General features: G+C 33.2%; 4 protein-coding genes across 4 annotated transcripts in view; 3 read left to right on the forward strand and 1 right to left on the reverse strand.

The window, feature by feature from the left end:
* Window positions 1-7,833: 7,833 nt before the first annotated feature.
* On the reverse strand, window positions 7,834-9,665 carry LOC121253236 (aspartic proteinase nepenthesin-1-like). Its single transcript, XM_041153223.1, has one exon. The coding sequence runs from the start codon at window positions 9,309-9,311 to the stop codon at window positions 7,959-7,961; it is 1,353 nt and encodes a 450-aa protein (XP_041009157.1). The 5' UTR covers window positions 9,312-9,665; the 3' UTR covers window positions 7,834-7,958.
* A 33,208-nt stretch (window positions 9,666-42,873) lies between these two features.
* On the forward strand, window positions 42,874-45,822 carry LOC121251432 (flavonol synthase/flavanone 3-hydroxylase-like). The gene is made up of 3 exons (XM_041150691.1): window positions 42,874-43,445; window positions 43,552-43,879; window positions 45,401-45,822. Exons 1-3 carry the CDS (start codon window positions 42,970-42,972, stop codon window positions 45,611-45,613), a joined length of 1,017 nt encoding a protein of 338 aa, XP_041006625.1. The 5' UTR covers window positions 42,874-42,969; the 3' UTR covers window positions 45,614-45,822.
* Window positions 45,823-56,206: 10,384 nt separating this feature from the next.
* Window positions 56,207-61,126, forward strand: LOC121251433 (phosphatidylinositol 4-phosphate 5-kinase 2-like). Its single transcript, XM_041150692.1, has 8 exons — window positions 56,207-57,715; window positions 57,843-58,007; window positions 58,177-58,342; window positions 58,544-58,654; window positions 58,748-58,941; window positions 59,070-59,200; window positions 59,291-59,384; window positions 60,361-61,126. Exons 1-8 carry the CDS (start codon window positions 56,658-56,660, stop codon window positions 60,668-60,670), a joined length of 2,229 nt encoding a protein of 742 aa, XP_041006626.1. The 5' UTR covers window positions 56,207-56,657; the 3' UTR covers window positions 60,671-61,126.
* An 8,296-nt stretch (window positions 61,127-69,422) lies between these two features.
* LOC121251434 (MACPF domain-containing protein At4g24290-like) overlaps window positions 69,423-72,089 on the forward strand; it is a 10,091-nt gene continuing 7,424 nt past the window's right edge. The window contains 4 exon segments of the mRNA XM_041150693.1: window positions 69,423-69,611; window positions 69,614-69,709; window positions 70,301-70,539; window positions 71,127-71,319. Coding sequence (XP_041006627.1) covers window positions 69,438-69,611; window positions 69,614-69,709; window positions 70,301-70,539; window positions 71,127-71,319 — 702 coding nt within the window. The 5' untranslated portion in view covers window positions 69,423-69,437.

The following is a 72,089-nucleotide window of genomic DNA, read 5'->3' on the forward strand; positions in this document are numbered from 1 at the left end:
TGGGATCTCGTCGTCGAGCACATATTTTTCCTACCATACGAAAGTGATGGCTATACAGTTACCACCGAAGTTCAGGGTCCCCTAGATGGACATGTACGATTGGTCCAAAGACCCCTCGAGCACTTGGAAACCTTCAAGGCTCATATGACCCAGCAACGGTTCCGTAGCGACAGCTACAAGGAGATTGCTTGTAGAGTTCATTTGAAAATGCTAGAAGTATCAAATGTTTACCTTGATACCTCATTGCCAACCAGAAGAGCCGACATCAATTATGTTGCCCTGACCGTTTGCACAATGTGGAATTAACCTGGTTGGACCCTTACCTCCTGAGTAAGCGAGGTGTAAGATTTGTGGTTGTCGTCATGGACTACTTCACCAAATGGGTAGAGGCTGAAGCCCTGGAAACAATAACGGCAAACAATATCACTCGATTCATCTGGAAGACAGTTGTATGTAGGTTTGGAATCGCTCGCTTCCTCATCTCGGACAACAGGTAACAATTTGAATCAAACCACTACCGCGACTAGTCCAGAGAATTGGTAATCAAGTTCAAGTACTCATTCTCGGGAAACCCCTAGGCTAAAGGACAGATCGAAGCAACTAATAAGATGCTGCTCGGGATACTCAAGAGGAAGCTCACCAACAAGAAATGGGCTTGGGCACAGGAGCTTCTTGGGGTCATATAGGCCTACCAAATCACAGTCAGAACGCCAACAGTGGAGACCCCTTTCGCCCTTACTTACGGGGGCGAAGCAATGGATCTCGTGGAAGTTGGATTGCCAACCTACAAGGTTCAGCACTTCAACCATGGCTTGAATAACAAAAAGCTGGAAGAGTAACTCGACCTGTTGGAGGAAAAGAGGCAAGAGGCTGACATAAGAAGGGTGATCAATGAAAGAAAGGTTGAGCTTTACTTCAACAAGAGAGTTCAGCCAAGATCCTTCAAGGTGGGCGACCTGGTATTGAGACAAACAGGGACAACTACCTAGGAAGAGGGAAAATTGGGGCCACGATGGTAAGGTCCGTATGTCGTCACAGCCAACAACTAGCCGAGATCCTACTAACTCTAGGAATCATAAAGAAAGGAACTCCCACACCCATGGAATGCGGAACATTTATGGAGATATTTCAATTAAATGCATTTGAGAGATGTATGTACAAATCTCTAAAAATTATGAATAAAATTGCCTTCTCTTCATAACTATGTGTTTAACTTTGTAGAAAACAGTTCGCGAAACCAAACCGACACAAACCAACAGGCGGGAAAGGTCAAGGACCACCTGACCTAACTTCTTTCTAAGTGAGGATAAAGAGGCGGGACAAGTCATCAAGCTGCCCGACCTCCCTTGCGACGAACTCACAGGCAAGCAAGGTTAGGGACCGTCCGACCCTACCCATACCTCTTCTAGAGTCAACAGGCGGGATCGGTAACTCAACTACCCAACCTTCCTCGTGATGATCCAACATACGGGAAAGGTCATGGATCGCCTGACCATACTCATACCTAGTCAAGAGTCAACGAACAGGACTAGTCACTCGACTGCCCGACCTCCTTCCTGACAAGCCAACCAGCGGGAAAGGTCAAGGACCACCCGACCGAACTCATTCCTCGTAAGGGATAAAAAGGCGGGACAAGTCACTTGACTATTTGACCTCCTTCATGACCAACCAACCTACAGGAAAGGTCAAGGACTGTCCGACCGTACTTGACAGCTCGACCTCCCTCGTGACTGGCCCACATGTAGGAAAGGTCAGGAATTGTCCAACCTCACCTACGAACCTACGAGTAATTCAGGTTTGCAAAACTCACACTCGTAACTTGGGTTGTCTGCGTTAACCGATTCGACTCTTTTAGCACGATCAAACACCTCTCGCAAACGGAAATCAAGTCACAGCTCACCGAGGGTCAGGGAAAGTCATTTGACTACCCGACCTCCCTCATTATGAGCCAACAGGCGAGACAATGTTGATATGCTTAATCAGGAGGAGGAGTTGATGAATGTTGATGCCGATCGACCAGCATGAGTCCCAATAGCCTTCACTCTAGTGTGGCTTCAGCGAATGTCACACAAATTGTTCGCTCGAGTGTGGCTCGAGCAGCCTTCACATAGATTGTTTGCTCGAGTGTGGCTCGAGCAACCTTCACACAAATTGTTCGCTCGAGCTTTCGCTCGAGTGTGGCTTGAGCGGACGTTCAGCTTTTGTGTTTTATTTATTTTTAAAACCACAAACACAACTAGACACATATATTTTTTCTTTTCAATGTGTTTCTAATGTGTAGATAATTTTCATAACATGTTAAATGATGGTTATTTGTTAATTGTTTCAAATTATTTTCATAGCAAATTATGGATGCTACACCATCTCACCATGATTCTCCACAAGAGGATGATGCACAACCGTTAGTGTCATTGACAGGTACTACGGGCCGTAGACCCCCATTTAGAGCAGCTACCTCCTATGCAAGTAGTTGAGTCCCAATAGATCTAGAAGATGTTGATATGCTTAATCAGGAGGAGGAGTTGATGAATGTTGATGCCGATCGACCAGCATGACCTAGTAAAAAAAGGTCAAGGACATGAGAACATTTCACCAAAATTCCCGGTGATGTGAGTTAGTGGTGGAAGTGAGTTCAATACAATCATGTAAAACTCTTTAGAGTTAGAGTTGGAGGTGAGTTCATAATGTAAATATATTCTATTTATGTCATGTATTACTTGGTTGATGGTTTAGAAGTCTATAGTTAAATGACTAAAGAAAAGATAGTGCATCTGATCAGTAAATCTTCATGCAGGAAATCAATAATCTAAAAGTCATCAATTCAAATGTATAGACTGTCAGGACTGATGCGGGACTAGGCAATTTTAAATCATCAAATCCAGATTATTATTTAAATTTATCGTTTGCACTTTGCACACATTAATCACCTATTTTTGTGTTGTGCATGTCTATGTGATTTAATCATTGTATTTAAATTTTAACTTTTTAATTTATTTTTACAATAATTTAGATTTTTTTTTTTACATTATTTTGTCTCTTTTTTTTTTTTTTTTAAAAAAAAAACAACTTAAACAGGAGTTAATTTCAGATTGGGCCTTCGATATTTGGTTGTGGACCTAGGCCCAATCTGAGTAAGGCAAAGCCCACTCCAACTCCAACCAGAACTCCGAGCTCCAAACTCCAATTAGAGTCAAGCTACGACCCCAGTCCGATCGAAGTCGAACTCAAACTCTGGCCTTCCAGAGGAACGTGCGGTGGAGCCGGTTTCCTTGCTGCATGCGCCAACGAGGACTGAGCAAAGGGGCCGAGATTCAAAAGATCCTAAGGTGGGGAGTCCAACGGTGCTGCGAGCGTAGTGGTAGGAGGCCAGAAAACATGACAGGACATAAAAAAGCCGCACAAGTTTGGCAGCACATGCCGATCACACGACAGTCATTTAGCGGCTCCTCTACCAGGGATTTGAAGATCTGCAACTGGTGAACACAATGGTGGGGATGTGTGTGGCTGTCTGATGGCTAAAAGGCCACAGATTAAACATTTTTGAACTATTGGGAAAAAAAAAACACACAACAAAAAACTGGTGACAAACCAAAAAACAAACCGGAAAAAGCTACTAAGTAGTGGCTGAGGAGAAGGAGGAGGAATTTGAGTTAAATGGTCTATCTTATATTAGTTACACCACATCTGATAAACAAGTGTTCCCATCAAACAATCGAGTCAGAACATATTTTCATACATATATATGCCAAAGGGGGAACGCTTGAAGAGCAAGTCATCTTTTAACTAGATATCTTCCCACAGCCATAGAAAACAGAAATCATCCTAAATCAAGATGCCTTCTGCCATCCTTTCTATCCCAATCAATAAAACTAGGCACATTATATATCCATCGAGAGTGAAAAATGAATATATGGCATAACATAACATAACGCAATATTTAGTCATGATTCACATCACTAGAAACCTTTTAAGCAGCAAGACTATCGATAGAAGATGACACTAATAATTAGAGTTTTTTTCTCTTCTTTTTGTATACAATGGGGGAGGGGGTTCGAACCCATGTTCTCGATTTGGAGAAGTGGCCGTGTGTCATCAAGTTATCAAGCTCTTGGCCTAATAATTAGAGTTAATCAAGAACATAATTTTTTTTTTGTTTTTTTGCTTAGTCCTAAAATGCTGCAATACCCAGGTAAATTTGGAAGCAGAAGATTTAGAAACGTTGAACAATGAATTGATATATCAGTTTCTTCTACTTAGATTGGGGTGCCCAAAATCAATTATGTTGGGCTTCAAATGGTGATCTTTGTGGCCCAATTTTCTTCCAATCTTTCTTGGGTCCCTAGCTAATTAAACGAATCTACCTACCTTAATTATTGAAAAGCCCACCTAATTTCGGGTACAAGATGGAATTTGAAAAAAATAAAACATGCTAATATGCATGAACACCATGTTCAGTCAGATTCAGTCTATGCAAGATCAAGTGTATTTTTAATTTAATTCACAAATATCATACTAATTTAAAAGAGTTGATTAGACATTTTTCTCCAAGTAGAAATACTCCTCCTAGAAAGGTTCTATTTAATTACTGCATTAACCAACCTAATACTTTAATAACGGGAATTTTATTACAGAACTTCTTCTATATTCTTGAAACAAGAAAATGAAAACATAACATTCTAAAAACTTCCCCAGATTACAAAAAAAAAAATAATAATAATAATAAATAAAAATATTCCCATTTTATCCTATATCTCATCCTTTGCAAAATTATTATTTTTAATTAGGACTCAACTGGTTTGGGGGAGGAAAAAAATTAGTGTATGCAAAAAATGCACGTGCTTTCAAAATAATATATAACCTTTGAAGAAAACATATTTATTTGCCTCGAATTATCACCTTTTTCATTTAAATCTCGAAACTATTAAAATTATAAATTTATTCTCCAAATTATATATAACTTCATATATATTAATTCACGATTTTAATCTTAGTTTTATCCTCAAGATCACGTAACATGCAGCATATTCCAGTGTTATGAATTGCAGCAATAAAAGTCTAAATCTGAAATCCATGATAATTTGAGTGTAATTAATCAAAAGAAAATTGACAATACTTGGATTGCAACATTAATATATATAATACTTTCACTTGAAACTTTTTCAAGGTTTTTGGTAGGTGAACCTTTACTTCCACTCTAATTTATTGTCATTTTAACGTACCTTCGGAGTTCCGTCAAGGATATAATTAAGTGATCTATTTTTTAATCAATTTATTTTTTTGGAATAAACAGTAATATCACATGTTATATATAATATCATAACAAAAATTATGAATTTAGATTTTATTTTTGAGTTGAGATGAGTTAAGACGAGTTTATGAATAGTAATAAAATTTTTTAATTAAAATTTATAAATAGTATGAAAATGACTTAGATGGGTTGAAATGGTTTTTCAATTCAAAGAGAGCTCTTGACTCTACGCTTCATCTCATTCAAGAATACTTCTCTTAGCTACTAGCTAGTACGTACTACGGTTACATGATGAGGTCGTCTCCATTGCAACCTTTCACCCTCGGCCTCCACTCCATTCCTTCCCCTCTGGCTGGCTCTCTTTCATTCACCCTGATTTCTACCCCAAACCCAAACCCAAGCGGCCACCACGGCTGCTGCAAACAGATCCAACCCGGCCATGGCGCCCCCGTCCCACCTAGAAATCAAACACAATATTAGCACCACTTAGCTCCCCACCCCCTTCTTTCACCTCCTTGCACAAGGAACCTCATATTATATATATCCCTCCACCCACATATAGACACATTCATTTTTCCTTATAAAAATTATAATAGAAGGATTGAGGTAACTTCTTATAAAGATTAAGATGAGTTTATTTTTAAGCTATGTGAGGCTTCTCAATAACACAACAGCAATAATGTCAAATTCCAAGAACCACCAGACATCACTGCCCAATACAAAACATCAATACATGAAACTCCCCATAAATATAGATCATATATGCGTGTTTGTGTGTGTAGTGCATACATGCAGCCAAACAAATTCCCACAACCCTGCAACGACAATGTTTCTTCCCCCACCAGGACCAATCAATTATATTTATATCCTCCACCACATTTCTCCAATTGCCTCTCACCTAACCACTACTCATTGCTAGCTCCTCTTTACCCAAATATCAATGATTATATACCGAAATGAAAATGACATTCAAACACTAATTACAAACCAAATTACCTCGATCAGCTCTCAGCTGCCATGATAACTTCCAGAAGAACTTTAGCTAGCTACCATGATGTAGATCAATGCAGCAAATAAAATGGCCTCCCGCCTCTTAGTTTGGCAAGCTGTTATCCCAAAACGATCTAATTAAGCATCATCAGCAGTACCGTCAAATCCTCCATTCTCGATCTTCTTCTGGAAGTGCTCGATCGGGTCCACTCATCACATTTATAGACTTGGCTGAAAGCAGCACCTCCGATGTTGTTCTGCTTTACTGATACAGAAGATCACCAGAACCGATTCTTCAAAACAGGACCATGGACCTTCAGAAATGCCCACTTAATTAATTAGTCCTCAAGAAGTAGCGCTCAGTCTATAAAACTTTTTCTTAATTGGCATGTCCAGATCAAAGTCTCGACTAGTCTCAAGGTGCACGGACTAACCTTCAGCAAGTTCAAATTATAAGTCACATTAGAAGAAATCAACCGGCATTAATTATTTGGCTTGTTTTTCTTCTCAAACTTTATCTTTGTGAAGGATTATTGCAACGATAATAATGATTATTTGTGATGAAAATAGACTAATTTTGACAGAAAATAATTATTTTCATTAAAAAGAACTGATCATGACAAATAAGCAGTTTTCTTATAGTCTTAGCAAATAGATGAATGCTTTAGGTCTCTTGATATATTTTGTATTTATATATAAAAGAAAATGATGTAGAAGATTTGATTAGTAATACTCTCTTTTGGTGGAGGAAAAATAAAAATTATATATAAGTACAAGTACTAAGGGCCGCATGCACCTAGTTCAACTAGTTGCCTACCACTCTTAATTAGTATTTACTTATATATATAGGTCTCTTGATCTCCAATGTACGTACAGTTAATTTATATATACACACTGTGTGTATATATATAATCATTAACATACAAACTGCATGATGTGCGCATCTGGTTATAGTAGCGCTATATATGTATATCCATTGACTTAATATTAGTACCGGTGGAAGTAACTACTTTGAATTTGTTTCGTATAGAATTACAATATCGAAGTCGAAAAGTCATCTTTAAGTTTCTATGAAAAATGTTAATACATTGCTTGAGTTTTTGACCGCTCATATATTTATTTATTTATTTTTGTGGTTTTTAGTTTATTTGTATATTTTTTATTTTTTAAAAATATTTAAAAATATTAAAAAATGTAAAAAATAAAAGAAGATAAAAATTAAAAAAACAACTTTGTGCTAGCATATATATATATATATATATATATATATATATATATATATATATAGAATATTGGGAAGCCTCAAGTTCGTTATAAATTAGGTCTTGTTTTTAAGAGAGCATTGCTGATCGATCAGAAATTCATGATGCTTGAAAAAGGGAAAGGAACATAAAAACAAAATTAAACTACAGTTTTGGCGCAAGATTCTCGTGCTCATTATCTCTCGTACGCTTCTTGATCACGTTAATGAAAAGACAATATGCACGCACATTCCTAGATCGTTATATTTTTTCCCGGCCTGGTCGTTAATTTTGTTAATTAATATACTAAATTTAAGGAAGTTACATTACTTTTTGCCAGAACTCAGGACGCTATTAATCAATTTAATGGAAGTTACATTCATAAGCTCAAGCTACAAAGAAAGTATAGACGTTATTACAACATAATTTCGATGTATGAGACCACACAAACAAACACAGATATAGATCAATGCAGATGGTCAAAGCTGATCACACTGAGTAGGAACAAACGATAAGGTTTCCTTCTCAAGATCATGGGTCACCAGAAAGTTCTGCTGCTGAATATTCCCAAAGATCGACATGCCCGAGGTCCCCGAGCTTCCCATGGCCAGGCAAAGTACTCCACTACTTGAGTCAGCAACGATATAGTTTTCTGCAGGCAAATCCAAATCAGCACCTTTGAAATGGAAAACCAACTTGGGAATTTCTACTTCGCTTGTATCCGATGGTAAGGCGAAGCAAAGATCAAGCCCGGTTGCACCCGAATCGTCCACGTCAAGTTTTGTTTGAGAAATGAATGCTTTTTTAATTTTGGAAAATACATTGCCAGAAAGGTAGGAAATGGTTGTCCCACAATCTATGATTAGGCCGCCACTGCCATCTTCTTCGATTTTTGTATCGATGGGCACTCGAGTTTCCCCGACAGAGATGCCTTCAAGCGAGAGATAATAAAAAGATGGCTGAGATGGGTTTCTAATTAAAGGGGTGGTTTTGATTGCTTCTGATGATTGTGTGCTATTCACACTTGCTTGAGATCCCAACAAAAGTGTACTGGTTTTGGAGTTATCAATGGAAGTCAGGCAGTATGAGAACTTGGGTTGCTTAAGCTGGGAAACCAATGACAAGGGTCCTCGTCCGAGCCCCACCAGGCCTGCACCTTGGCTGAACCCATCTCCCTCGTTGTCACTCCCACAACCGAACCCAATTTTAGGAATCGAAACTTTGTTATCATCGGAGTCCCCGAACGTGAAGGTTTCTGTTGCCATAACACCTTCTGTCGTGGAATAATCACCGTACTGGTAGAAATACTGGCAAGCATCGGCTTGGCATGTTGAAGAGGACAGTGCCTCGCATAGCTTGCTCTTGCATGATATCTTAGAGAAAGAAGATGATTTTTTCGGATCGAAAATTGGCGTGGGCTGGTCGTAACACTGTTTACAAGGCTTGCATTGAGTCCATATCAAATCACTGCCCGTGTCGATGATGGCTGAGAATGCCTCCGGCGGTGAGCCGATTGCCATGTTCATCAGAAACTCCCCTGAGCCTGCATGTACCGGGGCTTCAACTTCTGAATTATCTGATGTGGCTGCCAAGGCCATTGCACTGAGCTTTTGCAACCTGTGTTGCCCGCGCTTGATTCCCCGCTGGACACGTTGAAACTTTGTGAGGTTTTTTGCAGAATCAACATGATCAAGTGTGATTCGGAATCCAGTTTGCACTGTCTGATGCTCAAGAGCTCTTCTACTTGAGACGGAAAACGCAGGATGAACAAATAAGACAACTAGGGTTAGTGTTACAGATATGAACGAAGATAAAGAATATAAAGAAGCCATGGGTGGGTGTAAACCAATCCGTTTTGCAGAAAGCGATCGAGAGTGGAAAAGAGAGGGAGAGAAAGTGGTGTTATAATATAAGGATTTTTCAGAGGAAATGGCATTCCAGGGAAAAACAGAAGATGTCGTAGCCAGCTAGCTAGCGACTTTCCGTTCGGAAATGGTGGAAAAGATGAGAGGATTAAGCTGGAGTTATGAGAGATCTGAAGATGTACGAGGCAGTGAAAACACAGTGACGTCCCAACTTCATCCGCAGAGGTTGAGATATCACCTTACGTAGTGTGCGTGGCAGCTAATTCAGAGTCAATTGCGTGGTTGTTGAGGGAATTGAGGTTTCAGAAACGGCAAAAATATTGTGACGAGAGGCAAGGCGAGTGGGAATTCGCTTTATTGTCTTGAAAATACATTTCTTTCATTTTAACTAACACTAATTATATAAAAAAAAAAAAAAATAACATTATTTTTCGCTGCCTGAGTCTCAAGGAGTTGGGAGATCATTTCTTGTATAAAATAAAGATCATCTGGGCCATATATATACAAGAACAAGCTAGGAAGTAGCTAGATTCATTCAGAACAATCGAACTTACGGTGATAAATGATCATATATATGTTTTTATAGTAGAAATTAATATTATTTGAATCGATGATGATACATTACGCAGAATGTATAAATTACTTCTGACACACACCAGCTTCGTATATGATTAATCATGCAGAAAAAGCCTACATGATGCATATGATTGAAACATTGGATAGATGTAAAGTTTTCGTCAAGATCCATCATTATAGTACACCATTAATTCATGAGTACTACTTTATTTTTTTATCTGATCATTCTTTCGTGTAATCAATATTTTTGTTCAAAGAAGTTGACCTAAAATTGAATGAGATTAGGTTAGTGGGCTAGCTAACTGTTATATATATATATATATATATATATTATTTTGAAGGAGAAAATCAAAAGGCCAAAAAGAAAGGATCGTCTTGCATGCCCTGGCTAGCTTGTTTCAGTTTGCTTTCCAAGCATTGGTGAATGGTGTGAAGAAAGGTATAGTAGTTGGGTGGTCTTATTATTGTTAGGTGCGAATTTAGATATGGCTCTTCTTTCTTTTATATATCTATATAATTTCTTAATTTCTTTTTTTTTTTTTAATGGTTATCGTGGTCCTTACCTACCTTCAAAGAAAATAGAAACTCTTTTCCTTTTAATTCTATAGATTCTCGCGTACATATACTTTGGAGAAAAATGAAATGATTTGTATAATTCTAGATCATAAGGCGATAAGAAAAAACTGATCGAACCAAACGAGTCAGACCAGTTCAATACTAATTCGATCGGTTTCGATTTAGGGAACCGAAACAACCAATTAAAAACTGGTTCGATCCCCATTTTCATGATTTGAAGATTGAATTGGATCAAACCGAACTGAAATATATGTTATAATTTTTATATTATATATATATTATATGCTATATATATTATACATATTATAAATTAATATAACATGAAATTTTAAACTTATTATTTATGTTCATTTGATATAAACTTACTCTTAAACATGAATATTAATATTAAGTTATTAACATGTTATTATTTATCCTTACATATTAAGTTACATACTTTCATTTATAATATTGTATTTAAATGCATGTTTTAATTAAACTAATTAGTGTATTTTGGCTAATTTTTTTAGCATTTATTTGATTAATTGGCTATAGGCATAGTGTTTGAGTCGAAAATAATGCTTTGGGCTCTCCAGTATTTGGGCTAAAACGTTATTCATTTGGGATCAAAAAAATCCAATCAACCCAACATAGAAAGCTCAAAATCAATCACACTTGTAAATTCGAACCGAAACTTAAAAAATAAAAAATTTTAAATCGAACCAAACTGATTATACCCTTAATTTTAGGGTGTATAAACTTTGTATACTCCCTTTTAAAAAATGACAAAATTGAGATTCATATAAAAAAAAAATCTATTTTTTAATGATAAATCTCACTTTATTCAATGAAAATACACGAGATTTACACGGTCTAAATTTGAATCTAGCATTACGCATCCTAACAATGTAAATTTGAAAGCAATGGTTTACTTATAGATTTCCATATTCTAAAATGTTTTTATATATCCACAGTGTAAAATTTGGATTGAAATTCCTCTAATAGAGTCCCCCAAATTCTTATGCCTCGTTTGGTTTGGTAGATATCTTATCTCATATAATCATTATAATTTTTTTAAATTTTTATATAAATTATAATAAAAAATTTAATTTTTTCAATTTTTAAAATAAAAATAATATTAAAAAATTATATCATTATAATATTTTGTTCAACTTTTAAATTTTTTCTCATTTCGTCTGTATAATGAAATGAGGTCACATAATAGTATTAAATATTATAAAACTTGTCAATTATGCTTATTTCTGATCTTCAAATTTGTAAGACCCTCTGTCCGATGCATTGGTCCAAATTGTCGCATCAAGAAATTTCCATATGAAACCCTTTTGCTCGAGCTCACATTGCCATGATCTCAATGTCACTCAAAGCACCGGCTAGATAGCTTTCTTCTCTCTCTCTATCCCGAAGCAAAGACCCCCATGGCCCAAACACCCTAATGCTCGTTTTTCCCCGGAGAGCAGGTGAGACTTTGGTTTCCTCTCCCTTCTCCTCTTTCCCTATCAACCTATTATGTCCATAAAGCTATTTCTACTTTTCTCGTCATTTTTGTTGCCACTTTTCTCGTCATGCTTCCGAGAGATACACGTTGTACGAGAAGACTCTTAGACTACCGATCTTTCGGATAGAAGCAGCAGTATTCTAAAAGGATAATGCTACCCCCCTCCCCGCGGGGTGGGAGCATCCGATGGGGTGTAATATTGTTTTACACGTGATTTTTTTTAATTATTTTTTATATAGATTTTTTTAAATATTTAAAAAAATAAAATAAATTAAGAACATCATTAAAAAAACATTTCCTTATTCAGAAAGTAAAAAAAAAAAAATTATTCAAAAATACTTCCTTATTCAAGAAGTAAAATAAAAAATTATAAAATTTTTTTTTTATAATTTTAAATTATTTTATTAAGAAAATATTTTTTAATAATATTATAATATTTTTTATTTTTTTAAAATATTTAAAATTTTTAAAAAAATTTATATAAAAAAAAAACTTAAAAATACACCTATTAGACCCCAGCAGAGCCCAGCAGAAGATCTAGCATTTTCTATTCTAAAAAGATCCGCACGTGTCGTGTCTCTCGCGCGTGCTCCGCTTATAGCTGCGAGTTGGGTCAACAGCCTCACACATCCACTTCTGACTTTGTTTGGATCTTCAACTACTCTCAATTCATCTCAACTCATCACTATAATTTTTTTAAATTTCAACACAAAATATAATAAACAATTCAACTTTTTCAAATTCTAAAATAATAACAATATTAAAAAATAATATTCTAACAATATTTTATCATCTCAACTCAACTTACTTCAACATCCAAACACACTCTAAGCCTATCTTGCCACACGAGCCGGACCAAAAACCTCGCCACTATCAAATCCTCAAAATCTGATCGTCGTGGACTCGTGGTTGTATGCATGAAGGCAAGCACGTGTGTCTGGCACAGATTCCAATGTCTCCCTAGTTATTCTCTTTAGGAATAATGCTAGTGCGCTCTGATATGTATTTTTTTTTGTGTATTTTTTTTATTTTTTTATATAGATTTTTTTAACAATTTTAAATATTTTAAAAAAATATAAAAAGTTTACAACATCATTAAAAAATAATTCATTAATCACGAAATAAAATAAAAAATATATAAAAACATATTAGTCTTCTTGTTGGGATTTTTTTTATTTTTTATTGTATTTCGTGATTAATGAATTATTTTTTTAATAATTTCTTTTACTTTATGATTAAATAAGTATTTTTTAATAATGTTAGAAATTTATTTTATTTTTTTTAAATATTTAAAATGTTAAAAAGATCTATATAAAAAATATTTTAAAAAAGCACATAAAAAAACACATACGAAAACCAGCGAGCGTCAAGCTGTGGCTCTAGCATTGCCCAATCAGTGTGCCACATCGGGAGCAATTCTGCATGCATTTGAACCATTCTTATCAGAAAAAACATTTACTTGTATAGAATTGTACCATATTTGATCTGGTCTGTCCTGACTGGCATTACGTATATGTTATGTTATATATCATGTGCTAGCTCTAGCTCCTACAAACGTACAGACTGCTTGGGCCTAAGACAATATTGGTGATCACACAGTACTTTGAATTAGTGGTGTTAAATTGTGTTAACGGGTTGTGTTAGTGTCGTGTCAAGACATATATATTATACTATATAAGTCAACCCTAACCCGATCCGTTAAGCTCATCGTGTCAAGATATCAAACTCTAATACGACCCATTAACATAACGGGTCGTGTCATGTCAATCCGTTTTGACCCGTTTATGTAAATGGATTGAACAGACCCAAAATTAACCCATTGATCTAATTAAGTTTAACATAATTTTATATAAATGTTAAAATCACAATATCTATAAAAAAATATAAAACTAGCTACAATTCAAACAATAAAAATATCGAAATTAAAATCTCAAAAATTTTATTTTTTAAGTCTAAGGGTATAATTGTAACTTTAATTTTCTTAACCGATCATAATAGGTTATAACAGGTTGACTCGTTATCAACCTGTTAAGTTATTGTATCTTAACGGGTCAATTCGTTTTGATCCGAACCCGTTAAGGCTAAATCCTAACCCGCTTTTATCGTGTCGTGTTCGTATTAAGTTAACGGATCGTGTCACATATTACTACTCTTATTTTGCATCTCGATCATAACAAAGTACTACTGGGAGCTTGTACGTGCTTAAATTTGATACATCCTTGGTGGTATATTTCTTTCTTATTATATGAATTTAATTCTTATTCCATAATGTCCTTTATATCTGTTTGACGTCTCTCTTTCTTTTTGATCTTTTCCTTCGACTGTATTTCTTATTATATAAAAGAGATAATTTTCATAATTATATTGAATATTATAATAAATAATTTCAACTGTTCTCGTTTAAATTTAAATATGAGTTGAGATTATCTCCTTACTATTTATAAATTTTAACTTATAAATTTCACTACTATTTATAAATCATCAAAATTTATCTGCGAATCGAAACGCGTATCAGCTGATCTTGTACGTGGTTTTGACAGTCTCCTTACAGCCGTAGTCAAAGACAAAACATGAGGACGAAGGTTCTAGTACGATTTTTTTTAGAGTACTTTCAATAACGAGGTTTCGATATATTTTGGAGGCCGATTCTCCGTCTAACGGGCCGGATGTTTGGAAATAATTATCTTCTCATTTAATCTTATTTTATTTTATAATTTTTTTTTATACATTACTCTAATATAAATATTTTTAAACTAATTTTTATAATTTTTTCAAACTAATCATTACGATATTTTTAAACTTTTAAATAAAAAATAATTTAACTTTTACAAATCTCAAAATAAAAATAATGTTAAAAAATAGGCAATACTAGAGTGCACACTAAATATACACTACAAATATAAATACTAGTGCAGATGAGTTTTTTTTTTCCCTTTTTCCTTAAGTATTTTTTAAACATCCTTAACTATTAAGAAAAAATAAAATATAAATATAAATTCACTAATAATCACTTTCTTAACTATTAAAAAAAATTAAATATATATATATGAGTGTGCATATTTGGAAGTTATAATAACATTTTCTTTTAAAACATATATTCTAATAATATTTTAATTTTATTATATTTTTTATTCAACTTTTTCTTTTTTTATTTTCTTAAAACCAAAAAAATACTATTTATTAATCATCTTACTAATATATATTCACAAAATCCTCGTCGCATCACATTCCGCCTTAAGCATCTCCTAATAATTAGATTATCTGCAATTAATACAATGTTAAAGGATCAATGGTAACGATTCACGGATTTATTTTTCAACAATTATGAATTTTTTAAAATAACTCGATTATCTTAATATCGAAAGAGTTATTTTTTGTTTTTGTCGTTGCCATGCAAATCGACATGCATGGGTACTCAAGCTATACATGCTATATATCGTCGATTACTATATATGGTATGTGAGTGTTATGATATTGAAGGTTAAATATTTAACCAAATTAATATCAAGATTAATCTTGATCGAGTGTTTAAGTGAAAGGAACAAAATTAATTGCCAAGGCCCAAGGAATTCAACTACCCTCTAACATAACATAACTACTGGCCGCCCGCCTCCTGCATAGAGGAACCTTATAGACGACAAACGCCAATTAAATCGTTTTCACGAGAAGTACTATTTGCGAACACCATGAATCCTTTTATTGGATATATACATATATATATATATATAGAGAGAGAGAGAGAGAGAGAGAGAGAGAGACCAATTAATTAGCATTTTTTTCGAGAAGATTTTTTATACGCACGTACTTGAGTTCGTGGATGGCAATTAATGGATATTAAAGGAGATATGTGTCCGGCTATAAGCCATATATGGGATCTACTACTGTTTGATATATAAATATCTGAGTAGTGAGGAATAGTCAATGTAGTACTCATGTTTCATTTCCTCAGCATAAATAAATGGGTGGGTGTAAGGCTCCCTAGTCCATTTTAATTAATTATTATTATTATTATTATTATTATTATTTTATATTATTTTTGAAGACTTTTAAATATTTAAAAAAATTCATAATATTATAAAACAACACTTTTATAATGATTAAGTTAAAAAAAAAAACTTAAAAAAAATGGAGCGGGAGCCCCTCCCTAGCTTTTTCCTAAATAAATATCTATTGCGTCTCTTGGAATTATATTGAATTTTCTTGTGTGATCTCAATGCATGCGCGCATTTTTTTTTACAAGCTAGGGTCTCTTTACCTACCTTTCTATTTTGGAAAATTATATACACCATATTATCATCTCATTTTCATCTCACTAAGTATGATATGACACATTTATCGCTATTAAATGATCATTTATTATCTTTTTTTATTATCTAATTGTGATAAATATGCTACATACCACTTAACGTGATTAAAATAGGATGAGAGTGGTGTATAACATTATTCGTCTATTTTATTTTCTTCTTTGTTGGAATAGTCTTTGTATACAAGGAATCATTTGGATAGTGAGATGAGATGGAATGAGATGAGATAGTTTTAGATGAGTTGAATCAAATTTTGTTATAATATTATTTTTTAATATTTTTATTATTATGAAATTTGAAAAAGTTGAATTATTTATTATATTTTATTTGAAAATTTAAAAAAATATATAATAATGAAATGAGATAAAATCGTTTCTCTATCCAAATAAGCCTTTAGATTAGCAGAAGAATTATATTATTTGGAGAGGACATTCCAACTGGTTAGTCCCACATGGGCCTAGGCCCTTACTTAAGCCCATAGCCTACCTTATTATCGAAAAGCCCAGCTCAATATCAAGAGAATCCAGCCTACAGCCAAAACCGACTGCATAACTATCCAACAGTGGCATGGGATAAGAACGGCTATCTTTCAAATTTACTAAGAGATGAACCCTTATATACAAATTTGAATTTGAATAATGGATATGACCATTATCATATAACCAATAAGAACGATTCAAAAGCTCGATATAAGGGAAGAACCCAAATACGTAAAAGGGATCGAACTCAATGGTATTATTAATTTATTTTCAGTCACTGGCTTAGGCATCAGAGTCATTCTCTCGAACCCCCAAGCCGTCTTGCTCTTTAGTTGCAGGTAATCGTGAGGTGGCGACGGTGAATCACGTCCATAACATTATTCATTTTTATTTTTTTTATTTTCAATTATATTTATTAATGTTCTATATTATAATATACATCTCCCACTTAAATAAATAATCACTTGAGACATATTATATTAAGGAAAAGCTTTCAGGGTTTAAAACCCAATTTCACACTTAGCCAATAAATGGACAACATGTAGGCACTCCAAGAAAACTCAATTTGAACCCGCGTACAATGAATGCATGCTCTCCCTCCCTCCCTCCGAATGTCTCTCCCTCCCCCATTATTGCACTCAATGATTTGTTCATAAAGGAAAAAAAAAACCCATCTTTGCACCACTCGAGTTTCGCACTCGAGCTTCACTTACATCGGAACGCCCACAATGACATTCGGTTTGTGTTTCAACTTATACTGAGCTCCACTCATGCCGGAACGCACTCGAGTGGTGAGTGAATGTCGGTTTCAACACTGTAAATTTCGATTTTTCACTTTTACTTTTATTCCTTTTATCTGGTATTGTGAATATCGGTTTCAACATTGTAAATTTCGATTTCAGCTTTTACTTTTATTCCTTTTATTTGGTATTGTGAACGTCGGTTTCAACTTGTTTTTACATTCTGTTGGGATTTTAGACTCCCAGTTACCAGTATAGGTAAATTTAAGACTATTCATTTCCAAATTGTGGTAAAATTTTTTTTTTTTTTTCCAAAATGTTAATGTTGGGGAAAGAAAGATAATTTGTTCTAACGAGCTAGAGTCTTAACTTATTTATCATATCATTCTTGCATTGAGTACGCTCCATCTTGCATTAAGTGCATTGACTTATAATTCATTCTAATTAAGCTTCGATCAGTAGTGATTTGCATTGAGTGCAGGACATCTGCAGACATAATATTTTTTTTTAACAAAAAATTAAGTAGTATAGAAATTTTATTAGTAAAAGGATAGACCTAAGTATAGTCAAGGTGTACCGAAGAATCACCTAATTTATTTTTTTCGTATATTCCTTATAATATTCTTCGAGGGCCAAAACTTATCACTAAAAATGTGTTTCAATCATAAATAAACTTATCTTTAAACTCTGCATCCCCAGTAGCTTTACATGGGACCATTTTTGAAATGTGGCTTCTTGTGATTAGTTTGGTAATGTTTGGATATATGTTATAGTTGGTGAAAGTTCTTTTTTTTTTTTTATTATCAGCTTGCATGAATGATGAGTACACCAAGAGATCATGCTAAGATTTTAGACAATTCTAATTCTAGCGCCTATGAAGTTGAGATGATTGAACATGATGGTGAGGTTGAAGTCGATATGAACATGCCCAATGAAGGCCATACAATGTCATCTTCATATGTGGAGCCATATGTGGGGCTAGAGTTTGACGATGTAGAGGATGCACTTAGTTGTTGTAAAGCCTTCTCCAGGCGAACTGGTTTTAGCATTTGAACAAATCATACTCAGTTGTCAGGTATATACAAATCATTAATTGTTGTAGAGTATGTATATATGAGAGAAGGATTACATCGGTATAATCTTTAACTTAAAGAGATAGCAAGGCCCGAGGCTCTGGAAACAAGATGCAGTTGAAAGGCGATAATGACTATAAAGATGAATTGAGACAAATGGGTTATGTCCATGGAGAGGGCATCCCGACCGGTTAGCCCCTAAGGTGGACCTGGACCCTTACTTGTGACCAAAACCTATAACATTATCGAGAGGCCCAACCCAGCACCAAGAGAACCCATCCCATGGCCAATACCTACTGGATATCCAGTCGGTGGCAAAAGATAAAAGAAGTTATTATTCAAATATGTTAAAAGGTGAATTCTCATCTCTAAATTTAAATTCAAATAAACGATAATTATTATCCGATAAGAGAACAAAAATAACTCATGGAGCTCTATATAAAGAAAAAAACCGAGGTAAGTAAAGGGATCGAATTATTGTTATTATTATTATTATTTTCAAATCACTGACTTAGGCATCAGAGGCGTTCCCTTGAACCCTCATGCTCACTACTCTTTGGTTGCAAGCGATTATAAGGTGGTGGCGGTGAAATACGTCCATAATAGTCCAAGTTTGTGCTCCAATATAATCATGAGTTGTTGACACCTAGGAGTACAAGTTTACCTTGTGGGTATAGACAGGTGATACCGGCACAAAAAAATTTAATAGACACGCTAAATGAGTTGGGATATCCACACGGAAAATTATGTCCGTGTTGAGTAAGGAGCACTATGGTGATTATAATATTAGTTGCATTTCTAAGGATATTCAAAATTATTTGGGCAATCGAAGGAAGCAAGTTCTTGAAAAAGGAGATGCACAAAAGTTATATGAGTACTTTTTGTAAAGCGAACGTAATAATCCAAGGTTTGTATATTCGATCCAAGTTGATACAGATGGGTCGATGGGAAATTGCTTTTAGATAGATGTTAGATCAAGAGCTGCATATCAATATTTTGGATGTGCGTTATTGATAAATGAGACAGCCGAGTCTTACACATGGTTATTGAAAACTTGGCTGGAAGCGATGCTTGGTCGTACTCCCTCTACAATATTGAGTGATGATAATAAGTTAATGGCTAAGACCGTCGTGAAGGTATTGCCCAATACAACTAAAAAATTATGCTTATGACATATCCTACAAAAAATCCCTGAACATCTAGCTCGTGTTTATAACAGATTTCCACAATATAAATATAATTTTAACCATTTTATTCATGACACAGTAACTATTGAGGAGTTTGAGTTGGAGTGAACTGAAATGTTAGTGAAGTACAAGTTGGAAGAAAATAGTTAGTTGCAAATTATTTATGTCAAGAGAGAAAAGTGGGTACCCGAAGATGTGAAGACAAAAACATTAAGGCCAATTATGAAAACTTTTTACAGTATTGAAGAGGAAGTGGCCAAGCTCTATACAAGAAAATCTTTTTTGATATTTCAAGAAGAGTTATTTTGTATCTAGTGGTTCAAGGCACACAAAATATATGAGGAAGATGGAAGGAAAATTTATTTGCTGACCATTCCCGGAAAAGAAAAGCCGGTATATGAAGTAACACATGGAACGATAAAAATGTGTGTACTGCACATGTCTTACATTTGAATTTATTGGCTTTCTATGCCGGCACATCCTACAAGTTTTGACAAGAAAAAATATTTTGAATTTTGTACTGTAATCATATGTGTTAGAGAGATAGACGATTAATGCAAAGAGTCGCATGACACATGGGATATGTGCCGATAAGGGGCCATTGGAGACAATCACAACTACATTTGATAAGAAACATCGTTTGATAAGAAAGTTTTATATAGTTGCTGAGATGAGATCACTTTCTATTAAGAAATATGAGCATGTTTCACGGGGAGTAGAGACTATTCATCAAGAGCTTATCTTGATGAGTAATGATGATGATGACACAATAAATAACACAGAGAGACATGCAGTCCAGAGCCAAACAGTGTCAGACTTTTCATTACAAGATCCCTCAATCATCGTTTTTAAAGGAAGGCCCAAAACATTATGACAAAAGAATCCAAAAGAATCCAAAAGAAAATGTGCCAACAAATAAGCGACGATGCAGCATTTGTAAAGAAGAATGCATGTTAGAACAAAATGTCCATCACATAAGTACTTGCAATGATTTAATTATGTTTCTAATTATGTCGTTTGCTTCTTGTGTGAACATTTTTACTTGATGAAATCTTTTTTTTATTATTGTGGTATGGGCGAATCAAGTTCAACTACATTATCTCCAGACCCGGCTACTATGTCAACAACATTTGATATGTATGACTACTAATTTTATCTTATTTATTTTATATTTAAATGTTTGATTTGGTCACTTATTTTCATCCATTTGTAGGAATATGCAATTCTCAACTGCGTCATGAGATGAAGAGTACGGAATATCGTGAAATTTTCACTTTTTAGAAGAGAATTAATGATGAATCTTTTGTAGCCATTGTGAAATTTTTGTAGTACAAAGTTGGTTGTATGTAGCCATAGAATTTTTTATAGGCATATGTTTGTTGTATGTTGGCTGTATGTAGCGATGAAAGTTTTTGTAGCCATATGTTGGTTGTTTGCCATCTTGTAATGCAGAATTTGAATGAAAAAATGACACATTCCTATGTTCTCTTAATCTTTTCATACATCCTGGTGATTCCAACATGAACATATGCTTCTATTCATCTGTTACATAATATCGTATTATTAATCATTTCATACATCCTGTTCCCTAAGTTCTCACCAATACTTCCATAAAATGCCAAAAGAATCAGGAAAATAGTCTATTAATTTCAAAAACCCACATTCACTAATCCCATAAAATATAGTCTTTTACAAAAGCTGATCCAAAAAATAAATACAATTTGTCCCAATAAGCCAAGTACATCTTAATGTAGCATTAAACGATTTACAGAGCATGCAAGCTCATAAAACTTTAGAGTAAGAAATAATGCAACAAATAGAATCCAAGATGCAATCAAGACATATTTGTACTTCTTTTTCATCGATTGGGATTTAATGTGTTCAATTATTGCACGTTCAGCTGCTATTATTTCATTTCATCGTTATGTTAATTCCAACGTTCATTTACAACAATCCAATTGTTCCATTACAAGATCAACCAATTCAAAAAAGCCACACTGTTTTTTATCCTTATAATTTCGAGAATTGAAAAACCACCGACCAAAACATTTTGGGTTGCCCGACATCCGCATTTTGGAGAGAATGTCGCAATAACATATCGGTCTTTGTCTTTATATCATATCATCTCCTGCCCCCATAAACTGTAAGCTACTACTCTTCATATTGTTGCAGAAAAAGAGAATAAAAATATATAAACACTTTTGATTAATCATGTTAGGTAAAGAAATAAACAAAAAACTGATCATATGGGATTTACCTCAAAAAGTTCTTGATGCCCATAGAGTTCCTGATGTGGCTACCTAAAAGTCTACCTCAAACAATTCCTCTAAAAGTCTACCTCAAATAGTTCCTGATTTGCACTTTTGACTAATCATGTTCTAATGCAAATCACAAACAATGAACTTGGTTTAGTGTGCGTTAGTGAAAGACAAATTAAAAGGCTTAAATCTGTGGTTCTCACCCAAATAATGTTAAATTCAGGGATTATCACATTTGCAAAACTTCAAACTTTCAAGGACTAAAGCCATTGGATGAACTGCCTTTTTTCTAAGTATGGGATGTGTTAACAAACAATGGAGTTATAAAAATAGTTTCTTCTACAAAAAAACCATGAATGACAGCCAAATTGTTGGTAAATCATGTTGTTACAACCTGGAGATGTAAATATCCGAGTTCCAAGATTGAAGACTGTACAGTCATATGCTTGTTCCTAAAAACCAAGCCCATCTCTAAAGTGACTCCAGGAAGTGTGAACCGCTCCTCATAGCTTCATACTTCAAGCCTTTAGGTCCACTGGATTTGAGGTAGACCTTGAATCTATGAATAGCAAGGTTAGTGTAATAAACTCGACCAAAAAGCTTAATGCTCTTGTATGAGTGAGTAGAACACACTCAAATGATTAGATTCGTAGCTTTTACAGCTTTATGAGTTGGTTGGGAACAAACAAAGCATTTGAAGAGGCCTTGCCTCGTTTAGATTCAAAGATGAATTGAGATGAGTTGTGAATAATAGTAAGATAGGTTGTGAATAGTAGTGAGACTTGTGAGTTAAAGTTGATGAATCGTAGTAAATAGTAGTGAGATAAGTTGAGATAGATTGTGAATCCAAACCGGGCTCGCTTGCACAGTTGCTTTCATGTCAAATTGTATCTTGTAGTTGAACCCCATTAAATGATTTTGTAAATTATCCATTTCATTATATATGGGAGAGTTATATCCACCACGATTACAGGTTCTGCCATCTTATCATAACGTAGCAATTTACTTATCTAGTTTGATAAAATTATCCCTTTCATTGTGTTTACTTTTCCAATGGCAACAAACAACACATGTGGAATCACAAACACTAACAAGTGGAATACCAGATCCCTGATGTAATTGCTGAAGATTAAGCAAAAATATTAAAAATCTTCTCATATTCAAAATGCAGTAATGTAATGATGAAGATTAAGCAAAAATATGATGTATATACAATTAGTTTAGTCCTAATTAGAGAGGTGAATAAGAAAAAAACCCTAATCTCATTTCTAATGCAGAGCAGCCGAAATTCGATCAAATAACTGTATTGGGGATGTAGAGTTTACCTCTCTGGGGAGGAATACTAGAAACCCAGTTGAGATAGAAATTGAAATTCACATAGAGGAGAAGGAATAAACAGAAACAGAAATTCTCAGAGTTTACCTTCTGTCGGTTGAAGACGAGTGTAGGTGGTGGGCGTCGTGTCGAGTGGGGCTTCCGTCGTGAGTCGCGGTGGGCGTTGCGTCAGGTGGGCTTCCGTCGTGAGTCGTGGTGGGCGTTCCGGCGGAGAGTTTTTTCCCTTTCTGAACAAATCATCGAGTGCAATAATGAAGGAGTGAGAGACATTCGGATGGAAGGAGAGCGTGCATTCGGTGTACGCAGGTTCAAATTGAGTTTTCTTGAAGTGCCTGCATGTCGTCCATCTATTGTTGGTGTAAAATTGGATTTTAAATCCATCTGGATGCAAGCTTTTTCCTTTATATTAATGAAGATAACAAAATTTTGAATGAAGAATGTACAAGTACAGTACTTCTCAAACTTATTAATTAAATAAAACGTTGAATATCTTTTTATTATCTCTCACTTGAAGAGATCTTAATCCTCTATGTATATAAATAGAATTTTATTATGTATAAATAAGTTTGCATACTAATCTGTATATTAATGTTGTTGCTTTCATATTCTAAATTTAAATTAGTATTATTTTTAATAAAATCTATTTTCTGACCAATCATATTGAACGAATATACGTATTAATATGTAGAATCACTTATAATTAAATTTATTCATCTAAATATATATTCATTTTTATATATTGAGATCATGAAATGCTTCCCATCATCTCTTTATAATTTTTTAGATGCTTATTTCTACTTTTGTTTCTTTGTATTTACGTACATACGAGGTGGGATTTACTGAAAATGAAATTACAACATTATTTAACCGAAAGTTAATATTTGTCTGCGTGCCTAGTTACGTTGTTCTGCTCATGATCTATGGGTTAGGCTTGTCATTTTCACGTCTCATCCTTTTTTTTGATGGGCAAGTCTCATCCTTCACTTCCTTGCAAAAGCACGACAAGAGCCGTATATATATTTGTCGGTCACCGACACCATATTAATTTTTTTTCCTAAGCACCTAATTAATTACATACATATATGTGTATATATCTCTTTATACTTAAAAGTATCTATCGCTTATGAATAGTGAGATAAACAGTAATAAACAATAACTTATTTTACGTTTTTTTCCTCCCCTCACGTCCCTCTCTACCTCGCAGCAAAATCCCAATTCCCCTTACGTCCCTCTCTGCATTCTCACAGCAAATTCATCGCAAAATCACCACACAAATCACAAAATTACAAAACAAATTTTTATACAAATCACAAAATCATCACACAAATCACAAATCAACAGATCCCGTGAAGAGAAAAGGCAGGAGCTGGGGCTTCGGCTGGAAGAAAGGAGGAAGATGAGGGGTCGTTGGCGAAGAACGAGGCTGCTGCTGGTGGTGCGGTGACGAATGGGTAGCTAACGGCAGCGTTACGGGGAGAAACCCGTGCGTCCAAACCCATTTCGGGTTGCTTGCGTGCGGCTGAGGGCAAGCTGATGGAGGACCTGCCAAGGGGCTTCGACGTTGGGGTTTGTTCGCTGTGCGTGAGGGGAAGTCAGTGAGGTAGTCGGCTACGCCGCAGTGTAGCGCACGACGGCGTTGGGTTGCTTGAGGGAGGAGATCGGGTGAGAGAGAGAGGGAAGACGCGCAGGAAAAGGAGGAGCTGCCAAGGGACTTCGACGATGGGGTTTGGTAGCCGGCGTGAGGGGAAGCCGGTGACGTGGTCGGTGACACTGCACGGTGGCACACGACTACTTGAGAGAGGAGATCGCGTGAGAGAGAGAGAGGATGCAGTTGTGCGGAAGGAGAGAGAGGGAGAAAGAGAAAGTGAGGAGAAAATGAAAGTTTTTGGGATTTAAGTCCAACCCTTCATATAAGTCTCCAAATTTGATCCAATGATAAAAATTTAAATACTGATTTAAATTAATTTAAAATAAATAATTAACATATAAATATCATATCATAAATAAATTATCAAATTTAATTTATAAAATATTAATCTTTCATCATAAGATAAATGATAAAATTTTGGTAAATAATTTAAAAAAAAGTAAAACTATATAAATAATTAAAGTTTTAATATAATTTAAATATGATAATATTTTTAATTAACTAAATTAGGCAAACATCCCTTAGACGTTACCTACTGCTAGTACATATATATATATATATATATATATTTATATTATACACTAGTAAGACGTTACGTTCCTGAGGCACGTATGCCCAGTACAAAGCACTATTATATTTTATTAAAATAAAAATAAAGTACATATATATCTACATAAGTATTCTTTGTCAGCTCTATGGATAAGGATGACATAAGGCTTTACGAAGAGAATGAATGTCTGATAAATGAGATTAAGATTTGGTTTAGATCGAATGAGTTGATTTGAATTGAATCGAGAGTTGAACGAGCGTATGAAAAATTATCCCAATCTCATTCTAAGAGTTTCAAATTTAGAGAATGAGCGTCTAAAAATTAAAGTTAAGAGTCTTAAATTTTTGTAAGCTTTATCAAAATATCGTTTTTATTCTTTTCTTCTAATAGTAACTAATCTGCCACTTAAATGAAGTTAATTTAGGAGTGTAAATTTAAACCGATAAACTGAAAATTTGGACTGGACCTATTGATCCGGTTTTTGAACCGGTCTAATCTGGAACCGGTTCCTATATTTTAAAAACCGGTCGGAATCGGTATGATTTCGATTCTGTAGTATCCGGGACCGGACCGGTTGAAAAAATATATATATAAATTAATTTTATATATTATACAAAATATTATATATATATTAAATTTTTATATATAATATATATAATTATATATCATCTATGAAATAATTTCATATTATAATTTATAAATTATAACATGAAATGTTAATATTAAATATGAATATTTATAATTTGTTTGATTATATTTTAATAATATAATTATATATACGATAATGTTATGATAATTTATAAAATAAAAATTTAATTTTAAAGATGAAAATTTAATTGATCATATGCTTTAAACATAAAAAATATATATTAATTTATTAATAACATTTTATCATAAGAGGTAACACTTTATTATATATTTTTACATTTTAAAAAAACCAAAAAACCGGACTAGACCAGACAGAAAACCGATAAAACTGGAGATACCGGTTTAGGAGGGTAACCGGGGCGTAATCGGTTTTGAAAAATATAAAACCGGTACATACTGGTTCGGTCCTAAATTTTGTTCAAAACCAGACTGAACCGGACCGGTTACAGTCCTAGAAGTTATTGAACCGAAGTATCGAGTTGAAATATGTTGCAAAGAAGCAGGATGATCTACTAATGTTAAATAGTAAAGAACTAAGAAATGTTACAAACGGAATAATAAAATTTAACATTAACATAACAAAATATCTAACTAATTATAACTAAATTTGAGAATGATCAAAATAATTTTGAATTGAGATAATAAAAAAAAAAAGTGCTTATATGATTAGGAAGCTGCTAGATAAATCTTCAAATGATTGACACTCTATTTTTAAGATTTTGTGAAATTGGAGCATTTTGATTCTTGATAGAGTAATTGAGCGGAATTATTTTTATAAAAATTTATTTTTAACTTTATTTTTAAGTTTAAGCATAGAGCACGCATGTCCTGAAAGTGTTTTACGTTTTTATCTTATTAACAACCCATCTCTATAATTTACAAATTTTCAGAAGAAGATATATTATTTTTTAATAAAATTATTTGATCTGATTCACCTATTTTTTAAAATTACCATAAACATAAAGTTGCCTAAAATCAGCATTATCCTCTCCCGCCCAATGTATAAAAATACATGTTAATCTTTTATATATATATATATATATATTATTGTTATATATAGAGAGAGATGGAAACAAATTAATATACATGCTAATCCGAAAAAAAGTACATTTATTTACAAATACGAAAATTACAGAACTAAAGGAAAGAATTCATGAAAAAATGAAAGGAAAAAACAAAAAACAACATATATATTCATTGCAACTGACACAACGAAAAAAAAAACCTTTACAAGAAGATGAAAGAAAAAAATCACCGAAAAAATCAATACTGGATTATATATCCATTCAATCTAGTAATATACATACTAATAATATATGAACTAAAGATTTGAAAATAAAATAATATATATAACTACCCTAATAATATATATGTTAAACAAATTTAATATAAATTTACAAAATATATTTCGATAAAAATTTGAAAAATGAGGTCAACTTTAAAAAATCATATCATATTTCTAGCAATATCTACAATAAGTGTCAAGTATTAAAAATCACTTTTATGCATTATTCGTGCAACACATTAACTTTGAAAGAAGAAATCACTCAGTACTCATGTGATCACAATAATTACTTTCTCCATTATGTAAGGAAAAAAATATTATCAAAAAGATAATGGAACATTTCCCTTTGGGGTGCCTTAATTTTTTGGCCAAGGTGGTAATGGGTTAGAGCGGTGCTATTAGTTGTAAAATTAGTTTTTTTTTTTTCATTTTTCTATTCATGTATTTAAATATTTTTAAAAAATAAAAAAATATATCAATACATTTAAAATCACTTTCTTCATCATTCGATAAAAAAAAAATATCGAGCGGTATGATTTGAACGACATAGTAGAGTTTTCCAATGGGTTATGTTGATCAATAATATATTAAATATAGGGATCCAAGCCTTTATCTGTTGGTCCCGCATGCAGGTGTTTTGAGAGAGGCGCAAAAAAAAAGTACTGTACTTTTTTATTCCCCCATGTGTGTCAAAAGTAGGGGTGTAAATTTAAACAAAAAAATCGAACCGGACCGGTTGGTCCAATTTTGAACCGGTCCGGTCCGGAACCGGTTCTTATATTATGAAAACCGGCCGGAACCGATCCGGTTTATTCCATAGTTTCCGGACCGGTTGGAAAATATATATAAATATATAAATTAATTTTATATATTATACAAAATATTTATAAGTTTTATATATAATATATAATTATATATTAAAATTAAAATTTTAATATATAATTATATATCATATATGAAATAATTTCATATTATAATTTATAAATTATAACATAAAATGTTAATCTTAAATATGAACATTTGTAATTTGTTTGATCATATGTTATTAATATAATTATATATAAGATAATGTTATTATAATTTATAAAAAAAAGTTTAATCTTAAAGATGAAAATTTAATTGATCATATGCTTTAAATATAATCTATATATTAAATTATTAATAACATTTTATCATAACAAGTAATATTTTATTATATGTTTTTTACATTTTAAAAAAACCAGAAAACCAGACCGGACCGGAAACCGATAAAACCGGATGTATTGGTTTAGGAGGGTAACCGAGGCGTAATCGATTTTAAAAAATGAAAAACCGGTACATACCGGTTCGGTCCTAGATTTTGTTCAAAACCAGACCGAACCGGACCGGTTGCACCCCTAGTCAAAGGAGAAATGGAGCCTTAGTTCCGCTACCTATTTTATGCTATTTAATATTCTAAAACATTTAACTTTTATTAAAGAATTGAATGGTGGGTTATATAAAAAGCAATATTAATTAATTAATTAATTTGGATGATAAAGATTTGTACATGTGCTGTTATTCATCAAAATCGTCCGAACTCGGAACATCTTACATAAGCAGATCGAAAGACCCATTTCGAAGACGTAAACCCAACCCCACCTCCGCAGCGTCAAAGAGAGACAGAAGGTGAAAACGCTCTGCATAAGGGTTCAATACATTTCCATGGCGGCCAGTAAGGTCCTCTTTATGTTTTTGTGGTGATGTTAGGTTCTTTCATGGAGATCTTGGGCGGAGGAGACGCAGTTTCCCGTCTCTGTCGTTGCCTTTGAAGAAAAAGGTAAATTTATGAAATTTTTTTCCAAGTTTGTTTCCTGTGTTTGTGTTTTTTTTTTTCCTTTAAATGATCCTGGTTTTTTTTTTTTTTGTAGGATTTTTTTTCTTTTGTCCAAATGTAATTTTTTTTTTTTTTTTTATTTTTGGGTTTCTCGGTTGCATGCCAAATTTGTTCTTTCTTGTGGGTTTTTTTTTTCATCCCCTTTGTTTTCTGTCGATGGGATCTGAATGTGAAGTGTAGTTTCAGATTTATTTCGCCATCCCGTGTGAATTGAGGCGCTCTGTTTGGGTGGGGGTTTTCTTTATCATGGATATTTTTGGATTTCTTGATTGGATGTCAAATTTGTTTTTCTAGTGTGGCACGGGGGCAATTGAACTTTCATGTGCTGCTAGTTTCCAGATTTTCATTGGCGTATTCATTTCTATGTATGGGGGAGGCGGCGCGTGTCCAGAGTCGGGGGACTGAGGAGCAATCGGAGTGGAGAATCCAGTGGGCCTGCGAGTGCTAGTAGACGGCGCTGTCGGTTCCTCATACTTACGCTTGTTCGTGACAGTGTCACTGTCGGATGAGTACTGCACTTCGTTTGCCATTGTAAGTGCGAGAGAGATGAGAGAAACCCTAAGCCAATGAGAGAGAACAGTAGACTATAGAACGCGTGCAACGCAGGGTAAAAGTTAACTGAAACAAGAAAATTCAAGGGGAGATCAAGCAAAAATATTGTAGTAGTTAGATAGACACTTAGATAATAGATATATATATATATATATGAGTATTAATATATCCAAAATGTTAAGGACAACCGTCCCAGCGTTCCTGTCGCGGAACTGATTGACATCTTATATGCGGAAACATCCTCTACGCGGAAAGAGGGAAAATAAAAAAGAATAAAAAAAAAAAAAGAGCTGGGCAACTCGCGTAGAAGAAAAATAAAGAATTGGGCGAAGTGAGTGCTGGAATAAAATTGCTAAAAACTCTCTAAAACCAAATTGCTAAAAATTCCGAATAAAATTCTCAAACTCATATCGAACTCTTAACTCTGCTGGCCCTTTTTACAGAACCGAAAGCATGAGGCTTCGTCCGCGTGCAAGTAAAAATGTCTCTAAGGGAAGCCAACTTTTCTTTTCCTTGTTTTCCGGTTTCATTCCTTTCCTTTCCTTTAGCGCCGCAAGTCCAGCACTGTAATTCCATTCTTCCTTTCTTTTATTTTTTCTCTAAGCTTTGTTTTGATTTTGTATCTTCCGCAACTGACTTGCATGAGTTTTTATTCCTTTTTCGTGTTGCATGTCAACCTTTCAAGTCTTGCATCCAACTGAAAGTCCCTTCGGCGTGCATCCAAACTTTGTCTTCGTTTTGTATCTTCTGCAGTGAATGCTCTCTCTCTCTCTCTTCTTTTTTTCGGTTCCCTCCAGCATGCATTTTGGCTTCTGTCTCTTTTATTTTCCTTTCCTTCCGCATGAGTGTGTTTCTTGCTAGGTTCTTATTTTTCTTCTGCGTGAGTTGCCCAGCTCTTTATTCCTTTCTTGTCTTCCAGTCGAAAGTGCTTTGTCTTCGTGTATTCGAGCTCTCAATTCGCCCAGCTCTTTGTTTTTCTTCTACGTGAGTTGCCCAACTATTTGTTTTTTGTTTTGATTTCTCATTTTCCGCATAATGTCTCTTTTTTTTTCTTTCTTAAATATTATCTATTGATATCAGCCGGTTTCGCAGTGGGGACGCAGGGGTGGTTGTCCCTAGCATTTCTGTAAACAAAATTTTGAGGAGGGACCTGCGCCACAAGAAGAGTTGTTTCCTTGATTAAAACCACGGCCTCTACAACCACCATAGAAATTATTATGACAACCTCGTCCAAATGAGGAGGGGGTCGTTAGTAGGTAGCTATAGAGTTGGTGAGGGGTGAGTGGATCTGGACAGGTGGTTAAGGAGGAGACCAATGACTCATAATCTGCCCCCAGCCCTGCTAAAAGGAAGATAGTGAATTCTGAATCAGAAAGGAAATGACCTGAAACACCAAGTTGAGAGGAGAGATTTTTTGCTTTATTGTAATATTCAGAAATTGATTCAGATCCTTTCTTAAGTGTAGCTAATTGGAATTGAGTGTGCATGATATATGCAGAGGATTGTGCTGAGAACAAATTTTGGAGTGTCAACCATACTTGCTTTGAGGTAGTACAGTCAAGAATTTGGGTTAGGACAGATTCAGAGAGGGAGGAATTAATGGCTAAGATGATCAGTTGGTCTTGAAGTAGCCATTGATCATAGGCAGGGTTGGGTTTGCCGTCGAGGTGAGATTCACGAATTGGGTGAGAACTATCAACATACCCATACAACTTGTGACCTTTCAGGAAAGGTATTAGAAATACGTTAGTTTTCCTTTATATGTACAATTACTTTTCTGCCCTTGTATTTTAGTACATATAAATGCTTCTTTTTAATTGTAAATGATTAACATAAAATACATATAATACGAATGCATTTTGTCCAAATCTCTCTCTCTATTCTCGAACCCTAGCTTTGCCTATTCATCAGCTTGATCACAAATCCATGGCAGAACTCCAGTTTTGTCATGGTATCAGAGCATAAACCGCTGCTCTACAAGATTTGTCATGGATTTTGATTCATCTGATTCAGATTCTTCTCCTCCTACATTTTCTCCTTCTCTCGATAATTCCTCAAATCCTTATTTCTTACACCATGGAGAAAATCCTGGTGTTATGCTTGTTACCGACCCTTTAAATGGTGATAATTACCATTCTTGGTCATGGTCCATGTCCAAAGCCATCAGTGCGAAGAACAAGACCGGATTTATCACAGAAATTCACAAAAAGCCGAAGTCTTAAGCAGATCCACTCTATTTGCCATGGATTCGGTGTAATGACATGGTAGTTTCGTGAATCCACAATTTAGTGGCAAAGAACATTGGATCCAGCATTCTCTACATTGATAATGCCTCCAATATGTGGAAAGACTTATAGGACCGCTTCTCACAAGGTAATTGCCCACAAATTTTTCAATTACGCAAGGTGATTAGTTCCTTAAAGCAAAATCAGAAATCTGTGAGTGATTATTACACTGAATTGAAATCATTTTAGGATGAGCTAGCAAATTATAGACGATTGCTATAATGTTCTGTTGAAACCGTAAGGTTTTTTGAAGAAATTCAACAAGAGGAGTATGTAATGCAATTTTTGATGGGGCTAAGTGACTCTTTTAATAGTATTCGAAGTCAGATACTATTAATTGATCCTTTTCCTTTTATGAATGAAGTCATATCCTTGGTCTTACAAGAAGAGAAACAGAGAGAGATTACTTTGGAGACTTCTGTCCCTAGCCTTGTATCGGTTGCTGCTTTGACAGTAAAGCCTACGAAAATTGGTGCTTATGCTTCTAAGCAAACCAATTTTCGAAAGGATAAACCTGTGTGTAGTCATTGTGGATACACAGGTCACACTTTTTAAAGTGTTATAAAATTCATGGTTTTCCTCCTGGTTTTAAATCCAAAAAAGGAAATAATGCTTCAGCCAATCAATCTTCTTCACCTATGGGTAAATCAAATGATGATGCTTTGAAGTTTTCTTTGCCTCAAGATCAATACCAGCAGCTACTTGCCATGTTCAAACCACAATCTATTTCATCATCAGTGAATCAAGCTAGCTCTAGCATTTTACCAGCTCTGGCATTGTACCAACTCCACAACCACCTTCCACTAATCATTTTGCAAGTAATCTTGTGCCCTGGATAATTGACACTGGAGCAACAGACCATATGGTTAGCAACAGACCATATGGTTAGCTCCATTGATCACTTTTCTTCCATAACTTCTAACCTTTCTTCTGTTGTCAAATTACCAAATGGCCATTCAATTCCCGTTACACATACTAGTACCATTCAACTACTAGATAACCTAACTTTGCGCAATGTTCTTTGTGTTCTAGATTTTTCTATTAATTTGATATATGCCAGTAAATTAACCTGTGATCACTCATGCTGCCTTATTTTTGTTTCCAATCTCTGCTTCATTCAGGACCTGCCTACATGGAAAATGATTGGGATGGCTGAGGAGAAGGCTGGCCTTTATTACTTAAAGCAAAGTTCTTTGGTTGGTTGTTCCATTTCTTCTCCTTCAATAAATCAGAATTTTAGTCTATGGCATTATAGGTTATGCCATATTTCTTTTTCCAAATTGAAATTTCTTAGCAATAGTGTTTCAGATTTACATATATCAAAATCCAATCATTCTTATACTTGTACAATTTGTCCTTTAACTAAACAAAAAGGTCTACCTTTTCCTTCTAGTGAATCAAATTTAGTTGATCCATTTGAATTGATTCACTGTGATTTGTGGGGACCATTCTCTGTTTCTGCTTTAGATGGTTCAAAATATTTTCTTACAATTGTAGATGATTACTTTAAAACTACTTGGGTATATCTTCTACAACATAAATCTCAAACCAAGCCTTACTTGCAATCTTTCTTTCAATTAGTTCAAACTCAATTTCATTATCAAATAAAGAAAATCAGAACTGATAATGAGACTGAATTTCACATGCCAGAATTTCTTTCCTCCCAAGGTGTTATATACCAAAAAATTTGTGTTAAAAGACCACAACAAAATGGGGTCGTTGAAAGGAAACGTCAACATTTGCTAAATGTTGCTCGTTCCTTTAGATTCCAAGCTTCTTTACCATTAAGCTTTTGGGGTGATGGCATTCTTTCTGATGTCCATTTAATAAATCTAACACCAACTCCATTACTCTCACATAAATCTCCTTATGAGGTTTTGTATTCTATACCTCCTTCTTATAAACATCTCAAAGTTTTTGGTTGTCTTTGTTTTGCTTCCACCTTACATTGTGATAGATCTAAATTTGATCCAAGAGCAAGAAAATGCATCTTCATTGGATATCCTTTTGCTGTAAAACGATACAAATTATATGATCTTGAAACACACAAAACATTCATATCTCGTGATGTTGTGTTTCATGAACATATATTCCCTTTCTCTTCCACTTCTTTTCCTGTTGAACCTTGTAGCTCTTTCGTTTTTCCTAAACCAGTTTCTGATTTTCCAGATTCTATATTTTCTCCTTTACATTCTTCACAAATACCTTCTCCCTATTTAGTAGAATTCTCTCCAATTTCTACATTTCTAGATTCATCATCTTCCATAGATAACTCTCTCTCAAATTCCAACAATTCCAATGTTCCAATTCGGCAATCTACAAGAATTAGAAAACCACCAAGATACTTGCAAGACTATCATTGTTAGCTGGCCTCTCAGCATTCATCACAATCTATTTCTTTGCAGGACAAGTCTTCAGGTATCAAATTTCATCTTTCTAATGTCCTTTCTTATGATAAACTCTCTAGCTCTCATAAACACTTTGCTTTCGCCATTTCTTCTATTCTGAACCTCAAACTTTCTCACAAGCAAACCAAATTCCTGAGTGGCAAGAAGTTATGAATGCTGAAATCAAAGCCCTTGAGGCAAATAGAACTTGGACTCTCACTGCTTTACCTATGAGAAAGAAGCCGATAGGCTGTAAGTGGGTTTACCGGGTTAAATACAAAGTTGATGGTACCATTGAGAGGTACAAAGCTCGTTTGGTTGCAAATGGGTACAACCAAATTGAGGAGACTTTTTCTCTAGTTGCTAAAATGACTACAATGAGATGTCTATTGGCCATAACAGCTGCCAAAAATTGGCATTTACATCGGTTGGATGTAAATAATGCCTTCTTGCATGGAGATTTATATGAAGAAGTGCATATGTCCATTCCACCCGGATATGCCAAACAGGGGGACTCTAGAGTTTGTAAATTACAAAAGCCTCTTTATGGGTTAAGGCAAGCCTATAGACAATGGTTCTCTCAGTTATCCACAGCCATTATTGAGTATGGTTTTCAGCAAGCCAAATCTGATCATACTCTCTTTATTAAGTCAGAAAACAGTTCTTTCATTGCTTTGTTAGTCTATGTTAATGATATTATTCTAAATAGCAATGATTTGAACTTAATCTCTGATTTAAAGACTTTTATGGATAATAAATTCAGAATCAAGGATTTGGGCACCTCGAAATATTTTCTTGGGATAGAAGTTGCTACGTCTTCCGAAGGCATAATATTGTGTCAAGGAAAATATGTGTTAGATATTTTGCAAGATTCAGGTTTTTTGGCTGCCAAATCAGTTACTTTTCCTATGGAAGAAAATGCAAAATTTTCAAATTTAGATGGTGAACCTTTAGACGATCCTTCTTTATATAGGAGGTTAATTGTGAGGCTTATTTACCTTACTATATCACAGCCAGACATCTCCTATTTTGTACAAGTTCTAAGTCAGTATATGGATAAACCAAGGCAGCCACATTTAAATGCTCTACACCGAGTGCTTAGATACTTGAAGGGAGCACCCGGTCAAGGCCTTTTCTTTCCAGCCAGCTCTGATTTCCATCTTAAAGCATTTTGTGACTTGGATTGGGCTGGTTGTATGGATACTAGAAGATCCATTACAGGTTTTTGTATTTTCTTTAGAAATTCTTTAATTTCCTAGAAGTCTAAGAAACAACAAACCGTCTCAAAGTCCTCAGTCGAAGTTGAATATAGGGCTATGGCCTCTACTACTTGTGAGATTTCTTGGTTAATTACATTGTTAGCAGATTTTCAGATTACTCATGCCAAACCAGCTTTATTATTCTGTGATAGCAAAGCAGCCCTTCACATTGCTGCTAATCCGGTTTTTCATTAAAGGACAAAGCACATCGAAATTGATTGCCATATTGTGAGAGAAAAGCTCCAAGCAAAGATGATCAAAACATTTCATGTTGCTTCCCATTCTCAGCCTAGTGACATTTTCACCAAGGCACTTGGGTCTCAACAATTTCATTCATTGCTTAGCAAGATGGGTGTCCTAAATATATACACTCCATCTTGAGGGGGACTATTAGAAATACGTTAGTTTTCCTTTATATGAACAATTACTTTTCTGCCCTTGTGTTTTAGTACATATAAATGCTTCTTTTTAATTGTAAATGATTAACAGAAAATACATATAATACGAATGCATTTTGTCCAAATCTCTCTCTCTGTTCTCGAACCCTAGCTTTGCCTATTCATCAGCTTGATCACAAATCCATGACATAACTCCAGTTTTGTCAAAAGGGACTATTTGGACTTTCCATGGAAGATAGTTTTTTATGGTGAGTTTAAGATTAACAAAGTGTGTGGGTGCAGTAACAATGGAGGGACTTACAGTAGAGGAAGTAGATTTTTCAAGAGACAATTGTAGGAGGTACGTTAGTCCTTTATTGCTCTGATACTATACAATGACCTGAAAAGGCCATACACAGAGTACAAGAAAATGGTTTACTGTTTTTTATGATCATACAAATACATGATGGACGGTGCTACTCCCACAGAAGGAGTCCACCGAAACCACCACCGAATAGGCAAAAAGAATTTTTTTCTTTTTTTTTTTCAAACATTTTTTTAAAATTATTAAAATATTTATTTTTTAAAAATAAAAAATATATATTTATTTTAAAATAATTACTTAACAATTAAGTAAAAAAAAAAATGCATTCGGTGGGAGAAGCAATTTCCATACATGATATGCCTTTATTTATAGAAGCAGTAAATAACAATCCAAAATATTCTTTCCACTTAATACATGGCATCTGTCCATTCTGTTACACAACAGTAATATTTTAGAATATTGTACAGCAGTATTCATTTCACTTAGAGCATTTTACTGGATTAGTTAAAGTTAAATGACATTTTTTTATGAATGTAAGATAAATTTGACTTTTAATTATTCCATTCACATAAATCTTCACATTAAAATGTCTATTTTATTATTATATAATAATAAAATAATATAAGATGAATTTGGTTTTGGTTATTCACATCAAATCTCCACATTAGATTATATATTTATTAATTATATAGTAATAAATAACTAATAATTTCAAAATTATTTAATTTATTTAATTATTAATTTATTTAATTATTAATTTATTTTATTTTATCATATTTTATTATTCTACCTATTATATATTAATTAGTAATCATATTTTTATTAAATTAATATATCACTAACTCAAATTAATATATCAATTATAATAAAATATATGATGGAAAGAAATGAAAAGAAATAATTAATAAAATATATATACAATAACTTTTAAATTTGAAAAAAAATTTAAAAATTACTGTAGATATTTAAAATTTAACCAATCTATTGTAAGTATATTTTATTTTTTAATAACTAAATATTTAATAAATTTAACTTTTAGCTAATTGATTGCACTAATGCTATGTTGTCGTGGGATTTGCTGCTTGGGTTGGTGATGCCTAATATTCCTGCATAGAGTACCCTTACAGCTAGACGACAGACGCCAATTAAGTCGTTTTCACGATAATTACTATCTGCAACGCCATGAATCCATCAACGAGATGTGTCTGGCTATAAGCCCTATATATTTAAATATTTTGGTTCTGCCCTTAATTAATAGACGTGCCGCTTCACACACCATTCAATATTACCGCAGGGAAAAATAAAAAATTAAATAAAAAAAATAAAAATTTATCGAGACCTAAATGTCGGCGATCCTAGCATTTTTCTATGATCCATCTATCTCTTTCACTTAAATCTTTAAATTAAAACAAAAACTTATAAATTAAGATATATATATATATATATATTTAATTTTCAAGGAAAATGATCTGTAAAGTCGCATTGTGTTTGGAAACAAATTAAAGAAACCTTTTATTGGATATATATATATAGAGAGAGAGAGAGAGAGAGAGAGAGAGAGACCAACTAATTAGCATTTTTGTCGTGAAGCTTTTTACACGCACGTACTTGAGTTCGTGGATGGGCATCAATGGATACTGAGGGAGATGTGTGTCCGGCTCCAAAGTCATATACGGGATCTACTACTGTTTGATATATAACAATCGATCGACGTGTCGCATCATAATTTGCTGCAGAAAAAAGCTGGCTTGAACGACTCTAGGGAAACCAAGCGTCAATATATAAACCGTCCATGCATATATAATGCATGACCTTTTTTTTGACTTTGAGATATATGCATGACCTTTTTTTTTGACTTTGAGATATATGCATGACCTTTTTTTGACTGAGAGATATCTACCGAACATTCAAATCTTTTTTTTTTTTTTTTTTTTTTTTATTTTTTTTATTTTTACTTTTACTTTCACCATTTATATAAATAAATATCTATTGCTTTCTCTTGGAATTATATTGGATTTTCTTGTGTCTCAATGCATGCGCGCATTTATATCATAACTTGGCCTTCTCCATGCAGCTACCTAGCTAGCTGTCGTCTCGAGTCTCCTACTACCAGCCTTCTTTTGTCTTTTCCCCAAGCTAGCGTCTCTTTACCTACCTTTCTATTTTATTTTCTTTTTTCGAAAATACGAATCTATAAAAATAAATTTACAAATTTATAAATTAAAATAATTTGATATAATATATCAGATTATAAAATTATTTTTATTATAAATTAAATTTAACAGATTCTATAAAATCATATCAATTTATAAATTTATTTTATATAATCTCTTTTTATCTATAACAATTTTCTTTCTTCTTTGTTGAAACAGTCTTTATAAACAAGTAGTGATATAAATGAATTAGTCTATTCGATAGTCTACTTGGTTAAACTTGAGTCGAACTCGACTCATAAAAAGAAAAAATTCGTTTATGAAAGCAGATACTTACTTGATTTGTAAATGATACATACTCAACAAAACTCGACTCGACTCAGTTATGTCTCGTTAAGGCCCTCTCATTTATGCTCGAGTCGACTCATTAGCTCGACTTAATTAAAACTCATTTATATATTTATAAATATATACATATACCTATATATATATATACATATATATGTATTAGTTAATAATATAAGCATATCACTTTTATAATTAAATATATAATATGTAATTATATATGTAAAGTATGGTTTACTATTAAAAAATTAATTTTTTTTATATAGATCTCATATTTATTTATTTTTTTCAAAATAATTATGTGATGTTTATATACTGGTACACTCACGACTGTAACTATAATTTCATATTGACATAAACTTTTTCAACCGGGCTAGCTAGCTTGATCGTATCTAACATGTTATAAATTAGTAGTCTAGCTAGTACTTATTGTTCGTCTCTTCAGATTCATAAACGTCTCTCAAAAAAAAAAAAAAAGATTCATAACCGGCCAACCTTAAACGACGCTGCCAATTAATTAAAGGTCCCAATTATTTTTGCATAATTAAGGTCGACAGCAAAAGCCATTGATTCGAGCTTGGTAGGTATGTATTATTAATTCAATATATATGGACCAGTACTATCATGCGCACAATTTGCTCTGCTTTTTATTTAATATGTGCTATAAATTGATCAATATATATATATATATATATATTTATATGTATTGCATAAAAATTCTATTTTCAAATTTGTTTATTGATACATACCTTGAGCATAACACAGATTAATGTGCATGCAGAAAGCTTGTCATTTTATCAATTTATTCTAGCTAGCGAGACTCTATTATATATTAACCATGTAGGCAGCGGATATTAAGGCATGTTTGGACATTTATACTTTTGAGTATCTCAAAATTTTTGTGAATAATATTGAAATAGTTTGGATGGGATGTTTTATTTGGTCTTAGAAAATGATCATGGAGAAAATTTTGAATAAAAATATAATAAAGTTAAATTCTTGTTTAAATATATAAGTTTTTTTAATATTATTTTTGTTTTGAAATTTATAAAAATTGTATTGATTTTTTGTATTAGAATAATGATTTGATGAAAATTTTGAGAAATTAAAAAAATGTTTGGTATTTAAGTGATGTTTGAGAATAAAACTATAAGAAGTTTTGAAATTTTGAGAATTCTCATAGTGTCCAAACATATCCTTAAAGTCCTGGTCAGTTATAGTTCCTTATCATATTCACATTGCATGCATAGTATATAAATTGACCCACTTAATTTGGGCAACATCGTGTAAAAATAGGTTTAATAAGTAAAATTATTGACAAATTAGTAAAATGCGCAGGCGCCACGGACTCTTTTTAAAAAAAGTAAGTAAATATACGATCTATATGAAAAATTAAATTTTTATGAGTAGACCCTACTCTTTTTTAAAATGAGTGTATGCACAATCTATAATTATATCCAACATCAGTCTTTAAAATAAAAAAGAAAAAAAACTTGCATGAACGCCATGAATCTAGTACTACTACTCACTAATTAATAACTTTCCGTCATGCATGCATGATCCAAAGACTTAATTTGTAATTACTACGGAAATTTGGTAGGTGCAGTAGGCCACGATAATATGATATGAGCACGATACTCTTTTTTTAGAAAAATTATTTTTATTAATTACTATTTATCATCTCATACACACCTCATATTTTATGAAAAATACCTTCATACTCTATGAAAAACATCCACACTTTATAAAAAAATTATAAATATAAAATGTGTGAATGAATAATGACTGATGTATAGTGAATCTTTTTTCTCTACGTTTATTTTTATTATTATTATTGGTTGGATTATTTATTTTGCTTTTTAGCGGAGTTGGTTTATTAGGATTTCCGTGAGATAGGGAGATAGTCTTTGTCATGATCATGTGTTACCTAGATATTAACTAGATATTTCACCTTCATCTCATTATATAAAATAATGTCACTTTTATTACTCTTAGATTATCTTTTATTTTTTTTAAAGAATAAATTTAAAGGTTAATGGGCAATGACGCGTTATCATGGTATGATGAGGGTCTGGTTTGACGTAGAATTATCCAACTAAAAAATATTTTGGATTTGAAATAATACTATATTTTATAAGAGAGAAATTTTACTTATCATTTCCACGCTACATATGACTAACATGTAATTTGTTATTTTTTTCTTCTATTTAAACACACATATTTACACATAAATATATGTTTAAATATAAAGATAAAAATAATAAATTACATGTTGGTATGTGGTGTGAGGATGATAAGTATAATTTCTTTTTCATAAAACCCTTCCAAACTGTGGACATGAGATTTTGATTTGTAAGATTAATTCTACAAAAAAAACTACTATGCTGCCCAATAGTTACCACTCTATTTGACCGCTCAGTGATTTTTTTTTTTAACTTAATGATTAAAGAAGTGATTTTTAGTGTATCAATGTATTTTTTATATTTTTTAAAATATTTAAAAATGATAAAAAAATGTGAATTAAAAAATTGAATTAAAAAAAATGCTACTTTTACACTAGAGATCACTTGCAACGGTAAGCTGTGAGCGGCACAGTAGTGCAACTCTTAATTCTATATGTTTCTAACAAGTTATATTTAAATATAAAGTTAACGTTTTAAAATGAAAAATGATTTGTAAAAGTTTAGAATACATGTGAAAAAGTTCAATTTTTCATAAAGAATTGATATTTGTAATTGTGGAATATGTCAATATTGTAAAATTTTTTTGAAAAAAAATTAAATAAATACGATATTTACATGAAGAAAATTTTAAATTTTTAATAATAATTTCTACTCTTTTTCAAAACGATTACACCATGCTTACACATTCTATAATTATATGTAATATTACTTTTTTTTTCTTATATCGTGGGTCTCAAATGTTTTTGAAGAAACTCGTATTGCTAAAGTCATATCTAACATGAAAAAAAATTATTTATCTATTTTCTTATTATAATATGATATGTCATTAAATTATAGAAAATATAATAAATAAGTTTTAACTATTCAGTGTCATATCATCATAAAAAATAAGAATAATAATTGAGATGATAAGCGTTATTACGGTCTACTATCGAAGAAAATAACAAACGAAGTAGAGCTATGTACATCATACATGGCCCCAACACCGCCACGTCGTCGGGCCGTACTTCGTTTGTTTGAAAGAACTCAAAGAAAGTTTGCTGTAGAGAGTGATTGCGTCATCAGCACTTGTGTTAGATTCATCAAATGAATCAAATCTTTAAAATTTGATAATTTTAATTTTAAAATTATAGTATTAGATTCACTATATATTTAAATATCAAGATTTTAATTACAGTATATTTTTCTTTATCTTTAAATTTAAAAACTCACATTCACATTTTATAACTATTATTTTATTTACATAAATTATTATTTTTCAGTTTTGAATTACAATATATTTAAGTTGAAAAATAATAATTTAAGTATTAAATTAAATTATTAATTAACATATAATTAATATAATTATAAAATATGAAAAAAATAAATTAAAAATATTATTATTAATAAAATAATAATATAATTATTTTGATGAATAATAGCTAATTCAACGATAGGAAAGTTTTGAACTTATGTTCATCAAATTATAAAGATAAAAATGACTGAAATCCAATACTAATGCTCTCATTTGCGTTGGAAGTGGTAGGTGTAAGGTAAGTCTAACAGGTGAACACCATAACTCCACGTTGCGCTCTCTCTCTCTCTCTCTCTCTACACGGCTATTTTGCTCGCACATCATTAATACCACTTTAACCATCCCTTTCCACTCTCCCGAATCCTCATATATAAAAACCAGCTCCATGCGTTTGATTCTTCGAGGTAGGAACATTCAGAAATCTAGAAGCCATTAGCGGGATTTGAAGTGCAAAAAATGGAGGTCGAGAGAGTGCAAGCCGTTGCTTCCTTACTATCTCAAACCACTCAAGATACCATCCCTGCAGAATTCATTCGACCTGAGAAAGAACAGCCTGCTATCACCACATTCCGGGGGCCGGTCCCGGAAATCCCAACCATCGATCTCAGCGATCCAGACGAAGAAAACATTGTCCGCTCGGTTGCCAAAGCCAGCAAGGAGTGGGGGATATTCCAGGTCGTGAACCATGGCATTCCTACTGATGTCATAAGCAATTTGCAGGCAGCTGGAAGGCATTTCTTCGAGCTCCAGCAGGAAGAAAAGGAAGTGTACGCTAAGCCCACAAGCGGAGAAGGCATCAAAGAAGGCTACGGAACCCTTCTGCAGAAAGACCTCGAGGGAAAGAAATCTTGGGGGGATCATCTTTTTCATAGGATTTGGCCTCCTTCAAAACTCAACTACCAGTTCTGGCCCAAGAACCCGCCTTCTTACAGGTTAGAAATTACTCTTCTTCGTCGTATTCAGTCACATCACAGTAACAGATCGAAAGAGGACATTACTCTTAATGTTTTGCGTGTTTGTTTTCTGCATGTGGTGCAGAGAGGCGAACGAAATGTATGCAAAATATGTGCGTGAGGTGGCGGACAAGCTGTTTAAGAGTCTGTCTTTAGGGTTAGGGCTTGACGGTCATGTAATGAAAGAAGGTGCTGGTGGGAAGGAGATAGAATATATGATGAAGATTAATTACTACCCACCATGTCCTCGCCCTGATCTAGCACTTGGAGTTGTTGCTCACACCGATTTCTCGTCCATCACCATTCTCGTGCCGAATGATGTCCCTGGACTTCAAGTTCTCAAAGATGAACGTTGGATCGATGCCAAGTATATTCCCAATGCTCTCATTATTCACATCGGTGATCAGATTGAGGTTTGGCTTCTTATCATTTCGATTAGTCTACAAAGAGTAATCTCAAGACAAGTCTCAAATGCACAAATTTTACATAAGTCTTTTATAAAAAAAGTGGATCATATTATAAAAAAGAGAGTTTCTCACACTTCTTTAATGGTATGTGGTATGGTCCATTTTTTTTTTTTATAAAAGACTTATGTATAATTTGTATATTTTGAACTTGTATATATATTATTTGCTTACAAATAACTGATTTAATTATATAAAATTTATTTGTAAGCGTAGAATATCTCTATTTTTTTTTTCTTTTGTTATTGTTTTATAAGCTAGGATTATATGTTGCTTAAAAAATTCAAAAGAGAAAGTTATCCCAACCATCACATCATTATAATTATAACTAAAATCATGCATAGAAATATTAAAATCAAAAAAGAGAATTTTTATGAGATCAATAAATAAATTAGTTTTCACCAATATTCCTCGATCGCCGTACGAAGGATTGTGATCATGTCACGGTTAAAACTTAAAAATCTTGAGAAGTTGAGAAGTCATATCGTTGCTTTAATTTCTTTCTACACTGGCGGCTTGGCCCTCTTTTCTTTTTCAAGTGCTTGTTGCTTTATCTAGCTAGCAAAGTCTTCTGTATTTTGAAACGCGCGTGGAGACTGGAGGGCCTTACAAAGCAACGCCATGTGCCCGTCCCAAGGGCAAGCTTTGAAAACATGCATTGATGAGAGAGATGCATGCTTAATTTGTGCACGAACGGATAAATGCATGGATTTAACAGACACAAGCTAAAAAAATTACTGTTTATAACAATCTGAATGGTATTCTTTTTCCGGCTTGTGCCCGTGCTCAATCCATGCAAGTTGTCCGTACGGTGTGTCGGTTGCACGTGATCATCTGTCCTGTGAGACACAGAACGTATGATCCCTTTTTCCCATTAAAAATAGTGGTGGCTCTTGCATCTAGTAGTAATCAATCAAGCTCGCTTGATCGGTATCCAAAAAAAGTTATGTGCAACAATAATTTGATTTAACAAGTACCAAACCATATAAAGAAATTAAAAGAGATTTCGGAAAAATTATCATATCATAAACATACATAGAAACAAAAATTTAATTAGTTTTGTCCCATTTAGAACTTAGTAAAATACTAGGACTCTTTTCTAGATTTGATTAACCTTTATCGCACAGCTTGTTATCTAGCTAGCTAGCATATTTTTAAGTATTTTTCAATTAGAGAAATCTTTTAACTACAAAAAGTCTACATAAAAATAAATCTATAAAATGACATGGCTTGATATAATACGTCAGATTGTAAAGTACTTACTTTTTTTGTAAAATAAATCTAACGGATCTTATAAAATTATATCAGTTTATAGGATTATTTTTATTTAATCAATTTGTATCTGTAACAGTTCTCTTCAAATAACTATTAGGATGACAACCCCGAAGGTAGATGCTAAAAAGTAATATTAACTTTGTTTGGTTTGGAATGATGACTCAAATTTGATAATATTATATGCTTGATATATAGGTACTAAGCAATGGCATATATAAGAGCGTGTTGCACCGGAGCACCGTGGACAAAGGGAAGACGAGGATGTCTTGGCCGGTATTCTTGGAGCCACCGGGGGAGTTTATCGTTGGACCTCTGCCCCAGCTTGTTAGTGAAGAGAACCCTCCCAAGTACAAGTCCAAGAAGTTTAAAGACTATGCTTATTGTAAACTCAACAAGCTTCCCCAGTGAATTAATATCATCGAAAGTACCGGCCAACTGGCCTGGCCCCTGCATATATGTATATATATATATATATATATATGTATGTATGTATGCCCCTCATGTCAGATTGTGCTTGAGCAATTAGGCATAAAAGTCAAAGGCCTTGCAGCCAAAGTCGGACTTTTTTTTGTTTGTATTTTCTCTCTTTTGGACTGGTCACAAGTAAGAGTTTTTTTGTGGTTGGAGTTGTTGTTTGAATAATTCTACATGCAATTACAAAGTAAGTAAACATTACGTAATTATCTTAAAAAAAATGAGATTAATTATTAAAAAATTAATTTTTTTTAATATAGGTTCTATATTTTATTTATTTATTTTTAAATAATTACACAATAATTACACAATTCTAAATACTTTTACTCATTAAAAAATAATGGTGCTGAAATAATTTTTTATTAAAAAAATAATTCCAGTGATTCTTTAGTGATTGGGCTCTAGTTATTTTCTTGGGGCCTCATTTGGGCGCACACAACTATAGGTTTTGGCCTCGTTTGATTATACAATTTATATAAAATAAGATATTTTAAATAATAGTGAGATTTTGAATTAAAATCAGATCATAAGATGGTTTATAAAAAAGTATATATTTGAATAGAAAGTTGAGATGAAATGAATTTAAATTTTAGATAAATTAAAATGAGATGATAAAATAAAATAAAATGAATAATAGTGATAGATCCCACTATAATTAATATATTTTTAAAAAGGTTGGGGATTTCATAAAGTTGACTGTGGGATTACTTTGACTATTCCAAAAATTCGTAGTGGGCAGGGTAAGGGAGGCGTGAAGCAGTAGGAAGAGTCAAAAGTTTGTCTGAAATCAATGTATAATATAGAGATGGATTTTTTTAATTTTTTGTGTGTTTTTTTTTTTTGTGCTTTTTTTAAATTTTTTTTATATAAATTTTTTTAATAATTTTTAATATTTTAAAAAAAATAAAAAAATTCATAATATCATTAAAAAATACTTCCTTAATCACAAAATAAAATAAAAAATTATTTACTTCATAATTAAGAAAATATTTTTTAATAATTTTTTTTTACGTTATGATTAAAGAAGTGATTATAATAATATTCTAAATTTATTTTATTTTTTTTAAATATTTAAAAATATTAAAAGAAATTTCTATAAAAAATAATTGAAAAAATTACATTAAAAAATACATATTAGAGCCGGCTGTAACTCTTAATGGGAGCCACCAGCGGTGGCTGTAGCAATACTCATATACAGATGAGTTAAAAAACTTTATATTTGTGCTTTTGAATACACAAATAAAACAAACCGTACAATTTAGATAAGATGGTTTGTATTTTATCTATGTATCCAAACCGATCAGGTCGGATTCATCATAAATCAACAAAAAAAAAGTAGTGAATTATTTAACCTTTTCTATTTTATTAGTGAATTATTTAACTGATACAATATTAGAAGTTCATTCCACCAATGACTTGTCGTCTCATTTATAGTCATTTATGGTGATTAAAATTCTTACAAAATAGTTAAGTCAAAGGTTAAATGATGAGTTTCGTTAACAAGTGTGTGTTTATTTTTTTTTAATATTCGAGTAAAAATTAGCATTTATAAATAATTTATTTGCTAAATAAATCAAGTTAATACGAGTTGAATGTGGATTCTCTAGTTAAAAAGTAGTGAATTCTATAAATGATTTATTTGATTTGAATTAAAGTGACCTTAATATCCAAACGAGCAATGCTACATACAGTCTCTAAATGAAAATTACATTACAAGTATAGTTAATTTTATTTTTAAATTTTTTTAAAATTAAAATAATATCTTTATCAAAATAATATTTTTTTTTTCATTTAATGAAGAGCTTGCACATACCATCCTTAAATAAGAATTACAAATAAAATTTCTCCATCCAAATGCTTATAGTTCTAACTCTAATGAGACATGACATGTACAAGGTATGTTCGCCCGACCCAACTAACAAAGATGGGCCTAGGGAGCAAGTCACCTGAATTGCAGGCCTTGAAGCTGGTCCACTAGGTAAAAAACCTAGCGAAAAAGCTGTAGGCCGTAGGCCCATAAGTGTCCTACTCTGAAAGGAAAAAAATAATAAAAAAAAGGAAAACTGTTACGGCACGGGAACATCGAACATCACTTCCCTTCCAAGGCTTGAGTTTTGTGAAAGCCCAAGGTGGTAAATGTTTTTTGCCAGCAACCATCCCAAAAAAAAAAAAAAAACAGTTTTGGTTAATAAGATTAGATGGTATGAGATAAGATAGTTTTTAATAAGTTAAATAAAATATTATTTTTTAATATTATTATTATTTTTAGATTTAAAAAAATTAAATTATTTATTATATTTTGTATAAAAATTTAAAAAAATTATAATAATAAGATGAGATAAAATGAAATCATCTCATATCCAAAAAGGGCATGAGACTTTGTTTTTAATGACTATCATTAATAAAATTTAAAGATTTGAATAAAGCATTTTTTTTAAGGTGTCAGTATTGATAAAAAAAAAAAATTATTCATCTTTTTAATCATCATTTTCTCAACATTTTTCAATGTGACGTCAAATTATTAGTAGACAAATAAAACATAATAAATAATTTTACAATCATCGGATCATGAAATAATAAATAAAATAATAATAAATAGCATTACTATCTAACATAACATTCTGCGATAAAATTCACATTACTGCCTAATAATTTATTCTAATGCCATACGTGTGTGCATTATAGAGTCGTGTTACATAGAAATTTCACATTCTGTAACAAAGTTTTAAATACCATACCGGACGTCGTACCAGTCAAGACACTGGAACGAAATATTTCGATACCGATACTATTTTGTGTACCGTTTTAAAATAGTCGACATATGAATAAATTATATATATAAATTATATATAAATAGATATATATAAATTATAAATAGTCTAGTCTGAATTGGAGATCAAAAAATGAGATTGTAGTTTGAAAAAATGAAAAAAAAAAAGAAAAAATTAAAGGCCAAAATATCGGCCAGTACGAAATATATGTAATACTTGTACCGGACCAGTGGCCGATACGGCATATTTAGCCGATACGGTACGATATTTAAAATAATGCTCTGTACACCACTTAAAAACATGAGGTTTTATTTTATTTTATCTTCATATTCCATAAAATACGAGGATAAAAAAGTAAAATCATATGTTTTTAATTAGTGTACAGGAATGTGAGATTTATGTCTAAAATTTTTCCCATAAATAAATCTATGTCAAATGCTCACAAGTGATATTAGCTTACAAAGATAAGCCCTCCTTTTTTTGTTTCCTTCAGCCAATACTATAATTATGTGATACCTCGTATTTACGTGTATTTTTACTAAGTAATTATTACATTTATTAAGATTATGAGTTTTCTTGTTTTAAATTTTAGATGATTTACGTGATATTATTTTAAGATTTTTAATTATTAATTCAATGTGTTTTCTTATTATTAATTATTGTTCATTATTTAAATTGCTCTTTATTTTAAATTAGTTTATTGTTAGATGTAATTATTTTATTTTCATTTAATCACTATGTTTAAATTATTTTATTTAACTTGCGATTTTGAAATCCTTTTCGTTAGATCATTTTTGTGACCTAAAGATGTGAGGACTGGATCTCATTTATTTTCCTCACTTTTTCTTTTTCTTTTTCCTCTTTTTCTTTTCTTCTTCTCTTCTTTTTTCTCTTCATTTCTCTTTCTCCTTTCTCTCTCTTCTCACCCGACACCTCCCTTTCTCTCTCCCCCCGTCCATGCGTTGTCCTCTACAGCGCCGCCGTGCACCACCCATTGCCGTAACCGCCCCTCCCAACCCTCTCCCCACCTGCCGACGATCTCACCCCCCAGTTTCTAGCTCATTTCGTGTCGCCATGAGTCCCCACGCACAGCTTCAAGCCATGACACCCCTTGAACTCGCACGTCGTCATTGCGCCGCCATTAGCCACCTCCTCTTCACCACTTCATCAGCGACCACCCAGTTACCTAACTCACCAATTCTCAACCCCGATCCGCCACCAGTAAAGCTCATCCACCCCCATTTTCGATTTGAGTGTTTTGGCCTCTAACCGCCGTCCACGCCGCTACCCACGGCCAACCACAACAACCATTAGCTTCACCAACATCCCTAAGCTCTTCCCTAGTAATCTCAAGTCTTCGTTTGTCTCCGTTCAAAATCTAGCATTTTGAGACCCACGACCTTGTGCATTTTCTCATTGTTATATTGATTTGTCGCCACTTCTAGCACCTCCATGATTATTCGAAAATTATATTATAGCACTGTAAATATTTTTTTCTATAGAACTTTTGAAATTTAAATGTATTTTTACACTAACCCATATTTATTGTGAACTGGTTAGTTGTGCCGAACTGAGTTCGAGGAGTAAGGGGATCGGTTGGATTGGAGGATAGAGTTGTTGTGTGATTTGATTATGTTAGGTTTTGTTGGCTGATGAATATTTGTGTTGTGTCATATACAATGCATTTACACGCATGTTCATGCCTTTAAATGAAAACTGGGTTTTCGCATAATTGCATACATATTCATGTGTATACTTGAAATACTGGATTTTCATGTGAGAAATGATTTTGAGTATGTTTAAAATAATTGCATTGATTGGTTTGAGAGAAATGAAAAGAGACTGTAGGGATGGTGGTATAGTTCCGCCTGCGATTCCCGCCTACGGTGCATGCGGTAGTGATGGTGGTAGAGTCCCGCCTGTGAGTCCCGTCTGTGATTCCCGCCTACAGTGCTCTGATAAGTACATCTTGTGTGAAAATGAACTGTAGGGATGGTGGTATAGTCTCACCTGTGATTCCTGCCTACGGTGCAGGTGGTAGGGATGGTGGTAGAGTCCCACCTGTGATTCCTGCCTGCAGTGTCCGATAAATGATTATGTTGTTGGTTTATGATTTAATGGTTTCGAGCACATTTTCTAGAAAAATGACAGATATTATTCATGGCGTGTTTTTGGTCAAATGAGGTTTTTGGTATGCGTTGGAAAATAATCATTTTCGAAAAAAATGAGATTTTGGGTCACATTTATGTTTCATCATGTACTCATATTTGCTAGCTGCATTAAAGCATTTTTATCTCTTGGGTTGCTTGATTGATTACTTGCTAAGATTCATAATCTCAAGGTATTCAACACCCTGCGGTACCGTTTTATGGTATCGCAGATTTTGATGCTGATAGGACGAAGAGCCTGAGGACTCGGCTCTGCCAAAGAAGTGATTTGGGACCACTTGCTCGTGTATTGTGATTTGTCTCTCACTTTTTGGCTATGTATTTAGTTTGTATTATATTTATATTAGATAACTATATAACTTTTTAAATGCAATTTATTTTAGATATCTGTATTTAAATTGGTTGGCTTAATTACGATATAAGGGCTTGTAGCTAAAAGTCGTCTTAATAGCTTTCCTCTTCCTCTACCTTCACTTGCAACCTTACCTTCGACGACTCAAACTAGGAGTGGCCTTTGTTTTCTTGTAGTTGCCAGACGTTAGTGACCTTGTCCGTTCTGGTATTTAGTTGGCTAACTTTTAATTAACCGCTGCGACTTTTGTTGTGCACTTCTTGCATGTTGCACATACTTAAACACTTATTGTTGGGATGTGTAGCTTATGTTGTCATCATCTTGACGTCACGATTCTCACATTTTCATACGTGGGAGTTGGGAGCGTCACAAATTTCATCACCTCACTTATGTAATTTATGGTTCAAACAATGAGAGTAAGTGATAACTTTTGATATTTTGAGGATTATATTTTGACAAAAAGCCTATCATTCTTTCCTGGTATGCCTATCAAACTATAAAAATTATCATTCTAGTGTTTTTTTTAAGATAAGTTAAAAATTCTCATTTCATTACAAAATTATTTATTAAAAAATATAAAAGAGAGTAGTGCTATATGTAATTTTACATACAATACTCATTTTATCAATTTTTTTAATTCAAATTATATAATTTTCAAACATATTAATAACTAACTCATCTACATATATTATTATGTCAGTAAAAATTATAAGTACAAATGGTAATTTTGAGATTGCGGAATATAGTCCTAAGTAGAGGTCTCAAAATAAGAGGAAAATTTAAAGGAAAAAAGAACGAAAAAAAGGGAGTTTGAAGGTCAACCGATATCTTTAATAATTGGAAAATATTTTAGTCAAAATAATCTCACAAATTGATATGGTTTGATGTGATTTGTCAGATTATAAAGTTACTTTTATTATAAAATAAATCTAATAGATTAGATGAAGTCACATCAGCATCAGTTTGTAGGATTATTTTTATATAATTCGTTTGTGAATGTAGCAATACTCTTAATAATTTCATGGTTGGATTATGATAGAAACACTAGTTGTAAGACTACAATGTATTTAGGTAAAATATGTCTTCACTCTTAAATTATTCGGTGTTATATATTTTACATCTCAAACTATTAAAATTTACATATTAACACTTTAATTATCATGATTATTAAATCGCACCCTTAATTAATATTCAACAATAAAAATTATGCCACTTCATCTATTTTTTGTCATCTTAACTGTTAGGCTTGAATGAAGAGTGTCTTTTTGTCGATATTTATAGTTTGACGATATAATATATTCGTTTTAATAGTTTAACATGTAAAATATAAGATACTTGATAAGCATTGAAGATTATTTTAACTTATATATAATTAAATATATATAAAAATAAAAGCAACATATTAAATTTATATAAAAGAAAAGAAGAAGAAAAAAAAAAAGAAAAAGGAGATCCGAGGGGTGGGTGGGTCTACATTTAACGTCACAACTTGGAATATTATGGAAAGAGGCGTGTGGAAATAATGCCAAAAAGAAGATTATGAACAGCCCACCATATAATAGTGGGGGAGATTATCAAAAGAAGTCTTGCCACGTCAACTTATGTCTTCCAAAGTTTTTGTCTCAATTTATATTTATTTAATAATAATAAAAAGAAAAAATTAATAACAACAACAACAACAATAATAATAATAATAATAATAATAATAATAATAATAATAATAATAATGTACATATAATAAATTGCAGGCACCTTTAAGGCAATACCATGAATTAAAAATAATAATAATTCATTTTCATAATAAATCAATATTATCAGATACTGATAATCCTAACTTGCTACACAATCTCAATTCTGTCATTAATATTAGTTATATTATCAATTTCTGTAGAGATGTCAACTTAAAATGAGAATCTTACACGTTCGGGTTGGGAAAAGATTTCCAACATTTTTTTTTTTAGAAAATATGTAATGTTATACACCACACTTTTATCTTTATTTTATTTTGATCATACTAAGTTGTATGTGACACATTTATCACCATTAGATGATAAAGAAGCATGTAATAAATGATCATTTAATGGTGATAAATGTGTCACATCTTATTTAGTGAGATAGTAGTATGATGTATAAATTTTTCTTTATATATATATTTTCTATAATCTAGAAACAGAAGAAATTATGGGTGGCAATATATGACACAATCAGTTAACCTGACACAATAATAAAGGGTTATATTTTAGTCTTAACAGATTCGGATCAAAACTGGTTGACTCGTTAAGACATGTTTGTTTAATGGGTTAATAACGGGTCAACCCGTTAAGAAAATTAAAGTTAAAATTATATTCTTATAACTAAAAGTAAAATTGTTAGGATTTTAATTTCGATATTTTTATTGTTTAGATTGTAATTTTAGACTTGTATTTAGTTTTATATTTTTTATAAATATTGTGATTTTAACATTTATATAAAATTATACTAAATTTAATCAAGTCAAACGGGTAAATTTCAGATCTGTTCAACTCGAGTTTTGCTACTCATCATCCTTACACACCACACTTCTTTTTATTTTTTATTTTTTTAATTTTATTCTTCATGAACTTATTGAATTATTCTACTCATCATTCATATACCACACATTTAGTAAGAGAAAAAAATAAAAAAGTTTGGTGTGTGGAGATTATGAATAAAATTTTTCTTTACATAAATGGGTTGAAATAGGTTGAATCGTGTTAACTTATTTCTTAGTATTTACTAACGGGTCAAAACGGATTGACACGACCCGTTATGTTAATATGTTGTGTTAGAGTTTAAGATTTTGACACGATAAGATTAATGAGTTGGGTTAGGGTTGACTCATATAGTATAGTATATATGTTTTGATACGACACGAATACGACCCGTTAACATGATTTGACATTCCTAATTGAAATATCTTAAATTTTTTAGATTAGAAAAAATTGAATCCCTTCAAATTGAGTAATGTTATACACCATACTCACATCTTATTTTATCTTACTATGTAAGATGTAGTACATTTATCACTATTGGATGTTAAAAAATCATCAAATAAATAATCATCCAAGAAAAATTCTATACAATACCATACTACTATCTCACTTTCATCGTACTATGCAATATGTGACACGTTTATCACTATTAGATGATCTTTTATTTGATGATTCTTATTATCTAATAGTGATAAATATATTTGACATTTATTTAATGATAAACATATCACATCTTATATAGTGAGATGAAAATAGAATAGAGTATGAAGCATAACATTACTCATCATTCAATGGTGATAAACGTGTCACATCTTACATAATGGGATGAAAGTAGAATGTTAGTATGGTGTATAGAACTTTCCCATCTAACATGTTATTCTTTGGAAGGAAGTATTTTTGAATAATGCTATACACCACACTCTCATCACTTTCATCTCACTATATAAAATATGACACATTTACTATCATTGGATAATAAAGAATCACCTAATAAAGAATCTTCTAATAGTAATAAATGTATTACATCTTACATAATGAGATGAAAATGAGATGGTAGTGTAATATATATATATATATATATATAATTTTTCAATATTTTTTATAACATTTTTTGTAATTTCATTTCCAAATATACAAAAACTCATAAATATCTAAATAAAAAAAAAACCAAAAATTTTCACCCATCATCTCCACTTTTTCTTTCCATGATCAGCAAACTCCCTCTTTTTTTATACTTTCAATTTCATCAAAATATTGCAATATAGAGAGCTTAAAGCTAGATAAATGCCAATTGCCAAATAAAATGGTGATGATATGTTCAAAGTGTAAAACTAGAGATTGAATGCATCAATTTATTTATTTAGTTTGAGCATCCTAGAAGTTTGAAAATGAAAATGGGAAAATGACAATGCTCTTACAAATTTAATCTTGAGCCCTCTTCTCCACCTAATTAAGTGGAAATGTGGGTTTTTTTTTTTTTTTTTTTATTTTGAAGTTCCAATTTATAAAAAGTTTCTATTATTTTTAATCAGTTGCTGGGATAAGAAAGAGAAGTGTCCGAAAGTATTACTTTTCTTGAACGTTTTATATTCCTAGGATAATCTTTTTTTGAACGTCTCTCTTTCGGGTAAAACCTCGAATGAAAACAATAAATAAAATAATATTTTAAATTAAGATTTATTATACATCAGTCACTATTTACTCTTATATTTTATATCTAAAACTTTTTTATAAGGTGTGAGGATATTTTTCACGGTCATTTTCTATAAGGTGTGAAAAATGAAGTGGTGAATAATAGGAGAAGAATTTTTTTAAAAAAATTTAATTGTTTTTTTAATGGGTGAGGAGGAAAAAATATTTAAGATAAAAATATCTATACATTATTTTTTGTAATTTTATTATAAATAGAGTAAATCTAAAATTATGATTTTTATAAAATGACTCTAGGTCTCGTTTGTTTTTACATGTGAGATGATATGAGTTGAAATAAAAATTGAAAGTTGAATAAAATATTGTTCGAATATATTTTTTTAATATTATTTTTGTTTTGAGATTTGAAAAGGTTGAATTGTTTATTTTATTTTATATGAAAATTTAAAAAAACTGTAATGATTAGATTAGATGGAATGAGTTAGAAAATTTTCTGAAAACAAATGAGGCATAGTTATAAAATAAGAGGCAAAATAGTCACACCATACAAAAATAATTACATATAATGTTGGTTGGATTTAGATAGACAGTTCAAACGAGATGAGATGAAATATTTTGAATAGTTGTTGAATAAAATATTATTAGATATAAAGTATTATTTTTATTTTGAAATTTGAAAAAATTGAATTGTTTATTATATTTTTGTATGGAAATTTATAAAAATTATAATGATGAAATGAAATGAGATAAAAAAGTTTGTGTATCCAAACCCAGCTTAATCTAATCATTACCTGTAATGATAATTAAGACTATTTAGATGTTGAACTGAGTTGAATTGAGATGATAAAATATTATTAGAATATTATTTTTTAATATTATTATTATTTTAAAATTTAAAAAAATTAAATTATTTAATATATTTTATATTAAAATTTAAAAAAATTATAATAATAAATTGAGATGATTTGAAATGAGTTTATAAAGTAAACGAAGCGTAAAACGAATTTTAGAATATTAAAAACAATTCGAATTATATATACATATTACATATATATTGATACCGTCAGCCGTATAAAATTGAAATCTCACGAGTGGGAAGGCGAGGGACGCACGTTTCCTGCTTGGCTCTCCTGCTCGCTCGCTCACTCACTCGTCTCGCAAATGGCGAAGCGGCACTAGAGGTGGGGGCGCCACCAACGATCCCTTTCCCTATGCCATTCGGGCAAAAAGCGAATTAAACTCTCTCTCTCTCGCACTCTCGCTTTTACTTTCCCCAGCTGTTGTAGTAAGTTTCTTTCCTTTCGTCTTCCCGATGCAATGAAAATACAACAATCCATTTGCTTTACTTTTCTGTCTTTGGGATTCTCCACCATTCTCCCAAGCAACAGTTGCCAGATTCGATAATCGAGACCAAAGTCCCTCACCCATCTAGCCTCAGCCGGCAACCATGCCGACGTCTCTGCATTTCATTGCCAGTTTCCGGTGACAGTTACAGATCTGCAGAAGAGTAAGTAAGGACATAAAGAAATGCTAGAGACTCTAGTGGGTCTTTCTGAACAAGCCATCAACCCAAACAACAGCGATAATAAGAAAAGAAAATCTGAAGAAGAAGAAGAGGTGGAGTTCGTGGTCTCGCAGCCGTGCGTGGTGGTGGGTCGGACACGATCCCCAGCCGGTTCCAGGCGCGTGACTCCCACTGCCACAACCACCGCAACCTCCGTCGAGAAGGTCCTCTTAAACGGGGACCTCTACATTGGAACGTTATTCGGTAAGGCCCCGCACGGCACCGGCAAATATCTATGGTCGGACGGGTGCATGTACGAAGGGGAATGGAAGAAAGGCAAGGCAAGCGGCAAAGGCAAGTTCTCGTGGCCCACCGGAGCAACCTACGAAGGAGAATTCAGGTCGGGCCGAATGGAGGGGCACGGAAACTTCATTGGCATCGATGGAGGCACCTACAGGGGCTCCTGGGTCGCGGATCGTAAGCACGGCTTCGGCGTGAAGCGCTACGCTAATGGGGATGTGTATGAAGGTTCATGGAAATGCAATTTGCAGCATGGTGAAGGAAGATATGTCTGGAGCAATGGGAATGAGTATGTTGGTGAGTGGAAGAACGGGTTTATTTCCGGGAAAGGGGTTCTGATTTGGGCCAATGGGAATAAGTATGAGGGGTATTGGGAGAATGAGGTGCCAAAGGGTAAAGGAGTATTCACTTGGGCAGATGGGAGCAGCACTGTCGGGTCTTGGGGTAAGGATTTTCACTTTCAGGTCGAAGCTGCGAGGAAGAGGTCGTCTGTGGATGTTGAGAATGTGGATTTGGATGTTGCGAGGAATGTGAATTTTCCGCGGATTTGCATCTGGGAATCGGATGGAGAGGCTGGCGATATTACTTGTGATATTGTAGATAATGTGGAGGCGTCTATGTTCTATAAGGGCGGTAAGGAGTGTAGCTACGGAGGTTCTGTCGGGCAGACACCGAGGAGTCCGTGCTTGTTGGCCAATGGAGAGATTAAGAAGCCTGGGCAGATGATATCCAAGGGGCATAAGAACTACGATTTGATGCTTAATCTCCAACTGGGTATTAGGTGCTTTATCGTTTTTCCTTTTATTTTCCTTTAAATATTTTTGCATCGACACCACCAGTTTTGGTTTTGTGGGTTTTTGGGTGTTCTACGAAAAATATTTGGTTATCTGGTTGATTTTATCTTGCAGACACTCTGTTGGAAAGCATGCTTCAACATGGAGGGAGCTCAGGCCAGGGGATTTCGATCCCAAGGAGAAGTTTTGGACAAGGTTTCCTCCGGAAGGGTCTAAGTGTACGCCGCCGCATCAGTCTTTGGACTTCAAATGGAAGGATTATTGTCCGGTGGTGTTCAGGTATTGATGTTACTGTACAAAATTTTGCCTGGCTTCGGCCTTTTCCAGTTTCCTATTATAATTCATTAATTTGGTTGGGATTGGCCTTTTGGATTCCCATAATATTGGGAGCTTGTGTATTTGTTGGCTTTTCTATCAAATGGTGGTAACCTGTTTGTTTGGCCTCTAGACATCTGAGGGAACTGTTTACAATAGATCCGGCGGATTACATGCTTGCTATTTGTGGAAATGACGCACTTAGAGAGTTGTCTTCCCCTGGGAAGAGCGGAAGTTTATTCTACCTTACACAAGATGACCGATTTATGATAAAAACTGTCAAGAAATCTGAGGTCAAGGTCAGTTGCCAACACCCTCCAACCTCTTTATTTCATCCAAGTTGAAACGAAATGGAACACGCAACTAGGAAATTTCAGAAAAGTACAGTCTAGCAATGGGGTGGTCAAAAAACGGTTGTTTCCTTATGTAGTTCTTACTTTCTTACTTCGAAATTCATTAAATGCATGGTATTGCCACCTTTAATATGTCACCTTTTTCAGGTGCTTATTAGGATGCTTCCAAGTTACTACCAACATGTTTATCAGTACAAGAACTCGTTGATAACAAAATTCTTTGGCGTTCATTGTGTTAAACCAGTGGGAGGTCAAAAGGTAGAGTTGTGAGAGTGAATTTTTGTAAGCTTTGATTATCTGATGCTAGTCCATTATAAGTTTATATTAATAATTTGATAGTAAATAAATCAGATGCGTTTCATCGTGATGGGCAATCTGTTTTGTTCGGAGTATCGAATCCACAAAAGGTTTGACCTTAAAGGTTCTTCTTATGGCCGCACAACTGACAAGCCAGAAGAGGAAATAGATGAGACAACAACACTCAAAGACCTTGATTTGAACTATGTCTTTCGCTTGGAATGTTCTTGGTTTCAAGAACTTATCTGGTAAATCTGATGAGTTGGATATGCTTGCAAGTTGGTTTTACTTTATTTCCCCCTGAAATGCCTGCTAATATGTGGGCTCTGATTCTAACATCCTTAAGTGTTGGTCTTATATCATGGTTTGTACTCAGGCAAATCGATAGAGACTGTGAATTCTTGGAAGGGGAGAGAATCATGGATTACAGTCTTTTAATTGGCGTTCACTTCCGTGATGATTGCTCAGTCAATGAGATGAAGATGTCCCCTTATGACACGCGTTCTGGTAATTGTCACCGCAAGTTAATACAGATTTCTGGAGAAACTCGTATAAGAATTCAAAGGTTTTTACTGCTGTATTGTGTTCTTTTTTCAGGCAAAAGAGATATGCATCTTGATGACACATTCAAACAAGGTTATGATATAAATAAAGTAGAGCTGCAGGAAATGGATTGGATTCTGGTAGGCCGGTATGTGTTTTTATTCTTTAATGTTGCCAATTCTCTTATTTTTATTGCTGTGGATTGCTGTAACTTGCAGCAGACAAAACCCCTCTCCAATGTTATCCTATTTTCTGTTTTAATTACCAGACAGAATGCCTTATTTGGGGCTCTAGCCATTTCTGAGCACTTCGACTATGTTCACATTAGTAGGAGAATAATTTAAGCGAGGACATGATTATGGATATGCTAGTTTTCCTCATATACGCGTTTTGTAGCAATGGAAGTACTGGTTAAGTTTACAAATCAAATTATTAAGCCAATATACAATCCATTTATTCCTATCAATTTTTTTTTTTTATTGGGACCCATAATTCTCAGCCTCTTCACTGCTATGCATGTGACACATGTTTAGCTTTAATGCTTATGGACTTGGGGCACGGGTTCAATAAGCAGAAAACTACTTCCATGTCAGAGTATCAACTAAGCCAAACAACAAAATTGTGGTTGATATGTTAGTTTCCCCACTCCTTTCTTTCTCACATTTTGAGTTGTTGATCTCTTTGTATAAATTTGGTCTTGTTGGCTGGAATGATTGAAGTGACTTGATGCAAAATTGGGAGTAGTTTCTTGGACAGAAATTGTGTGTGGGTCTTCGTGCTTTTCTAGATGGAAGCAAAATGTTCTTTGTGAATTGTCTGGTCTGTTTCAATCACTGACTCAGCAATTATGGATGCATTTGTTTGTTGTGTTGCAACTTGTAAGTGGAAAAGGTTCTCTTATTTGTTCCTTCGATAATTTTTGTTTGTTATTTCAGAACTTCTCGTGACTTTCACTGAGTTTGCTTTGTTTCTTCCCACGGAAAGAATATTATAATGGATAAATGCATGGAGCAGTCAAGTAATGATTATGCCCATGATTGACTCGATTTTTAAGAATGATCATGCCCATGGACCTTTGTATCATGTGCTGATTTTTCTAATCTCTATGCATCCAAATATTCCAGGGGCCCACTGATCCGGTTAGGGGCAAACATGCCTGGAAGAGCAGAGCGGGTGTCAAGGTTTGGCGTGGATCAGCATTCAGGTAGTGGAAGTAGTAATTCAACCCCTTCGCAGGGTGGTGGGGAGATCTTTGACGTGATTCTCTTCTTTGGCATCATTGACATTCTCCAAGATTATGATATTAGCAAAAAGCTAGAACATGCCTACAAGTCATTGCAAGTGGATCCCACCTCCATCTCAGCGGTGGATCCTAAGCTTTACTCCAAAAGATTCCGGGATTTCATACACAGAATTTTTGTGGATGACAAGTGAAATTATGGGTGATTTTGAAGAAAACCCAACTGTCATGACTCATGAGTGGCAGCGCCATGCAAGCAGAATGCCAGGGTGCATGAATCTCCATGGCCATGAAAGCTGCAAACAGGCTGCTGCAGGGCCAGATTGAATGGTGGCAGGAAAAGAGCCCGGGGATGTTAATGACTACATTGTTGAGAATCCCTCCTTGATTTAGTTGGCGGGATGTATGTGTTAAAGAGATGTCATTCTTTTTTATTTTTTGATAAATTTTTGTATTTATCTTGGGAAATTAAGATATATTGGTCTCTGGAAGTAGGGTGTAGAAGATATAGAGAAATGCTTCCGGAGGGATGTGGAATTGGTGGATAAATAAAATGTGTACAGGAAGACAATAGATGGTAATTAGATTTGAACAGTTCTTTTTTGTGGTTGGAACTTGGCGCAGTGAGAAATACTGTTATTGGTATTGAATTTTATCATTTTCCGTGATGCTAACCATCCCACATATGATTAAGGATTACACTCTTAAAATAAATTATGAAATGTAACATTGCTCTGGAAGAATTTCAAAGTCTCGTTTTATTTGTTGAGATGAGATGAAAGTTAAAAATTGAATAAGATATTATTAGAATATTTTTATTAATATTATTTTTATTTTGAAATTTGAAAAAGTTGAATTGAAATTTAAAAAAGTTAAATTATTTATTATATTTTATATAAAAATTTAAAAAAATTATAATAATTAGATGAGATGAGATTAACTATCGCAACAAACGAGACTAGATGGTTTCCCTGATTAGCAAGAAAGGAAAAGAAGGCCATGACCCCTCTCTCTCTCTCTCTATCATATGTGCATTCAAAGCTTCTCGCTCACTCTGTCAAATGCATTCCAAGGGGTGGGGTTGCTTTAGCAGTAGTGAGCCTTGAAAAGAAGAGAAAGTGTACAAAGGAAGATATGGGTGTTTCCTTGACTCTTGTTCCTTTTTTTTTTTTTTTTTTTGTTTCTCGTCCTTTTCTTCCTTGAAAGTTTGGAAAGCATAACAGTTGCACAGTTGTCTATGCCCTTTTTGCTTCTTTTGAACAATACCAAGATGAATCAGTACAACAAAGCATTAAAGCGTAGAGAAATTAAAGATGGTGGTGGGTGGACTGGGCTTCCCGTTACCAAACAACATCTTCCATTATGGTCGTGGTGCTCTAATCAATTTGATTATTTAGTGACAGACACATACAGTGTCATAATAGAGATTTTGACAAAGATGATGAAAAGAATATTAGTCAAGCTTTTGGCATTTAAATTGGAACTATGGAGAAGAAGCATAGCTATAGGATATCTTAGTTCTTTCTAACTATTGTCTAAAGGACTTGAGAAATTACATCAGGGAAAGATCCCCACCACAAGCTAATGTCATAGACATTCGAAGCAAGTCTTGCAAGCCTATGCACAGCTTCATTACATTCTTCCTACATGTCGAACTTCACAGCTGCTGAACCTTGCCATAAACTCCTTTGCATCCTTTATGACATTGCCTAACATAGACATGGATGGCTCAGGCTGTTGCAGCTCCTTTACCATGATCAGAGAGAGTCATTTTCAATTATAAGGTTGTTGATTCCCGAGCGAACACTAAGCTGATTCCCCTGCTTCTTGTATTCAATAGGTACTAATGGCGATATTATTAACTTTATTCCTTAATCATTCTGCAACCTAGATAGTATTATTGATTATTTTGCAACCTGTAAGTATTCTTTTTGTAACAGACCCAGAAATAAGTGTTTGGATGAAAAGAAAGTAAAGCAGAAGAAATATGAAAGAAATTAGAACGAATAGTGATCAACTTCGAGGGTGATCAACCTCCAAGAACAAAGAGGAGGAGAAATTGTATTCGTATTAAACTTTTTCCGAAAATGTACTTGAATACAAAGCTAACTCATACAACAAATGGGCCTCCTAACAGATAAAGCCCACAAAACAGCCCTTAGTAGAGTTTGAGTTTATACATTTGGTAGGCCCAGAACACCTTCCTAATTTCTGATTGTGCCCCCATTTCAATAACTTGGTCTATATTTAGGATTACGGTGACAAATATAATTTATAATTTTAAAGCTTATAGTTTATAACTTAAATAATAAATTTTATTATTAAAAATTTATTTATTATTTGGTAACCATATGTTTAAAATACTTTAAACATGTTACGTTTGTTTGGAAACAAATTAAAAAAGTGCTTTATGAATTAGAAATGATGATTATTTGAATTTTTAAAGATTATGACTAAATCTTTAAAAGTTTGAAAGTTGTAATTATTTTAAATTTGTATAATTATTTTTGTCCATTATCAGTCATTTTAAAATTTAAATTATGTTCCACATTATGAAAAAACTAATATATAACATCCACACAATCTAATTTTTTCATTAAAGAGATTTTAAAGCTATTTACATACTTACTTCTACCACAATTCCAAACAGTCACTTAAAATAAGTTTGCACTTTGCTATCTTTTAAGCTGTTTTCAATGAAAACAAGTCATGCATTTTTTTCTATTCAAAAGTAGTCGTTGCTATATATTAGTCGAAAATAGTTGCTCGATGTTTGGTCTGCGACACTTGATGGAACCATCCGAACATGTACAAAACTGACTAGGTAGGAAGCATTCTTTGTATTTTCTTAGGGCTCGTTTGTTTTCAGAGATAAAATGAAATGAGATGAGATTAAAGTTAAAAAGTTGAATAAAATATTATTAAAATATATTTTTTAGTATTATTTTTATTTTGGGATTTGAAAAAGTTGAATTGTTTATTTTATTTTGTATGAAAATTTGAAAAAGTTATAATGATGAGATGAGATGAGATGAGATGAGATATTTTCTGAAAACAAACGAGGCCTTAATTGTGTCCAAGGAGTTGGATCTTGGATCTCTTGTTTCCCTCGCATTATTAGGTCGCAAGTGAGACCATTGCTCCAGTTTTTCTTCGTCATGAATATAGACGGATAATGTTTACTGCTAGTTCATTGTTAATGACTTAAATTGCACAACAGATGAGATGGAGAAAAAAATAATTTCTAACCCACGTTGATGATTCGAATTTCGATGCAATGATTTTCGTGTTTATCCATAAAATAAATAATAAATAAATAAATAAAAATAAATAAAAAGAGATATAAAAATTTACGTAGCTCGGCATAATATATAGATTCACGGGTTGTTTGGGAACAAAATCCATTATAATAGCCGATTTTACAACCTCTCATGATCTCACATATCTCACAATACAATGAAAAAATTTAGAGAAGATCTTTTAGAATTGTTATGTGTGGTGGAGTTTAGCGTAGGGAGCTTCTGCAGAGAGCTTGTCAGATTTGTCGGAATCTCCTCTTTATATAAGAGTTTATTTTCTTAGAATGATTACGTTTAATTTACTTTGTGAACCAATTTCCTCTTAGGAGTCTGAGTTTCTTTCCTTTTAAGAGTCTGGGTGTCTTTACTTTTAAGAATTTAAGTCAACTTATTTTATCTCTTCTTAATATTATTTTAAGACTAAATTATAGGTTGCTGATTTGACCCCTACATCCATAATTCCTTTAATTTGGCAAATGTCTCTTTGTGAAATATTTGAGACATATCTGTTTTCTTAATTATCTGCATTATATATGCAATTAACGATTTGAAAAATATCTTATATCGAATTGTTAATGATCATCATTTAATATGGATAAATAAAATATAACGTGGCATATTAGTTTATGAGGTATGTGAATGTGTTACATTAGTTAATCCATAGAATTTACATTACAAGAATCTCCTTGTGCATATTTTTGCAAAGAAAACTTATAATACATAAAGTAACAACATTAATTGCACAGCAATGCTAGATATATATATATATATATATATATATATATATATAGTTTTAAGAACTGTAAATCCCGCGCATTTATTTTGAAAAAAATAGAGTATATTATTAAAAAATAATTTTTTCCTGTAAATTTTAGATTTACCCACTTTTTTTCAAAAGAAAAGCGTGAGATTTAAATATTTTAGCACTATATTTAGCATTATTCGTACTATTTCATCTTTTTTTAAAAAGGCTGAAATTAGCATAAAAAGAGATAAAAATAGCTAAAACTATTTTCTTATATTAACAAATCTACATCAAGCTTACATCTAGAGATTTCTTCAATAAATATTTTTGGTAAGAAAAATAAAAAAGACAAGATCTATTTATTTATTCACAATAATAGGTTTTATTCACTTATTATTAATTTAATAAGCCAAGGTCTCTCAACTACCGGTGAGCCACCCTCCGTCGGCTTTGAAACCCCCAACTTGAGGGGTTGGTTGGTTCATCATTCATTCACCTTTTTTTGTTGTTTTTCAATTAAGCCGCCGCATATAATAAGTGTTGTGTGGGTTGGATGCCGGCTCTTGGAATCAAGTAATTATTAGTTCTGGAAATCAATTTTATGACAAAGGTGGGGTCCAAATTACCCATTTTTGGTCTAAAATTTATATTTCTAATGTCCTGTGGGACCTTGGCTAGTTTTAAATATGATGAAAAATGGGCGACCCTTCTCCATTGTCTCGAGTTCTAGACCTGTTTATTCAGGTCGGATTTTTTTTGGGACCGGTTCAAAATTCAAATAATCGGGTTTTGGTGATAGATTTTGGCCTGAAATAAATCTGGACCGGTACTTGCATAAAAAAATTGGAGTACACCCGATCTGAATTTTGAATTTTAAACTCAGAACCTGAGTTTATAACCCGATCCTTTTTTCTTTTTTTAATATTTTGATGTTTCTTTTTTTGTTCCTTTCTAACAACTAAATAGACAGAAACTCAAAAGTAAAATACATATTATGTTTAATGAATCATCAATTTTATGGTTTTTTTTTTTTTTTTACTCTTTTCTCCATGTGATTTTTTATTGGTGGTCAAGGAACATGTAGGTTTTAATTTAAAAAATTAAATAAATAGAATTTGAATGAAGCATCAACATTTTTTTTCATGAAATATTCATAACATGTATAGGCTTTGATTAAAAAAAAAAAAGAGTGCAACCCGGAATCCAAGTTCCTGGTTTTTAAAAACCGGTTTCAATCTGAGTTTCGGCTCAGGTTTGACTCAAGCTAACCCGGTCCGGGTTTTGACCTAGTTTTGAAATCCGAGTTCTCGGACCGGAACCTGGAAGAACAATACTATCGAGTTCACCATATCAAGTTAGGTATTAATAAAATGATTGTTGATTATAAAAATAATTATTCTCAAAGTTCAACCAAATCAAATGAATTAGGTGAATACAAATATTTAACATTATAATAAACAAAAATGCAATAAGTGGGTCTACCCCTAAAATCAGATCCTAATATTGTCCGTCCAAAGAGCCATTTTTAGTTTTTTCTTGAGTTCAGAATAGAACGATTCCCATATTGAGTATTAGATACTATCGTACAAATGCATAACATGATAATAATATTTATCATAAATGTCACACATGTATCTTTCTCATACAATCTAATTTTGGAATCTAGAGATCTCAATCTTGGATGAATGTTTTGACAAGTAAAGCCATTATCTCATTGCATCTTTTAAAATGATTATGAGATTTTTAGAATCTAAACTGAGATAAATGGAAAAGTCTTTTCGTAAGCGAGTTTGCCCACTAACCCGCGTATCGATGCTAATGTGTAAGTCATTTGTTTAATGAAATGATGCAAATTTAGACGAAAATAATTTTCGTGAGACATATGACCTTCTTTTTCTCTAAAAGATTTTATTCTTTTATTTTTCTTTTCAATAAAAAAAGTCACGTCAGTATTAGTACGCGGTTTGATGCACCAAATCGCTTTACTTAGTAAGGCTCGAGATAAATATGCACGTAAAATTCAATACCTCATGAGTACAAACAATCTTTAGGGTCACACGTCTTGCTAAAAGTCAGCGATTTAACCAGTTCTGTATAAGAAAACTTCTAATGATGCAGTACACGAGACCGGAGTATTGAGTATGCCAATAAATAAATAACTAGTTCGTAAGGCCATACCTTAGAGAAGTTATCCGACATAAAAAAATAAATAAATATGCACATAAATTATTTATAAATTTTGTTACGTAAAAGTCTGACGTGAATACACATAAGTGATGTATTTTTTTTTTTTTTTGCTAGACATAAGTGATGTATTGAGTATGCCAATAAAGAAATTTGAAAACAAACTATTTACAACTTACATCTAACCATTTTCTCTCAAACTTCTCTCTAGAAAAGAATCATATGGCAATCCTCTCAACTGATCCTCCCTCCCCTCAACTCATTACCTTCTCCATCTAGAACAATGTTTTCCGTTTTAGTTTTTTCTTTTTCTTTTCCTCTCCGCTATTAAAAATATCTAATCTATCACCTTTCGGCCACCGAATGTTGCACAAGCTAGACCACCATACTTACTAGCCATTGATCTTCAAAGTTTATGATGAAAGTGCTGCGAACAACCTGTACTGCATGCATGGACATCATGTGCAACACGAGTGGAATCCCAACCTCCGGATCTTTCAAATATGTGGATCATCATACCTTACCTTGCTGTAATGCGTGTGCCTCCGATGAGCTGCGCGCTGTCGATCTGAATGGTTCGATTCTAAATATTTTAGTTATGTTTCAACTTTCTATAACTGATCAGGACCTAGGGAAAAAGAGTTTGGAGATCTTTTTCAATAACTTCAAAATAGTTTATGCAATGTTTTCTCCTTGGATGTGGACACCAATTCATGCATCGGATCACGAATCTACCACCAGTTGCATTACAAAACTGCTCCTTCAGCGGTTGCTTCGAGAGCCAAGGATCATGGACCCGGGTCCAAATAATTGGATCCATTGCTCTTTTATTTTTTATTTGTTCAAATTGTTATGGACTACAATTTTTGTACTGGGGTTTGTTCAGACCGCCACCCTAGCTCTCTACTTTATTTTTATAGACATTTATCAAGGCATATAGCTTGAGAAAAAAAGTCTTGAATACAATCTCATCACATATCTGCTCTCAACATTCCAAGCATTTCGAGCAAGCCTATGTATTGCCACATTACCTTCTCTAAAAATATGTTGAAACTGACACTCACCTAAACACCTTTGTAACTTTTTAACTTCACTCATAAGAATGCCAACATGGTTTCAGATTCATCTTTGTTTTGTAGTGCTTCCACAAGTAGCAAGCAATCACTCTCAACAATAGTTTTTGGATCTACTACTTCATTTTCCACTTTACTAGCTGCAATAATGGTGTCACCCTTGGCATTTCTAAGGATTGCACCCACACCAACCCTATGAAAATGGCTCCATCCACATTTAGGATAGGTTTGGAGGGTGAGATGAGAATTTTGTATTTTGTTTGAGAGTTTAAAATATTGTGTTTTAATATTATTATTGTATTGAGATTTGAAAAATGTGAATTGAGATTTGAAAAAGTTGAATTGTTTATTATATTTTGTATGGAGATTTGAAAAAGGTGTAATGATGAGATGAGATGAGAATTTTGTGTCTCATCCCATCCCCCAAACCTATCCTAAGTTTTAAGAAATCTATAGGGGAGGTTTCTAGCAGTAGTATTGCTGCGCTTTAGTTTTAGGTAGCAGCTTAAGGTCTTTGTAACTCCTCAACATCGACATTGCATGTTCTACCACTTGTCTCGGGTCTAGGCATTCTTTATCATGCACCATTTTGCTCCTTACATGTCAAAAATTCCAAGGAAGTAAAAGGAGTAATGACAGCTCAATGCAAAATCCATCACTCTCATATCCCTATCTATCTTTCCCATAATAGGTAAGTACTAATCCCAATAATTTCTGATTTTTATATTCATGTTATTTAAAAGAAATGTTGAATTTGAAAAAATAAAAGATTTTATATTTATTAAGTGAATAGTGCTACAAGCACGTACTATTTTACGCAAAATATTATATATATATTAGTAGGAATCCCATTTTATCAATGTTTTTTTTTATTTTTCAATTTTTAATTTTAAACTTTTAATACTTTTAATAGTTAACACAATAACACGTATGATTATGTAAGTAAAATTATATGTATAAATAATATTTTCTTAATCAAAATTGTCAAGCTAATCTAATCTAATCTTACGTCTTTGTTTGTTAATCGAGTAATGTTAGTTACAGTTATAGATTATGTAAGTATCTCGCAATTCTTTTAAAAATGAATAAAATTTATTATTAAAAAATTAAATTTTTGATATAGATTTTGTATATATTTATTTATTTTAAAAAAGAGTAATAATTTCTTGTATAAAAGGAAAAAAAAATCTAATTTGTTGTTTACGCGGAAGTAGGAGAATGTAAAAGAGAAAATGCCAAAAAAAAAAAAAAAAAAAAAAAAGGGAAGCTGACGACGAAGAAGCAGCCGGGGGGATTCTTCCCAGAAACAGAACTCGAGCACTCAACCTTTGACTTCTGCACCCAAAAACTACTTTTTGAGTGTTGCACACTTTCACGTACCTAACCTATTCAAACCGCTGCAAATGCCCATTAAACCAATGGAGTAAAAAAGAAAAATAAAAAAAGAGTTTTTAAGTTTTTAAAAAGTCTCAGGCTTTGGTTTGACCAGTCATCCTCTTGCCTTTCTTTCTATTTTTCGAAGACGACTTCTTCTTTTCTTCGAGTAGTTCCGTTATTTGTTCGTTCTTGAAGGCTTTTGGTGGATGATCATAGGGTAGTAGGGAGAAAGAGAGAGCGGTAGATAGATAGGAGAGAGAGATAGAGAGAGTGGGTTAGAAAGATGAGCAACAAGAAGAAGATGGGGAACGGGGAGAAGATGGCAGTGGCGGCCGCCATAGAATCGATTGGGCTGGGTTACGACCTGGCCGAGGATTTGAAGCTTAAGTACTGTAAGAGGAACTCGGCCGAACCCAGGCTGATCGTCATCGATGATGATCACCGCGACTTGGTCGTTCCCCCGGTAGACTCTCCATTCCAAATGTGCCCAAGTCAATCAAGTGTGATAAAGGCGACCGTCTGAGGTTCGCCTCTGATGTTCTATCTTTTCAGCAGGTATATGGGGCTTATATTATCTACACAAGGTTATTATTGTCTTTTTTCTCCGGTTTCCAAAGATCGCTAACGTTAAGTTCGTCGATTTTGTGGGGTTGATTTTCTGCACACAGGAGGATCTGTTTTTGTTTCAATTCTGTCCGGGGTTTGGGGATCCATGGAATGACTTAGTTTGTCTTAGTCTATTTCTTTCTTTTAACCCTTTCAAATCACCCGCTCTTACATTTGAATTGCCCTTTTTCTGTTGTATGCTATCTGGTTTTAATACGAATTCACCAAATAGCTGATAATATTGGGAGTTATGTCACTCCGAGAGTTCCTGCAAACTTGTCTTTAAAAAGAAGTTTGATAGCTTCAAATTTTTTAGTTTAAATGCTATGAAAAAATTAATTGTGTTTTGAGAAGCATGTTCAGTGGTTATATTGCTCTTTAGTTTTTGTATTGGAGTACGCATCCTTTTCCCTTTTCTGGTTTTATGGTTAGAAGCACAGTTAGCTCTCTTCTCAATCATTAGGTCTTGTTCTGTTGTCCTTAGTTTCCACTTGTCACTTTAACCTCTATATGCTTTAATAACATGTTTTATGCTTCTAGATGTCAGAGCAGTTTAACAAGGAATTCTCTCTTTCTGGTAAAATCCCCTCGGGCCACTTCAATACTGCATTTGAATTCACAGGAAGCTGGCAGAAAGATGCTGCCAACACTAAAAGCCTTGCTTTTGATGGTGTCTTCATCACACTCTACAACATTGAACTAGAAAAATCACAGGTGGTATTGCGTGATCATGTTAAACAAGCTGTACCATCATCATGGGATCCTGCTGCATTGGCAAGGTGAGTTCTATGGCTTTTAGCTTTGTTCTCATCGATCTGTGGGCAGTGTATCTGCAAATATTAGTTTACAGTTTACATATCCTGCCAAAAGAAAGAAGTTCACAACATTTTTTTAATGACAAGCAGTTCACAACTTATGTTGAAATTCACTTTTTGGAATTTCCTTTAATTGCTTGTTTTCTTGGGGAAGGGGGATTACACATCGAATTAGGTCTATTTTTCCATCTCTCCCATATTGTTTTAATCTCATGGGCCTCCATAAATCACTCCATATTTCCTCCTCCATCCTTTTGCTCGACACATTTCCATTATGACCACTATAATAATAACAACAATATCAAATTTTTATGCAACAAAAACAACAATAACCATAATAATAATCAAAATTCCCACATTGTGTGATAGAATTTTTTTTTTTTTTTTTTTTTTTTTTTTTTTTTTTTTTAATTTTTGCGCAAATTTGTTTATTTGTAATGTTTCTTAGCAGTTCTTAATAACAGTTTTTTTCTAATAAAGTGTATGATATAATCCTACCGTATTAAGTATAAAGAACGTATCAAACTTATGCTGTGTTTGGATAATTCCAGGTTTGTTGAGAAGTATGGCACACATATTATTGTTGGAGTGAAAATGGGGGGCAAGGATTTAATATATGCGAAACAACAGTATTCATCACCTCTCCAACCTGCTGATGTACAGAAGAATCTGAAGGATATGGCAGACAAGATGTTTGCAGATGGGAATGGACAGCATGGAATGAATTCAATTGGGAGGCAGAAGGTTTGAAGGATTTCTATCTGTGCACCATGAATTATGATCTTAACTGAATTAACTGAAGGAGTTTTATCTTGTAGTGCAAAGCTATATTCAGGTTCATAATTGGATGGTTGCAGTGTAGCCTTTTCACTTTTAATCTTTAACTCATTATGTATTTGAGGCTAAAATATTCTGCTACGCATCATGTCTTCTTTTAGAGCTAGAATCTGTGTTCCTTTTGTCCTTCCACTAGTCGGATGGATCCTTTGATGATGTCCTACTGCCTGAACACTTCATCCATCTTGTCATAACTCTGCCACAAGTATCTCTTGTTGATAGCTTTATTAGAATTGAGTGTTAATTAAAGACCACCGAGGGTGTTGTCTTCGTGGTAAGAGGATTATTTCCAAGTGGTCGGGGGGTTGGGGGGTCGTGGGTTTGAGTCTCAATGGGCACAATGCTAAGGAGATCAGAGTCTTCCCCATTATCCACCGACTTAGTACCACTGTTGGGGCTGAGGTTATTGTTTAGATTAAGTCCACTTTGAGGGAGTGCCTGCGATTTCTTCACATTGACCTCACTTTTTGTACTTTCTGTGGGCTCGTCTAGCCCCCTTCTAAGTGGCTCCCTAGCAGCTAGGAGGTTGCATAAGAGTGTAAGAGTATCAACCTGTGGTCTCCCCCACCTTACCCTTTTTGGCCTAAAAAAGAAGTGCTAACTAAAGTTTAGAAATATGATAGTGGATTTGATATCAAGTAAATTATTGATTGATTGGAGCAAATACTTTGAAAGAA

The sequence above is a fragment of the Juglans microcarpa x Juglans regia genome, chromosome 2S (genome assembly GCF_004785595.1).
Source record: "Juglans microcarpa x Juglans regia isolate MS1-56 chromosome 2S, Jm3101_v1.0, whole genome shotgun sequence".
NCBI classification, from domain to species: Eukaryota; Viridiplantae; Streptophyta; class Magnoliopsida; order Fagales; family Juglandaceae; genus Juglans; species Juglans microcarpa x Juglans regia.

What these genes read in the sequence shown, in the direction of transcription:
- LOC121253236 (XM_041153223.1), bottom strand. Translation starts at nt 9,311, where the DNA reads ATGGCTTCTTTATATTCTTTATCTTCGTTCATATCTGTAACACTAACC.
- LOC121251432 (XM_041150691.1), top strand. Translation starts at nt 42,970, where the DNA reads ATGGAGGTCGAGAGAGTGCAAGCCGTTGCTTCCTTACTATCTCAAACC. An exon ending in AAGAACCCGCCTTCTTACAG is followed by an intron (nt 43,446 to 43,551) that starts GTTAGAAATTAC and finishes CATGTGGTGCAG; the next exon opens with AGAGGCGAACGAAATGTATG. An exon ending in ACATCGGTGATCAGATTGAG is followed by an intron (nt 43,880 to 45,400) that starts GTTTGGCTTCTT and finishes CTTGATATATAG; the next exon opens with GTACTAAGCAATGGCATATA.
- LOC121251433 (XM_041150692.1), top strand. Translation starts at nt 56,658, where the DNA reads ATGCTAGAGACTCTAGTGGGTCTTTCTGAACAAGCCATCAACCCAAAC. An exon ending in AATCTCCAACTGGGTATTAG is followed by an intron (nt 57,716 to 57,842) that starts GTGCTTTATCGT and finishes TTTATCTTGCAG; the next exon opens with ACACTCTGTTGGAAAGCATG. An exon ending in CCCTTATGACACGCGTTCTG is followed by an intron (nt 59,201 to 59,290) that starts GTAATTGTCACC and finishes TTCTTTTTTCAG; the next exon opens with GCAAAAGAGATATGCATCTT.